Raw genomic sequence first — 53,088 nt, forward strand, 5'->3', positions numbered from 1 at the left:
CCTCAGGATTTAGGAATAGAAACGTGCACCACATGCAATGAAATTCTTAATGGAATGCAATGCAATGGAATTGCTCTCCGAGCATACAGTAAGTAGGTTCACAGTGAAAATAATTTTTATGATTTTTCTTTTAGTTTGTTTTTCTTTTCTTTTTTCAAACGCCGTATACATTTATTTGTTTACATGTACAATTTATAAATAATAATGATAATGATAAAAAAAGAAGAAAGTTATCTTAAGTTAGGTTTCGTTTTCACAGTTACATATTTATAATATCTCATTTCACTTAATAACATAATAATAATATATGCCGAAAGACAGAGTTAAACAATTATAATTATCTAAAAAAAAAAACATAACAAAAACACATATAAATATAATATATATATATATAAATATATATAAAATATCATCTTGAAATTCTGTGGGGGGACACGGGTAAAGCGGTAAAACTATATTTCGTAGGTACATCATAATAATATATATATATATATATATATATATATATAACAGTAGTTATTAATATTACTAAATTTACTAACGATTTAGCTAAGTTTATATATATATATATATATATATATATATATATATATATATACATACAACTATACAAGTGATATGGCATGCCCATTGACGTTGGCATACCCTTTCCCCCCAACACGAATTAACCTACGAGTTTGTGTATAATTGTAAGTGTAATATGTATGACGTGCATATAATATGTGTGTGAATGCGAACCAGTGCAGTTCACACACGGTATTCAAGTTTGTCTGGAAAAACGGCGCGTCAAAAGAAAAAAAACAAAACAAAATGTAAAAATAAATAAAAACTTTTTTCCTATTTCATATAATATTATATTATAATGATTAATTTAATATGAATATTTGACGTACGTACAATATCTAAGTCTATATACACAACAACAGTCTTTAATAAAAAAAAAAAAATTATACATTATATATAATAAATCAAATTATATATATACTTAATCTTATAATTAATTTAATATATAATAAACGATCACCGTACAAAATGAACAAAATAATGTTTTAAGGATATTCCACCCTGTTCTATCACATATTATATTATTTCTTTCGTTTTTTTTTTTTTTTTTTTTATGTTTAAATTTTTTTACACACGCCCGCGATACAAAAACGAAAAAACTACCTCGGTGGTCATGTTATAAAATCGACTAATGTATGTCATTACACAACAATAGCTGCTTACGAGTAGTGTGTATATGTGTGTGTGCGAAAGAGAGAGAGAGAGAGAGTGGTGCGTATTCAGCAGCATCGTCGTATGAAGATTTGGAGATAGGTACTATGACTTGGTTGATAATCAATTTTTTATTTAACATTTTTTTTATGTTTTAAAATTATATAATATATTATTTAGATACAATATAGAAATATACATATATATATATATATATATACACCTATGGCAGTGGAAATGCGTAAAAAAATCCTTAGAGTAACACTACAATAAGACTACCATGTTTATACATATACATATATACATACATATGTATATTATTTTAACGAAATAGGCGTATAAGAATAAAAAATATTCTAAACAGTCTAGGAAGACACAATAATAATGAAATCGTGTGAAAATACGTATAGATACACATAATAGTTATAAACGTAGGTCATTTTTATCTTATGCAAGTCATTGGGATTCGGTTCTTTTAAGCAAATAATAAAAAGATATAAATACATACGATCAGTCGTGTTTTTGAAAGTCCCAGACAATAATAACAGATCAATTCGGCGCGCATCAGATTGTTAAACATGCAGTAGAACACAAGACAGATTAAGTATGTCGTTATGACTTTTACAGATAAACTCTCTCGTTATGTGTATGTATATCATTTACTCAAAACATAATTTTAAATGGCAATGGTTCGAAAAGAAAAAAAATATTAATGTTGTAGATAGATTTCACAGCAAAGCACCATAACTTAAGTACATTATTTAATACAGAAAAATAATGCTTTCTCTGCAGTTAGAATAAATAAATACTTATTGGATTTTCACTAAGGATGTATTTTTTCATTTTTGTCTGTAAGTAATAATTATTTTATGCATTATGCTTAGTATGATTAACAGTGTGATAATTTTAAATTTAAATTTTATTTTGTCCGATATCAGAAGAATGTAACAAATTGATAAACATCAGTCTATAAAATATAGTTGATGTTTGAAATTCATTGAAAGAAAAAAAAAATTACATAAATGAAACAATTTACATTTAGGTTTTTGTAATTTATTAAAAAAATAGTGTACATGCAATGCTGATACTTAGTCACGTCAAAATAGAGTATCGGCCAGTTATGAGTAAACATTTAGACACAATTTCAAAATGTATTTGTCTGTAATAGTATTACTATAGATTAAATAACACTTATGCCATTTAATCTATGGTTATACAAAAGTATTTGAGGTAGCTTTGAAAATTATCTGCGTATACGCGAAGATAAAAATGGCGATTGGCAAGTTTATAAAAATACGTTATTAACTAATTATACGTATCTTATCAGATAAAAATTATTCGTCGATTTATTTTGTTGTTATTTAGTCTATTAAATCTGTTAAAATAAAGTTATAGTTGAATTCTATAACATATTTGTAATAAAAAAAAAAAAAAAACAAAAACAAAAAAAAACAAAAACAATATCAATGGAAACAATAAAACTGTTTTCTGACACTACTCAGTACAAATCTAAATTTAAAAATTACGTTCTTTCCCTATAGATTAATCACAGTTATTCGATTTTTACATTGAAAACAAGTGTAAATTATCTCTTTTACATTTTATACGATTTGATCATGTTATGTTTATTGCTACAGGACTTTGACCTATACATACCCCAATCATGTCATCTTGTTCTTGTTTCGTTCGATTGGAATGGGAAGTTGGTACCCGTGCAACAGGCTGTTGTACTGGCGGTGGTGGTGGTGGGTGATTATGCAACGAATGCAGTGAGCGTGGAGGTTGTGATTGTATAGGTTGATACGGGTGATGTTGTGGATGTAGGAACGGCAAAGAGGTGGGTCGACAGTGAACCAAAGCACCAACAGCGGATGCTGGATTCATTGGGTAAACTGTAGAATGGTGAGGCAGATGGTGTCTAGCCATTGGAGCCGTTTGGTAACCGTGGTACATAGAAGCAATCGGCGGAGGATCACAATCCATTGTACTTCTACCTCGGCACTGGTCCGACCGCAATCTTATTGCTATAATAAAATAAACCAATTTAATTAAGAATTTACTTATTATCATTAATATAACTACTATAAAAAATAATTTAAAGGCAATAAAAACTTCAAAAAATGCATTAATACCAAACAAGCAATGATACTATGATAAATCAGTGCAAATAAAATGGGAGTATTTAACTTAAAAATTATGAATGACACAAGTTATGAATAAAACAATCTAAGTAATATTGTTTTTATTCTCAAAAAGTAAAAACACAATAGGAAAGTTTTTATTTAATTTGTCTTAATACATAGAAGGTATAATTATTGTCATGTATCATAAATGTTAAATTTTCAAACATATGAAAAAAAAACTATTTACATTTTTATTAAATAGATATTTCAAGATAATTATTTTAAATCAACTTAACTCTTAAGGAATATCATAGTTTGTAATTTTGTAATGTTTATATTGTAAATAATATAAAATACTCAGTAGTCAAAATATTTAACCATCAATTTTATATACAATCTATTTTATATGCATACTAGACAAAATACTAAATAAATAAACAATACTTAATTAAAGTATACAAGTACAGAAATAGTTAATAAAATAAAACTAAATCAATACAATAACTTAAAATGATGTTTCTAAATTCCCAATAGGTGACTTAAACCAGTTTATAAATTTTTCATGAAGGGGACACATGTGTTGTCTCCATCTTATAATTGCGTAACATACTAAATTTTACGCTCAGCAGATCACGTTTAGCTCGTAAGTTTTAAATTTAGAATGAATTGACCTCTCATAAAAATTAAAGGTAATATTATTATCTAGGGCTTCTCATTGTATTTTAAGATATACAAACAATTAACAATATTATAAAATACTCTTAATTTGTTTTAAAATTAAAATATAATAAAAAAACTTGTATGAAGTCCTAAATAAAACTGTTACCTTTAAATTTTATAAGAGGTCAATTCACTCTAAATTTTAAACTAATGAACTAAACGTAATCTACTCAGCGTAAAATTTGCTGTTAAGCATTTGTAAGACGAATACAACACATGCAGATGTAGTGTACTCTTAAGTTAATATTAAGTATATTAAAACACCACCAACAAAAATTGAATTAAATGCACGCCTTAAAATTATGAAACCTTAACTAATATTATGTAGTTAAATATTAATTATGAAAAAGAATAATCCATTTTAAACAAAAATACAATGTAAGGTTTCATATCAACCAATTTAAATAGATACTCTAAATACATTATTCTTTAAATAAGGCCAAAGTTTAGTAACAAAATATAAGTACTTATTCATCCATGTCATGCAAAAAGTGGCAGAATGAAATTTTATGTAATTTCAAATTTGTACAACTTCATATTTTTTTCACTTAGCCACTTACCACACTACCACAGGGGCAATTTACTTTAATTACTTAACATTTTTCAAAAAAAAAATTTTCTATTTAACTGCTTAAGCTTTTGAGGAGGGAATTATGTTGGTTTATAAGATACAACATACAACCCTATAAAATATAGAAACATTGATGTTAAAAATATATATATACACAGCCAACTCTCGATAATTTGAAGATAGTTTAACTTTTGAAAAAATTTGAATTATCAAGAATTGAATTATTGAGTGGTTTGAACTTTGAAATACAAATTACTGAGTTATGAAAAAAATATAAATGCTCCCTATGCCAATATCTTAAAGAATGTACATAAACATAATTGCTTGTCAAAAGTTTGATTAGGAATATTTTGGTAAATACTTAAATTAAATTTTAAAATAAAATAAATAAATGTTGTGTCATTTCAAAAAAATACAAAATCTTAACTATACATTTCTTCAATAAAGGGTTTAAAAAACTCATATGTTACATTCATTAGAACTTAATCATGACAAGATAAAAAAATCTTACTAAAACATTAGTAAAAACAAGCCTAAAAAGTTAAATATTCACTTTATATAACTCTTATATTATAATATATGATATAAAATAAACTTTTTTTCTAAAATGACTTTATATTTAATATCATGATCTACTTTGAAGGCTACCATGAAAATAGTGGACAAGTTTTAACTACAGAAACATGTTACCATCTACCATGAGAAATTAAATAGTCATAATACTCTAATACTAAAAATAAAGATGTACTTAAATGATACGTGCTCAAAAAAAGCAAGATGATTTCACTATCAAATAACAATTCATGTTATTAATTACTCAATGGCATATGTGTGGGCGTATTTACATTTATAATATATGGTTTAGTATTTAATGTTATTACTCAAAATTACATAGTATTAATTACACAAACAACACACGTCACATGACATATTAAGATTTGACTTACACTTTTTTTCGAAAACTAACACGTTGACCCAAAGTTTAGCAATAGTCATCGAGCGTAAAAATGTGTAGGGAAAGTGTTTCCTTCAAAGTAAGCAAAAAAAAAAAAAAAAAATAACAATAAAAATAATAATAATAATGCATACATAAATATTTATATATTAGTCTTAAAAAAATATTATCAGTTATAATGTCCATAATATTGTTTTGTTTCCACTTTTCAGACTTAATAATTATAATTATAAAACACAACATAAACATGTCCTTAGCATAAATATATTAATTAATGGTATTCTTACCAGATGATTGCACATTTGTGTCCCCTGGATTATTACTAGGTAAACTATTAAATGGCGGACTAGTACCTAAGCTATGTAGTCCAGCCTGAGCGATACCACTAGCTGTATTAGTACCCTCTTCAGAAGTCCGCTTGAAGAAGTTATGTTGCAAAGCATAATATGGTGTAATTCGTGTTTTTGGATCATAATCCAGCATTCGTACTATAAGATCCTAGATAATTGTATAAATTACGTTTTAAAATATATCAAAATATAAATTTATCATCAAATTAGAAATACTTACTTTAAATTTAAGGTAGTCAGAAACTGAATGCCCTGGTTCACCTAACCGCCTAGCATAAGGACCCCCAGTTTCGACACCTAATATATCATGTAATCGTCGACCACCTGGATTCCTGTACTTTTTAGCATCTTTAGGTTTTTTTAAGGTATACGAATCAACACCAGGCAACTTATCAAAATATTTGTGAGCTTTCTGAGCCTGGTCAAGTATATGTTTGGGTGGCATGCCAAGAACTTCAATGATTTTATTCATCTGATCAACCTGAAAAATATAAATCAGTAAAATAATGCTTTATAATTTGGATTTTTAATAAAACATACTTCATTTGTTCCACTAAACAAAGGTTCTCCGGTATGCATTTCTACTAATATGCATCCTAAACTCCACATGTCAATAGCCAGATCATAAGGTATACCCAGCAAAACTTCTGGTGAACGGTAAAAACGAGATTGAATATATTGATATATCTGTAACAAACAATTTAAACATTAAAATGATTGAGTATAAATGCAATTATTGCAACTAACTCTTTGGCCAAGTTGACAAGATGAGCCGAAGTCTACTATTTTAATAGCTGATCTTTTGGGATTGCACAACAATATGTTTTCTGGTTTCAGATCACAATGTATGATGGACAGGTCCGGTGTGGACAGGAACAACAGAGCCGTGCACAGTTGAGCAGCAAATTTACGTGTAAGATTTAAAGAAACACCTTTAAAATTAGTGTTCCTAATCAAATCATACAAGTTATAAGATAATAACTCAAACACCAGGCACAGATGATTACGCCACATAAAATGACGCTTGAGTTTAACTGTAAATAATTATCATAATTCATTTTAATTTATTTACCGACCCAGAAATTATAATATTTTTCACATACCAATATAGTATTTGTTGTCAACATCAGCTCTATTCATCATTTCTAATAGTCTTACTTCAATTTGAGCTTGATTTAGGAATGGTTTTTTGTTCTTTATTATTTTAATTGCTACATAACAATCTTCTTCTTCGTCACGAGCCTTAACAACCTAAATAAATTAAAAAATTGTTTTCTTTTCTTTGACTGCCAATAAATATTTAATCAAATAATGCTTCTTACTTGTCCAAATGACCCTTTGCCTAGCAACGATATGATTTCATAGCGATCCAAAAATTTTTCACCACTTCTAATTATATAATCATGGTTATCATCATCATGACCATCATTATACACTCTTCTTTCTTTTTTATTGGCTACAGGACCTTCAACGGGGGCTCCATTATTTTGAGGTTGACTACTCAACCCAACTGCTCCACCACCAGCTCTTTTTTTTTTCTTAGCATAGTATACCTAAATAAATATGAAACAAAATAATGGATTAAATAAAAACAATAGAAAATTAGAAGAAAAAAAAACATACGAAATCCAAAATTTTTTTAAACATGTATATTTTATTGACTTCACTAAAATATAGATTAAAAACACATTAAGCAATAGTTATTAAAATGATTTTGATAATGGAACAAAGTAATTATTATTTATAGTAAGTGTTATCTTAATATTTAAAACCTGGTTATTATGATTAAATAAATGATCTTTGACATTTTAAAATTTAATATATTATGTAAGTCATATACATTTAAAGGTACTTAATAAATAGCATTAGGATGGAAAATATATTGTTTTAACTGAAAAGCAATATAGATTATCTAGAAAATAATTTCTATTTTAGTATAGTTAAACAAAATGAACAATTGGTAATAAGCAATAAATATAAGCATTTCTATTTTTGATACTAAAACTTTGATTATTAGACATTAACCATTGAATATTGTAATTTTTAGATAGCATATTGTTATAAATCTACAAAAAAAATATAATAAATGAAATGATTATTCATATTATACCTCATTAATAAACTTATAAGTCTTGATCAGGTCCACCGAAAGCTTTCTCAATGGAGCTGTTGACGGATCTCGAAAATGAGGTGGTATTCTTGCTTGCATTGCATGGATATCAGCGTGCACTGGAGCAACACCACCAACCATTGGTAATTGATCTTCAGCAACAAGTCTTCCATACAAAGGACCACCGCCAAAACCAAAGTTACTGTCTTGGGATCCTTGCCCATGATCTTGATAAAATAGTAATAAAATATTAGTATGTTGCAGACATAAAGGTAGTACTCAAGAAATTATTTAAATCTATCTAAAAATAATACCATATCCTTACAAAAAATATTTTATTTTAATGTGGAGGTACACATTTTAATTAAGAAAACATTTTTTTTTTTTTTTAGTATATCCCTGGCCGGGGAGTGGCAGTCTCATTACCCAAGTTAGAACCGACGCCACTCCACCCCGAAAAATCTATTATACCCACAGATTAAAAGTTACCCTTAAGTAATATATTTATACTGTTATATAATACTAGATACCGTTTACTAACAATTAAATGACTTTGTTCCATAGCTCATTTCCTTAAAGCTGATCATTAAACAGTTATTTAAAAAATAAAAGGAAAAATAATATACAGAGCAAGGTCTCAACACTAAGATTAACCTGACTGTTAAATGATTTATTTTTAATTGTTTGCTACATGCAGAAGGTATCAGTCATAACCTAAAATATTAAAATAAACAATTATCTAATTGCGCTAACACTCAAAAAATTTCAAATTTTACTTTTCGGAATGATCTTTGGTGCCAGTTTAAAGTTATCAGTCACATTTTAAATTGTTGTATATTTAAACAAGCTTTATAAATTAAAAATATATATAGGTACATTGAACATCTTCTCCAAGTAGAATTTGGAATTTAAAACGTGTAGACTGATTAACAAGACTCTATAAATAGTTTCGACAGCACAGCAAATCTATTTTTAGTATGTGTCATCTAATCCCCAACCATATGCCTGCCAGTGAATTGATTGAAACATACAAGGAAGAGAAACCATTTCAAACAATTAACTGATTTCGAGACTGATATTGATCAATAATCTAAACATTGATCTATTTAATATCAAAAATAGATAATGAAATAATATATTTTGCACAAATTTAATCGGTTTATTACTTACATAATAAACTTATAATTTACAAAACATAGATAATAATAGGAATTTGAAATCATTTGTAACACAAATCACATATAAATTTAATATTAAATACAATTATTTTTTAGTGAATCACATGCTATGTGTGAATACACATAGGTACTACACAATTGTTTAAGAATCATACAACAGTTTTAAATAATAAAATAAATTAAGTCAACCTTATATTCTAAATGTCTAAGTATCCTGAATATGACTAATTAAAGCAAACCATAACCTTAGACACAATTTCTGGTCAGATACTAACATTCTACAATCTGGAAAGTAAAGATATAGGTATATAAATCACCAATACAACAACCAAATTAACAAATAGGTAATTACCAACTTTTAATATAATATTTATGTAACTATTTTTCATTCATTATGTATTAATTTTGATTCTGTTATGTCGTACTAAATAATTAGTATATATATATAATATACATATACATATACAGTGAAAACTGTTTATAACGAAACTCGTTACAATGAAAAACTCTTTATTACGTAAATAACATTAAGTTAACTTATAATGGTTGGTTTGATTTAAAACTTGTTTAAAACCTATTAATGCCTATTAATTACTTTCTATTACGAAAACTCTTAATAACGAAAGAAATCCCATGATCCCTTCAGATTCGTTATAGAGAGTTTTCACTATATATGGTGGGGGATTATCTTACCATACTCAATGTGTATACCTCACACAACATCAGTCTATATACTGTTGTTTCAATAATAAACCCGTATTAATAATTTATATAATTGTGAGCCTGGGCATTTAATTCACATTAATACAAGGATATAAAAAATTGGTGACAAAGGTGGGATATTAATACTTATAGGTTTTTATAAGTCAAGAACATATAATTCACTATGTAAAATAAAATAAAATAAACTGGTCTGAATTAAACTACTTATCTTACACATTTATAATGACAGTAAAAAAAACCCGTAATGAGTAACAGCCAGTTCACATGTTGTTTTATGACTCTAATAAAACTCAATTTTCAATTTTCATTTTATATAATTACAAAAGTATGTAAGTATTAAACTATTATATTATCATTAAATATTCAAACAATCAATATCAAAAAGCTGAATATAAATTGTATATTCAATGCTAATAGAAATTCAGTTAGGTACCTACTGAGAACTCAAAGATATATTTTATTAGCTATCACAGTACTAAACTAGTACAATTTTTAACATAAATGTTTGGTATCTAAAATGCATTATTTTAAATTTTTATCATCATTTAACAGTTATTTCTACATTCAATGATTAATGAATGATTAACTTTGACCAATTGAGCACCAACACAGAACTCTAGGAGTATTTGCAATTATTTCACACAATTAGGTAGATACACATATTGAATTTCATTTAGTTTATTTTCATATAAACACCATATAAATATTTTTTTATGACAGTGGATGTCGATAAACTGGTCTTGTTTTTTATATATATAAATATTAATCAACTCTCTTTTAGGTGAACAAGTATTTAAAACGAGATTTAAAGTATCTTTTTCATCATACCCAAAAACCGATTCTTTAAAGGAAAGCATAAACATAAAATGGAGAAAATATTAGATAAGTCCCTAGCATATTAGGGAGCATATTATAAAAAAACAACAAAACAAATGATTACATCATGCAATTGTTAATGCCAATGTTTAAAATGTAATCTATAGTGCTATTAGTAGTTGGATGATTGCCTACTAATTTCTAACATATAGGTCTTAATGTGGGTATAAGAGAATTTACACAAATTGAATTATGGCAGATAAGCAGCATTTGCTTAAAAAAAAACGATAGCAATACAATTTGATTATCAAAACAGTTGTCTAAACATATGGTGTTGTGCGCAGAATTCATTGTATTCAAATGTAACCAATCATTCAAGGACGCTTTCAACATCTGGTAAAAAAAAAACTGTTTCAAAACACTGATCAGAACAAAATTCAGCTAAAGACACAGTGCCATGACAAAGGTTGTCAGGGCAATACCTAAATAGTTCCTAACTGTAGTGAAAGATCAACGTCTGTAAATCTCAAAAGGAATCGCACATTATCAATGAAGGACATTACTCAATTTCATAGGCGTTACACTCACTTTTGTTTTTCTGCTTTTCGACCATCATGAACGGCTCATGCTTATGCCAACTTTCGGCTTGCTTGGCACCGTTGCTGCCGTCCATATCTCGATTGGTAGCCGGCAACGCTTTGCCGGATTTTCAAGTACACCATCCATAAAAACGCATTGTGTCACAATGGTAGTCTATCCGAAATCCGGTTGGGGAGGGGGTCTGAGTGTGATGTCAACGTTTGGTTAGACTCTGGACAAACAAAAAACTTGATAGATAAATGACAAAACATAACTCGGGGACGAGACAGTGACCAACGGACAGTGTCCAGCCTGCGCGGTTACGAGGTTTTCTGTGACCCAATAATAGTTAGATAAGAACACCCGTGTCGAGAGTGGTCAAAGCTCGTCAACAATAATAGTACGGCGTGCAAGTGAACACTTACACGACCAACAGAAGTGACGGTCAACGAGTGTGCTGGTCACGGACTCACAAAACGCCCGTGGTCGTGGCCGCTGAAGCTGGCAGACACCACTATGCACGGTTTCTGACCGACGTGAAGCGCGGCGTCACGACGACGGTGGGCATATGCCCTTTTTAGGCGGTATCGCACGTCGCCCGGCGGTAACGCGACATCATGTAACGACGACGGCTTGTCGCACTGCGCGCACGTACGACACACGATAACGTTGTCGTTACACCGTCAGTCCCTTCGGTCGGCGTGTCGGGTCTGCTATTCGTAACTGATGTAACGACAAAACACAAGCACGAGGGGATCTGTAGTGCCGACGACCGCGAACCGATCACCACCACACGGACGAACGGCGGCGGCCACCGACGACACGGACAATCGTAACCGTAAGAGCACTGCACCAATAGTTACGGAAATGCGGCACGTGACGAGTCAGCATAATATTTCAAGACAATATAATATCATACATTTATACAACCCAATAACGTCGTTAATTTATCAAGTATTTTTTTTTTTTTAATACGCGTTACAACAGAGATGATGATGACGAAGATGAAGATGAAAAGTCGTAAAAATTGAAGAGAAGAAAATAACGTTTAAGCAATATTATCTTATGTATTAATATTGAATCGAATGTCCGCTGGTCGCGACACGGCGGGTGCGGAGCGATATATTATTTTCAGTTTTTGATAGTTTTATATAATAATAGTAATAATAATAATAATAAATAAATAATAACAAATAATAATATACGACGCGTTATCGCTCACTGCCGAGTGCTAACACAGTAACACACACGAAACGCACGCACGCACAGACACCGTGGTCATGTATATTGCCGTCTGTATTATAGTCATCGCCCGTCGGGTGGTCGGCGGTGTAGTGTGGTCGTCTGGACTAAGTGACGAACGGGCGGCAGCGGTTGCGTCGTACGCTCGTACGCTTGTATTTTCGTACCAATGTACCACACTACCAGTTTACCACACTACCACCGCTTGCCCAGCAGCTATATAGCACCGATATAGATACTAGATATCTAATATCCGTGCTGTATAGCGAGTTGCTCACTCTTGCAAGTCTTTCGCTACTCGCCGTTAGCATTACAAACTTTCCTGGTTACTTGAAGTTTAAAGTTTTAGTTACCGGCCCGCTGCATTATCGTTGTCACGATAAGCGAGTATGCGGGCACACAAGGCAAACATTTTACATCGAACTTTCCTATAACTTTATCCTCGTCACGAATTCGCAACTTGAATTTGTTGTGATTTATTGATGTTTCGACTGTCGTCCCGATGACCGGATTCAGCCACGACATACAATCACTCCCTTATTTTTTTATTTTTCTAGCACTTAAATTCCATTTTTCGGGAAGGATTTTTCAAAATTAATTTCCTGTTGGAAGTTGTTTAAAACATGGGATACGTCCGACGTCCCAGTCGTCCCACTTCTTTTTAGGAAGCGTCCCGTCATTCATAGGTAATAGTGGGTAAAACGGCTATCGCCGTTGGTCGGCCGAGCCGCCAGACCACTCGACAGGACCAATGGAGTGCGCCGTTCGATACTTTGATGAGCAGTCGAGAGTGATGCGACGTGCTCACAGACTAGGTGCTGCCATCTGACGGTCGGTGGTTCCGCGGGCAGTCTGTCATACATCGCCGCTCGGCAGCGGTGTGTTGTAAAAATAGCACCATTTTATTATGTATGAAGCACAGAATAGATTAAGATTATGTATAATAAATTTAAATACCTGTGGTATGAATTTTATATCCGAGCTACAAGCCCACAACCACGGTATAGATGAAGTAATCACATCTTGGTAACAATATTGAACCCATGATAATATTATCGTGGTAGATAACGTTATTTGACGATAACACTTTAACACGATTTTTGAATCGCGCCTCGCGGTTGTGCTTAAAAAATAAATACTTCCGAATTTAACAATAATTACTAAAATTTTGAAGTTAATTTCGTCCCAACAACAAGATGTCTCGTCCGGAACATTTAGCTCCCCCAGAAATTGTAAGTTTAGTATATTATTTAATAATTATGAACAATCTTATATATTAGGAATCGCGGAGAAAAACCCCAGTAAAAAAACACACCAAGGAAAAAAAGTATAACAAATACCTATAGGCAATTTTATTTGTGATTAGTAACACGTGAGTGTACTCTGTAAGTTATCACTCATCGTCACTCGTTTTTAATACAATAAATTACATAAAATCCAGTTGTCTAAACTTTAAATACTTATAACTCATTAACCACTAGCCCTATTTAGAATATGAAATTAAAACTTTATGTTGTCAATCATAAAAGTAAAAAACTTTTAAAAAAATAGGATAAAATGGTAAAACGGTTTATAAGTTTTCACATTTATATTTATATTTCTAGGTTTTTTTTCCTTGGTGTGTTTATTTTTTTGGGCTTTTTTTTTGTTATGTTTTTTGGGGGGTTTTTATTTCACTTACCATATCTTATATATAAACATGGGGTAATTGCATATTTGAGCATTTGCATTATTATAAGATATTAATTTATATTATGTCACATCTTAGCAATTAACTGTTATATTTATAAAGATAATCACTCATGTTTAGGAATTTATTTACACACTGCATATATTTTAAACATTCTTAACAATAAAATAATTTCAATAAAAAATGTTTGTTTCTTGTTCAACAGTTTTATAATGACGATGAAGCACGGAAGTATACCCAAAAGTAAGTAGCATTTGCGTATTTGTTACTCTTTTGTTGTAACTTCTTGTTAACAATTCAAACAAATATGTTAAAATAATTATTTTTAGCTCTCGGATGATTAACATTCAGTTAGAAATGGCTGAAAGATGTATGGAATTGTTGATGTTGCCAGAAGATGAAACATGTTTGCTATTAGATTTAGGATGTGGTTCTGGTCTGAGTGGTAGTGTTGCTGAAGAATCTGGTCATATTTGGTTTGGAATGGACATTTCAGGCTCCATGTTAAGTATGTTGTATAATTTATCTATTTTATTATTTTTAATTTCAATATGACATGTCATTTATATTTGACTTGAAATTTATAAACTCTGTTATGTTTTACAAATATATATATTCAGACATTCCTTGCACAATGATTTTTAAAATAAAATTCACAAATGTTAAAACATACATTTGAAAAAATCTTTTAATGTATTTCATTACAAATTTACTATTTATAATATTAAATTAAATTATCTGTTTATCAAATTTAAAAATAATAATTTTATGTGAAATGTACTTTCAAATTTTGTATTTTTAATGAGATAAACATTAAAACATTTGTAATAAATTACACACCGTGCTTTAAATTTGTATAATAATTTTATAGTATTAAAAAAAAAAAAAACAAACAATGTTGTATACCATAATAATAAATTTCAAAAATAAAATAAAAATTGAATTATTTTTAATATTGAAATACAGAAACAAAATGAGTTGGAGGTATTGTTTTAATGCTATCTATCATTATTTACAATGCATATTTATTAATTTTCAATTAGAAGTAGCAAAAGAAAGGGAAGTTGAAGGTGATTTATTGTTGGGAGACATTGGTGATGGAATTCCATTTCAACCTGGTACATTTGATGGTGCATATAGTGTAAGCACATTACAATGGTTATGTAATGCAGATAAATCATCACATAAACCTGCCAAAAGGTTATATACTTTGTTTTCAACATTATTAGCTTGCTTGGTAAGTAACATTTGCAGTATAATTTTTAAGCAAATAAATAGAATATAGATATATATTTAAATATTAATTGTTTAGGGACGCAATGCGAGAGCAGTATTTCAATTTTATCCAGAAAATGTACATCAAACAGATTTAGTTGTATCCCAAGCGAGAAAAGCAGGATTTTTTGGAGGATTGTTGGTAGATTTTCCGGATAGTACTAAAGCTAAAAAATATTTTCTTGTATTGATGACTGGTGGTGCTATGCCCATGCCTCCAGCACTTGGTACAGAAAATTCACAAATTAGTTATACATCAAAAAGGTAATAATTGTACAAATATCTAAGTGATGTAATATTTGATTTTTTTTAATAATGATTTACAGGGAAAAAATGACAAAAGGACGTGCTTCAAAATTAGTAAAAAAAAGTAGAGAATGGATTTTAGAAAAAAAAGAAAGGAGAAGACGTCAAGGAAAAACTACTAGAGAAGATACCAAGTACACAGGTCGATCAAGGAGTGGACGATTTTAATTGTACACTTATTTATATTTCATCTATTGCAATAAACTCTGTAATTTATTTAAGGATAAAACTCATAATTTAACCATCTTTTACTTATTGAGTCTTCTCTGATTACTGCTTATATCATCATACTTTGTACAGTTGTACATCAAGTCAACTTTAATATAAACTATAAAGCCAATATCATTCTTTTTGTGCATTTCTTTATTATTAAATGCTGGGTCACTGATTTTGGAGCATATTTTTGTATATTTTTTCTATTCTACATTTTAAGATAATAAGATCATTTCCAAAATAAAAATAAGCTATTCCAGTATAGTTCTCAATTCCTCATTAATTTATATCATGTATAATGAATAATAATATTTAACATTTATTTGTCATTTGAATTTTTAAACTAGTATGGTTTGCGAAGATCTAAATTCTAAGAAAACGATCCATCATAATATTATTATATGAAATGTTATCATCAAAATTCACAGTGTAGCCAAACTCAAAAGCCGTTTCTGATACCATAATTTTTCCAAATTACCGCGATTCGTGCAGATGCAATAAAGTCGAGTATACACTTATACAGTAGTTGTATAGTGTATACTACGATACTACAGAATCATTGTGAGTTGTGATTGCTTTGTCGTTTGCCCGGTCATATGATAAGTCTCTTTGTGTGGTGATCCGGTGATCGACCGCCGAGTTGAAAAGGAAGGTAAAACTGTCGTCGCCGCACTAAAGAATAATCAGCCGAGTGAACGGTGAAAGTCAGCGCACTGTGATTCGTCTTAGAGCGATTCGTGGTGAATACTGACTGAGACTCTGTCTCACTCAACGCGCTTATAGCGCCCAGTCGACACTCGTCGATAGTGCGACTACACGTCCTGCCGTTTGTTGATCCGTTAAAATTAATATTTCGTATACGACAAATGGTGCGGTAAACGAAGAGCTACTTATGCGACCAGTGCCGGGCACTTTGAGTTGTGCCGTCGCGCGTCTGCACGCCCGGAAGGTAAATACCGACATCGAATACAACCACCCATTTTGAACGATCGTTCACTACGCACTTAACAAATGTCTTGTGACAAGTGTACATGGACGTTTTGTAAACTAATGCAATGTGATCGGACGGTTTACGTCCCCCTCGAAACGCTCTTCGTGCCCACGATTTTTAATTTTTAATCGATTTCGTCGGGAAAAATCGCTTACCGATTAGGTAATGACGTTCTGTGCGTCTGTTTACCTATAGACGTTTTACTATTAACGACCACTGAACCTGAAAATGGAATTGCGTTTTTGTGGCATTTGTCATCGTATTCGTGTACGAGACGTCCAGTTTGCAGTCGGTGGTTTCGAGTCCACAATAGGGGTAGGAGAACCACCCCTATCGCTTTGCTTTGTCCACACCTTGTTGGTTGTTTGATTTCCTTTGATAATAATTTGGTGGAATTTAAAATAAGGATAGATACAAAGTGTAGTGATTTCAAATTTTATGATTTATAGGTATTATTATTTTAGATAAATTTTTATTGTCACCACACCGTACTTAGTAAGAGTTAAATTGCATTTGGAGCTTAAAATTTTCCTTAGTTTGAATAATGTTCAATTGCATTAATTTATCAACTCTAATTATGTGTTGCATTTTTTAATTGATCATACATCTAAACAATCTTTTAACTCAATCTTGTTAATTGTTCTCCCTCATTTACATCAATTCTAAATTACCTACATTTACTTTTAAGCATTGCTTAAATATTTAAAATAGTTATTTGTATATATTTTAATCAATGACATTAAATATCTTACAATTTAAATCACCTAAGTAAGGATATGAAAGAAAACCAATTGCATATTATCAGTGGCGCCCAAGATATATTTTTCAAGTATAGCAAGAAATAATTTTACCAATCCATCCACAAACTCAAAATTGTATTATTTTGTCATATTTTAATGGATAATATTAGTAAATAGGTACCAACCACTATGATAATTAACGAGTAATTAATAATGAACATATTTCAAGTTGATAATTGTATGTTATTATATCTACTCATCCCTTATTTTCAAGGTGTAACGATCGCTAAACTGAGTAATAGGGTTGGGCGCCATTGCATATTATTGTACCAATTAAGTACCTTATACTGTTTTTTAGACAGATCTGGTAGATAAGATTCATTTTTATGATAGTTTATAACATATCGTTAGTAGCTATGAACATAGTTCTTTTTAATTATTTGCATAATATAGACCAAGGATGGGTAACTGGAGGCCTGCGTACCTTTTTTATCTGGCCCGCACTACATTTTCATATTACTTCATAAAAACCTCATCCTCAAGTATCACATTAAATTATAATTGTAAATATAAATAAATAAAGATAAAAAATAAATGTTAGTAAATTTGAAGGACCATTTTTTTTTTTTTGCTTTCTCCTATGCACTGCAGCGTCTGCAGCCCGCTAGATTTTAAAGTACTTAAAAGTGGCTCGCTAGTTACTTTGAGTTGCCCATCCCTGATATAGACTATAGCCTATAGTATACCTATAGTAATGTACAATAATAGATAAGCTTAGTTCACTCCTTGAAACAATATATAATGTGTAATTTTAAATGAAGTAACTAGGTATTGTTTGTGTTATTGGGTAGTAACATATTATAAATTACAAATTACTTTTGTAGTAGTACTGTAGGTAATAATTTCATTATATTTCATTTAAATTAACTCAATTGTAATGAAATTATTTTTTTAGTTGTGATTTCTATTGAATAATGTGTCATTTTTTATTTTATTAAAATAATTTACAAAAGTAGAATTTATGACAAAACCTAGGGACTAGAATAATATACAATAAAATTTAAAAATCAACTACATTTTTTACAATTTTTAAATAACAATCAAAAATATATCCTTATCTATTATTAAAGATTCCAGAAATTAGTACTCATACATGTTGTTCATGTATAACATTAAGTCATTAACATTTTATCATCATCATCAATTTATACTGCTATACAATTTATAAACTAGTAGACCTACTGCTTATTTGTTCAAAGTAGTTACATGAACTGATTTTTTAATTAAATTTTAATTTTAAAACGAATACCTAATATAATTTTATTAATTTTCAAAAGGAATTTATCAAACACTGATAATAATAATTTGTCTAATAGATAATAGATAGAAACATTTTTCATAAATAATTCATAATCTATTGCTGCCTCCTTGTGCTGAGTTGAGCGATTTGAGACAAGTAATTTATATCCAGATGAATGTCCATTAAGTTATAAGCAAATTTTACAAACTTGATATTTGATTAAACCGTTATTTATCTCATATTATCAAACCATATTTACTGTTTAAAGGTAGTAGTTTTTCTATATTTTAATATTAAAGCATAAACAAGTAGGCTTTTTGTATAGTATAAATATTATAATTTATGTTTAAATCAGAAATAGACAAAATATGTTTGTTATGACAGTATTTTTTATCAATTTTTTATTAAATTTTGTAGTTTTACAAAAATTGATTATTTGTGTTTGCTAACATTTAAATAATTCTTATCTATTTCTTATAGAAAATGAAGGGCAACAAAGGGTATCAATTTGATATGTTTTTATTGAAATACGTATTATCAAACATTATCTGTATCTATTAGATCTTTTATATATAATCGTATTGTATTGTTCACACAATTCCTAATTAGTAATTACCTATGAACTCATGTTAAAACTAATTAAATAAAGACCTTTATTAAATACTTGGAAAAAGTATGATTTATGTTTGATGACTAATTTAACTGATTATCATATGATCAAATATTATAATCTAATATGAACATTCTTTATTTAGTTTAGAATGGATAAAGGAAACAAATTCATTCGGCCATTAGGATTCAGGCGACGAACCAGATCTGCCAGTAGCGTTGGTATGTTACAAAATTACATAGATACCATATTCGTTCCCATCAAAATTATTTTCTATATGTTCTAGCATATCCTGACAATAAAGCTCAAAGTGATGACTCCAGTAGTAATTCCAAAGATGTAGGAGTGTCTAGTATTTATCATGTAAGTACGCTTAAATTTCCACAGATGTCAATTTTTTGATAAGGTCTAATAATAATATAATTTATTTTGAAAATAGAGCGATTCAGATGATATAAGTGGTGCTCCACAACCAATTCGATTTGCTTTATTATCAAAAAATCTAATGCATTTGGAATCTGATTCAGTCAATGAAAACTTTACCCCAGGAAGGCCATTCACTAGAAGGTTAATTAAAATAGTTAATCACATTTTATCAAAGTTGATTATTGATAAAATATTAACATTTATATTGAATGCTCTTATTATTTACAGAAAAAGAAAATTCAAAAAGATGATTGTTGATCCAGATGTAAAGTTCCCATCACAAATGACTAGTAGTTATTCTCAAAGTAGTAGCAGTGAGAAAAGAAGAAATACACGTCATTCTGCTAGTATGCCAAGGTAGATACTATTATTGTACATTTTATTGTTTTTTGTTCAGCTAATTTAAATATGATTTGTATTCAAATTAAAAGTACATTAAATTAATTATGACATATGCTTTAACAATTTAGAAACTGTGGGTCATTAATATTGGCTATTGGTAAAAGAAAGCGCAGTAATCGAGAAATTATAGCTGGCCATCAGGGTACTTCAAATATCAAATCAATGGATATTGATGTTGCCAGTAGCTCAAGTAGTATTAGTTCCTCAGAAAGTGAAGCTGGAATTTATACTAATGATGAAGGCAGAGAAGGTAAAATCAATTAATTAGTAAAAGTTATAAATAGTCATAATTTTATGAGCCGTTATTTAATATTTAGGAGATGATGAACAGAGTGATTGGGTTGGTAATGCATGTGGAGCTGGTGGAGTGACTGATGATGATGCTGAACCAATTAAAATTGATTGTCAGAAATTATTATCTGTTAATTTACAAAATAACACTTTAACTGAAGGAAGAGGACCTGGACGTATGCCGATGTGGCATAGAAATACTTTTCTTAAGGTACTAAAAATACTTATTGGTTGTTATTTTGTTATAAACTCATTTATGTTTGGTTTAGAAAAGTGATAGAGAAATTCGTGGAGGCTTACGCAGAGTTCGATCAGTTAAACCTAGTTTCTCTGTTTTGACATCTGCTAATGATAAAGTATCTCGGTTCTTACGGGATCCTGCACAGTCTGAATTAAGGTCTGTTTTACTACTTATTTTCTGTTGAGTTTTGAATTGTAACTAAATGTAGATTACATTTTAGATTGCATCCAATGCCTAAAAACGAGCAAGACCAACTATCACATTTAGCAGAAATGTATTCCCTTCATATGCAACTCAATGACTCGCCAAAAAAAGGAGTGACTCTGACAAAAACTGAGTTAGTGTTTTTATTATGCTATAATTTAATTGTATTAAAATCTTATTACAAATTTATTTTTTAGCAATACAATTCAAGTAGATTTAGAAGCTCCATTTTCGCATCTTAATCCATCAAAAGATCACAAAAGGAAGAAATCTGCATCTTCTGGTAAAAAAAAATAATCACTTGGTTACATAATACGTCTCTTTACATGATATAATCATAGATTTTTACACCATTTCTCTTAATTAAATTTTAACTTAATTTTTATCATGTTAAATTTAATGTGATCTTATGTAAATTGTATACAAATTTAAATTCCTTGTTCCTTTTGTTTCTGTAGATTTAGTAGTAATTTATAATTTCATATATAAATGAATCGGAAAATATGAATTGGTATTTTTTTTTACATAGCAAACATTTGTAAGGACCAATCTTTTAATGATTTATTCTATTATATTTTTTTGGTTACTTACTAATAAATATTGAGTCTATTCTTTAGTATTTACAATGTGTTAAACTAAAAACTATTTATTTAATATGTAATTTTGACAACTTGCATACATTGTACGGTTGCATAATATTTTAACAAATCAGTACAAGTCATAATCTATCAATACCAAAACTCATTTAATGCCTAATTAAAATTTAACTTCAATGATAAATTACTGTTTCAGAATTAAGTTTAGGCTTGCAAGCATTACATAATCAAGCATGGATACCTATTGTTCTAGAAGACAAACCTTGCACATCATCTCAGACAGAAACTTCAAATCAGAACAAGTGATCATTATTACATACTTGTGCCAACTAGTAAGGCTGAAACTCATTGAAAATGCAGCTTCATCACGCTTCTTTTATTATTTATATATTATATATGTAAAATATTATAATAATTTGTTGACATGTAATTTGTGTACCAAAAATGCATGTTAGATAAGAGTAATACCCTAAGTATTACTATTAATGATTGAAACAGTCATTATTATATATTGACTTATTAATTTACCAATCAATTTCAGTCATTATTTTTAAGATGAGTTTATCTATCATATTTAAACTCGGAGGTCGAAATACTCTTGGAACTATTACTTTCTAAATTCTCACTTCTCAGTATTCTTAACATTCTGTTGAACTTTTTTAAATTGTTTTAAAAGTATAGCTTTTTATGTTTAAACTCTTAAAATTGATATTCATTTTAACCTATAACACTCCTTATGTACACTTTTAGGTATTATTTTTATGTTACTATTCCATGTATTTATAATCAGTAAAGTTTTATCATATAATTTACATGCTCATATTCATGATGAACTATTATGTAACTTTATGTATGAATGTGATCATAATTTCTTGGTTTATAAGGCATAACATCATGAAATTACCGTTAAATTATACATTTTAAACAATTATATACACAAATTGTTTTCATTTTTAGACTTAATGATAAGTTATTAATATAACTGATTATTCGCAAAATAAATTGTCTATTATATTCAACTGTCAAAATTTAAATCAACAATAATAGTTGAGAAAATAATTTATTTAATCATGAAATTATTGTAAATTTATACTTATTTTTATATCCAGTTTAACATAATTAAATTGTATTGTTAATAGTTTAATACTTCAAACAGTTCAAACGCGAAATTCCATACACGATAACAATGATATAACTAAAATTAAAACAATATATATGGGTAATGAGTTGGAGAATAATCGTCATTAGTCTGATTAAAAAATACCTAAAATAACATGGTAATCAAATAAAATATTTAAACAGCTGGGAGTTCAGCAGTTATCCTAAAGATGAAAAGAAGTCAACGACTGATAACAATTCGAAAATCAAAAAGCGTTCCCAACCATTACATACAAAAGTCGGCATACACACAAAATATATAGTTATGTAGTTTCATATTATAGTCTGTGGTATATATTTTTAATTTTCTAAACTTTTCTGTAAATACGATCGACGTGTGCGACGTTACAAGGGGCCCCGCGGTTGCTTGTTTATATGTTTAAAAAGAGGGCGAAATAATACTTGCACAAAGCTAGAGCCGGCCCAGAATTAACTAATCAGTAAATCATGGCCTACGATTCTTGTGTACCAAATGATATTTATGGTGTCCATGTCAAATTTCATCGTGTGCTTCTTTCCACAATTTTTAAATCAAATTTAATTGTCACAACAGGTCGAACAGACAAAATTCTTGGGCTTGTGCAAGCCCGAGTAGATTTTGACACTAAACTATAATATTGTATTATTATTGTTTGTCATCAGTGGAGAGTAATAAAACTTTAGGGTATACGCTAATCTATGGATTTTAAATAAAATATAAGTACAGAGTGAATATTTTAATGTTATAAACGCGCAACTTATCAGTTCAATTCTTCCAAAAAACGATCGCTTTTTTCCTCAACAATTATTTCACAGAGCTTTTCGGGAATACATTCTCAAATTCACCAACTTAACTAATATAATTTTTTTTTATGCAATTTTGTATTATATAGATAGCGAGCTGAGCATTGATATGTGGTTTTTTTTGTCTGTACACGATAAGTAGTTGAAATAATGGTTCGATTTTCAAAATCAGTATCTTTACCGATACGTTAGTTGTGCATTTGGGAGGTCGAAATTCCCAGTAGGTAGTTTTCAAAAGCACCATGAAAAACAAAATTAAAATTAAAGGAAAACGGAAATTATCGTAAAATGGTTTTCGACCAGATATGTCATATGCCCATAAACCCCCGTAATCCGTTACCCAATAAAACACTATTGTTTGTCATTTGGGTAACAGCACATCATTGCAATAGTATTTTATGGGCAAAAATAATATCTTCGTCACGCTGGTGGCGGCGCGGTCGTTTTTGAATTTAAGCGGGCTCGTGCTGTTTGGGAATCACTGTTCGACGGCGGGCCAATGGCACGAGCCGAGCATGACGGGCGGGAGACCGCGTGATTTTCCCGCTAAAATCCCTGCGCACAATCGGGACAAAGGCCTCTCCCGAACCGGTCGTCGCCTATGCCGGTTACCGGTACACTCGTCCGCCGACTTCTCGCAAGCCGACATCCGTCCGCAGTTTTACTCCGCTCCGGCGGCCGACTTGTTGTATTGGAATTCGCCTTTGCTCCTCCCCTCGTCTTGCAGCACGAGTGGTCACCGTACCCCGCCAGCCCAGTCACCGCCGCCGCCGTATTACGATTTTTAACGGACAATTGACAAACTGAACCCGTCGCAAGCGATATCCGTAATAGTTCGCAAGTTCGCTCGACTGCTCGAAGCGTATGTCTCCAGCCGAAAGTCGTGTAATCGTTTTCCGAACCGCTGAGTACTGTTTTGTGCTCTTTTTTCTTTTAGTTTTTTGGCGGCAAATCACTGTCACGTCACCGTCCAGGATCATAAAGGTGAGTGGTTTTTGTGATTTTTTTTCAACGGGCCAAGTCCCTTCCTATCCCGTTCGACGGACCACCTCAATTATCTACAATAACAATATTTTAATAATTAATATTATATTCGATATTCAGACAGGTGGTACCGGTACCACGCAAGCATGACGATTTAAAGTACCATGTTGTGGTCAATAAGGTCTGTGGGTAGGTAGGAAAGTTTTTTTTTTAAACGCAATATTAAAGTATGAATAATAATAATAATAACCTAATCGACACTCCCGAGTCTCTGGTGATTAGATTTGTTTTAGTGTTAATCACGGTTTTCAGAATTCACGTTTTGTTTTTATATATAAATCGTAGGCAACTGATTTATTTATTAACGCCTGCACATTACCGCGGTAGTATGATGTAATACTGTATTGGAATACGTACCCACCTGCTTGAGTTTGAGTGTCTGAAGTTCTGAGGTCGACAAGAACATTTTCGTGAATCGGTACTCATGTGAAACTATTTTATTTCATTCGTTCACTGTTTGTAATGATCTACGAAATAGGTTAATCATAATCGCGTTTTATTATCATGCAAATGCCCGCAAATGGTACCTAACGAAACGTATTGAATATTGCACAAGTTATTTATTCGATCACAATACCTTATGGCATTTTCCTGTGAATATGTTTTAAATGATTGTTATGTGTTGTAAATGCCTACCTACCAATTCAATTGAGTAGATATTTTATAGCCCAGTTTATCATTATCGTTTTTAAAGGCATGATCTTTTATTTTAATTAGTTCTGTACATTGATTTTTTTTTTTTTAACAGGTGCTTAAAAGTTAAAGGTAACCTCCCTATCACATTATCACATTATTTTATTTACAATATGTTTGGTGAGGTTACAATAACAAATAACTTACTTTTTAATTTAAATGGATTTATTGTTTACACAGAGAATGTTTACAAACTACCTATCTAATTTTAAGGGCAAAATAAAAAATTGCTTGTCACACAATGTTTGAAATTCACATAGATATAGGTTATTACCTACCTAGATAAATATTTGATTCTTAAAAAAAATTTTGCTGTGTAGGTAGGTACCTAGTTTCAATCTGGTTTCATCTAGTCATATCAAGTTAAAAAAGTCGGAAACAATGTTTTAGTTACCTAATTAAAAATGTCATACATATAGATCTTAGTACCTAGAATTATGTTAGAACTTTTTTATCACTATATCCATTATTACCAATATAAAAACATTTTCATTTGTATACTTAACTGAATACATTCATATATATTATATACATAATATTTATGTTAGTTTCTTCTTCTCTTTTAAGGAATATCCAATTTATGTATCTTTAATTTTATGGTTACTTTCTTACATTTTTATCTTTATGTACTAAAAGTGTGGTTTTCTTATTTGGTAGGTATATTATATTTCAATATAATAGGCATATTCTAATAAATTATTATTGTCTATATTCTACTTGTACTTTCATTATGAATAAGGTAGGTGCTTTTGATAATCTTCCTATTTTTGTTGCAAACAATTTATTTTTCTCTATTTATAGTTATATTTATAACTATTTCAATTTAAGCATGGTATAATGTGGAGTAAGTTGTGAATAATTATCTTATGATAATTAATCTTTATACCTTATGTCACCTATAATATCTTATTCTCGATTGGAAGTTTATTACTTTCCTCCCTTAGATTACCTTTTACTTAATAAGTATTATATTTTTTTCTGAATTGACTAAGTGTAAATATTTATTAATACCTAAACCTTTAACTTTTCTTAATTTTAAATAAAAAATAAAATACTTTTTCAATACAATTTATTTGCTTATACATTGAAATTTCTTCAAAAACATGTGCTTACAAACCAGTTCATGTACACACATTTTGATAGTGGAAGAAGTATCTTTAGTACCTACCGAGATACCTACCTATTAAAATTTAATTTAATTTTATGGAAGAGGCAACTTAATTACTTCAATTTATTTTTAGGCCAAATTCTTGGTTATACATTATCAGAACCACAAATATTTGTCAGTTGAAATCAGATTTCTATTTTAAAATATTTATTTACAGAAAATTCATAGGTACAAACAGTTTTCATCGAGGATTTGATTGAATAAAACAAAATGGAGACACCGCCTTTTAATCCAGAGCCAACCCGCATGATGACCAGAAGTGTTCTAGCTGAGATACCAACTAGGCTAGGGCGATTATCTATGACAGACCCCAATAATGGTAATATATTATTAATATAGGTGTTTACCTTAAAATAAACCTTTTTAATAACCTACATAAATATACTATATTACCATACCTTCATTAGGTTTGGGTCGAAATGATCACCATCTCAATATAATGAATACAACTATAAGTAACTTGCCAACATCAATGATGACGCCATCTCCTAGTCCAGATGAATTAATCATCCAACAAAGGGGCCGCCGTAAAATACCAGTTACTTTTAGTCCTGACATTGATGCCATAAAACAGGTTGGTACAGTTATTCATTTAGTATAGGTAATATTCTATTTTTAATTATCCACATGTTGCCTTATTTTTGTATTTGGGGTTTTTTTTATTATCATTACTTATAACTAACTTTAACTATGTGGTATGGTTTTATGTTTCAATTTTAAACATTTAAATAAATGTATACATTTTATATGAATAAAATATTAATTATTTTTTACCAACCAAATATAAAGTACAAACATTAATTATTAGCCATTCTAGAGACATGTAATTGTTTGTAAAAAATATTGTATATGCTTCTAAATTATAAATGTAGGTTATAATTAGTTAATATTGTTATCTTATAAATACAGAATATTAGATATAAATTACTAATAAGGTTCATAGAGATTAATTATTCATTTATTTTTAATAGGTTTTATTTTTCATACATACCTATCTTAAAATAATTATTGAATTTATGATTAACATAAATATAAATGAGAACCATCTGGTATAATCCCTACATCAGTTTTTAAAATACTAAATTTTAATTTAAAAAATAAGAACTACCTATTAGATGATAATAATCATTAGGTGGGTACATTTGTTTCATTTTTAAATTATATCTATGAATAAAGCTATAACGAATAGTTACTTACAATTTATTTTAGTGTATGAGTAGATATGAAATAGTGTGATTAATTAGATCTATTATTCTCAGATGTTAATAAGACCAATCTATGACCAAATAAGTATTTTCTGATATTTTTATTTTTTTAAATAATGGTTAAATGCTAGTAAATATCTGGAGTCAATTATAATTTATAATATTATTCTGAACTATCTCAACCATAAAATTAAATAAAAATCCATGTAATAATTATTATAAAACGTTCAAAATGATTTTAAATATATCTTTCAAATTTTAAAAGAACTACCTATTAAAATAAATAAAATTTACTCCTTCTAAAATAATCAATATATTTTTGATTTAGGTATAACAAAATAAATAATTTAAAATGAGTCAGAAAAAAATCTCGGACATATCATAACCTCAGCATGTTTGGAAAAAAAATATATTACTAGTAAATTATAAATTAATTTAAAATGTTGATATCTGCTAATAATAATGACAAAAATATTAAATGATAAATATTGATATTGAATTTATTAATTTTTATGTTAACTGTGCACACATAATATTAAAGTGTATTATATATAATATAAATTCTCGTATAAATTTAACCACAGATTACAAAAATCATTGATTATAAATATTTAACACGTAATCAATAGCTAACATTTTAGTAGCCGTATATTTCAGATTTTATTTGAATTTTTTTTTAGAATAATCAAGAAACTCCAACAAAATCTGGTTGTTCTAATTTCAAGAGTTCAATTGTTCTGAGGAGTACTCCCCGCAAAAGATTACTGTTAAATGATCCATTAGAATTATCATCCCCAGACAAATACAAAATTGTATGTATAAAGTTAATATTTGTATAAAGATAACTATTTTATTAATACTTAACAATATTTGTACTTAGGGCTCTCCAAATTGTAAAAAATTACGTACCGATGTGGCAGTTGAACTTCCAGAAGATAATTGTCTTTTGTCTGCTTTGAAATCATTGTCTTCAGATCAATTAATTGGTATTATTGGACAGATTGTCATTGATCATCCAAGCATCGAAAAGGTACATATATGTTCAATTTAATTTAAAAACAACTATATAGATATTTATTTTGTTAAAAAGGAGATTAGATCACATTTCCCTGTTGCCGACTTAAAGCCTCTTGAAGAGCGTATTTATTATTTGCGACGTAATATTTACAAGGCTTTACCAAGTAGCCGATTGATTTCAAAAACTGATCCAACTGCCTATAACAGAGTATCAACTCATGTCTTAGCATTCAAGGTAAATTTATTTCTTGTTTTATTTTCTATTGACAATATTTAAATCAGATTTATTTTTCAGAAATGTGTTGTTGATCAAGGTAGACGCTTGGTAGAGAGCAACCAGTGGCCAATTGTTATGGACTATGTGTTTATGGCATGGAAACACGTTCGTAATACTCCTATATGGGATAATCCTGCCCACAATGCTGCACGTCGACAGTGTTTCAAATCACTATCAGCTCAATGTATAACTGCCCTCAAACACATGAAGGACACTATGAACCAGCAAAGCTGTGACAATTACAAAAACCAGTAAGTTTTTCTTTTTAACCTTTTAATTACAATTGATAATCAATGATTATATTATAGCAAACTAGTTGTGTTTTTAATCATTGTATTTATTAAAACTGTTGGTGTTTTATCTGTTAACATTAGATTGAAGCTGTTAGTTGATGACAGTGAAGACATAGAATGGTGTCTGCATTTCCTAAACATTCGTGAGTGACCATATTGGTTTGGTTTTCTCTGTTATTCTTTTCTACTTTTTGTCTTGTAGCAAACTTATATTTGTTACTGGACAACATTTTGACTGTAGGCAATTATTTAGCTACACACACTATGTAACATTGCATTAATTTAAAATATTAGTAAATTTATTTTAATTGTATACCTATAAAAATTAATGTTTTCTACCAATATGTGAATAATGTATGGTGTATTGTGTTTTATTTCTGAAAATCCTGTAATTGTATTAATTGTGTAAACATAACCCACCCCAAATATTTAATTTCTGCACAAATTGTTGAATTTGCACCAATACCATCAAACAATTGTATTTATGATTTTTTTTTTTCGGGTTTTTTTTTGTTTTTATTATCTATTATTTATTTCATGCACCATTGTCCTTTTTTTCTATTAAAATGTATTATTTATTACAAATATTTAATGTTCATAAAATGTGCGACCAGTAAATATGATTAATTTTTACAGATTATTATTAGTAACAATTTTTTATTGTAGTAAATTCATTTTTTTTTCCTTAACTTATTGTTAAAATAAAATAGAAATTGTGCGTATTAATTATACACAGTATACTGAAAATAATTTATTATTAAATTCAATAAATTAGTTTAACTTAAGACTGTAGGTGTGAACTCAGTGTTGTACGTATTACTCAAATGTGTGCAATGCATATAATTTGAATACTTCTAAATAGACTGTATAGTTATTTTTAGTAAAATAAATTAAGTAAATGTACTTAGATTTAAAAAAAAAAAAAAAAATGTTCCATGTACAATTTTATACTTAATATATAAATAATTTTATGTTAATTTTAACTGTGAGTAATATTTGTGGTATTTGTAGACAAATGTATAATTATTATTTGCTGAAATGTATCAATCTTAATTCTAAATAAATGCTAATATTTTTAAATTTTTTCTAAAAAAAATTGAAATGTTAAGAACAGTGCCCAAATTACAAAATGTTATAAGTTACAAGAAAACATGAAAACATATAGTATGTTTAGCTTAATGAGAGTAGACTGATATATAGATTTTTCGTTAAACAAAGAAAGAACTAGGTTCATGTTATAACTAGAAACCTATGAAATGATAAGTACTATTAAGACTCGGATGTATATGGAATTTCTTTACAACAAGTACTGGATTTCAATTATCTTGGAGTCAATTTAATCAATAGGAACTGCATGCGAAGTAAAGGTGTAAGGAAGATTTACAGATTTGTATACCCTAGCTTATATTTGAGAGAAAAATAATGAAATTAAATCACTGAAACTATTGTACAAAAATATAGAACAAAGTACAAGACTTGGAAAAGGCTGGTCACATTTAAGATCAGAAAATAGTATAACGAAATCAGAACTGTCTTGTGAACAACATAAATAGGAAAAGACTTTGTAGTCATCCAATGCAACGATGGTTAGATACAGTTAAAAGAAATTTAATAGATTTGAAACTAGATTGCGTACATGAAAGGGAAGAGTGGTTTGTAAAAGCAAAAAAAAAAATTCAATAAGAAAATTATATTAACACAATATTGAATCAGTAAAAAAACTAAGAAGTAGTCATATTAATGTACCACATACTATGGTTTCTTTAATAATGTAGTTCAGGAAATGAATTAATTTAAAAAAATATTTCCAGTAGGTCATATGGTGTACAAATTAATGTATTGTAAGGAGAAGGTGAAACAACTTCACCATCGAGAAGATTACAAAAGTAGGACTTGTAAACAATTCCATGAATCAGCTTGAGTCTTGAGATTGGAAATTTAACATGAGAAGCTCTGGGCAATAGTTTTGTGGAGGAAATGTAATTTTTAGCTTGAAACCCACAAAATCTGACGTTTTATGGATGTGATTAATCTGTTGGCAGTAGACTGCAAAGTCAAGGGTCCAAACAAACAACAGAACCATAATCAGGTATAAGCCTAACTAGCACATAGAACAATGACTTGAAGGAGCTAGATAGCTTAAACTCAACGACTAACCTCTTTATAAAACCTAATCATTTTAGTGCTTTACATGCAAAAAGGTAAATTTGAGATTTTAAGTTAATAAAAGAGGGACAATTACAAAACCAAGACCTAGAACTTTATTAGTCACCGATACGAGGATGGTTTCATTAATAGAGTATGGAAAGGTGAAAGGAGAATAACTTCTGGTAAAGGTCATTAACTTCCGTTTTTTTTTTTTACATTTAGAGACAGGCCAATGTTAGCTCTCCACTCAACAAATCTGTCTCCTTGAAATGCACCCAACTACCAAGACTTCAATGAATGGGAGACCAATTACTACCTTGGGGTTCACCAAACGTAACAATAAAGGTATGGGATTTAGAATTAAAAAATTAGTTTATTGGGTCACTTTATGCACAGAAAAGGTAACAGAAACAAATTCCTAGAACTGGAAGAACAGAATAACAAATATAAAGAAATCACAGTTCAGATAAAGAATTTCTTATTAATCATCATAATTAAGTAAAATTGAAAAGTATACAATACACAAGTGCATAAAGTAAGAAACTCTCGTGAGGATATTAAAGGAAGGGTTGTTTTAATCCTAATTTAAAATTAAAATGTATTATTAAAAATAGCGAATAAATAATGTTAATAGAACATTTCTAAACGATTCAAAATGTAACATGTGTGTTATACTTCTGCTTTTTAATTTTCGAATACATAAATTACAGCCAATACATATATTATTATCATGAAAATTATAGACCTTTAAGTTTATAACTATTGAAATAATTTTGTCCCTTGCTACTAATTAATAATTAAATTATCAACTGGGCTCATTTTTGAAACATTTTTTTTTATCATTTGCTTAATATAATATAGTTGTGATAAAATATTTATTTTTTTTAATATGATTATTACTTACCCTTGTCCCTTTTACTTTTTTTTTCGTAAGACAGTAGTGTAACAAATTTAAGCATTTAAATATTAACAGACATACTACGTTACTTAGTACATAATGTGTATAATGTGTAAAAAACATTATGGAGCTTTGTATTTTATATAAGACGCATGATTAATTTTTCAAATAAATAAAACAGAAAGTAACTGGTCATTTGAAAATTAAATTTATTTTTTATAATAAACATTAAGACTGTCTAAAATATAATAACGGTCTTTTGAAAACAAAAATAATATTAAATACTAAAGATAGTGTATTTCAATTTCTTATCCAATAATTCAATGATAATAATTTACTATGTTATTTTATTCTTTTGGACACTTAAAATCTAGTAAAAACAAAAACAAATTTAATATCCTGAAAAAGCTATCAACAATGCTCCAGACATATTAATACCGTTGGAATGATAAATAAAAACAATGAATTAATATACTATGCAATCTATGAACAATCTAAATTATACCTCAAAACTGTATGATAAAGGGTATTAATAATTTAAAATGTTAAATTGATGATAATTGATAATATATGTGTACCTGCACAAATAACCATCGATTTATAAGTTACTTGAAAATGGGAATGTAGTTATCCATGCGTGCACGATGCTTTTGCGACACACACTCAGATATCCACACAACATTTCTGCATTCTTGTTCTTTAAGTTTCAAATAAGAGTAAAAAACACCGTAATGGAATTGGCGCATGAATGCATTAACATTCAACTTCACTTCATGTTCAAAAAAACGATCTTCAAGAGTTTTTTCACCAGGATTAGTACCAGCGCCATCAAATAGAGCACTGTACTCAGCAAAGTATTCAGCAACAGCTTTAACCTAATATATTATAAAAAGAATATGATTAATTATTATTTTCTAAAAACAATTGTCTTTCTATTATGTTGTGAATGTTACCTGATCGTAGTCATCCGCTCTAGCTAAAGCCGCCAGACCATCTGGATAAAGTTTACCACATCTTGGATACAACTTAGCTCTATCGTCTTTAGTCAATTCTGTTCCAAAAGAGTTGATTGTTATGTTAATTGCTCTTCTATCAGCTTCAAACGATAATATTTCACACATAGTGTCAGCAGTGATACCTCCAAGCTTTTTACAAAAATCATAAAAAGATTCCAAGTACGCCTTATAAAGAGTATTACGAATAATTTCAATGTTCATTTCGTCAAGATCCTGTTCGCTAATGCAATCAACAAAGAACGGAGCCAATGGCGTGTCAACCAACACAGCATTATAAAGCTCAGCTGGAGTAGCAGCAACATGTATTGCTTCCATTTGCTCAAAACTACCCAATGGATGGCACTTTGGTATCAATTCAGATATGGGGCGCTGGTGAAGTGTTCCGGTGATCAACAATATGATGTTGTCAATCATGTAACTGTACGTTATGTAATCGAGGAATGTACTGAGGGGTTCCACGGCATGATTCCGCATGTGTTGAAATTCAATCACAAGTTTCTCGCGCAACTTGTCATCGATGACGGACACAGCCAACGGGCTAGGTTCATTGGCCAAAAACTGGCCGTAGTCTGTTGATTGCAAATGAAGTTTGAGATCGTCCAAGGTCTCGCACTGCTCAAGGTTCAGGTAATCGGCATGTCTGAGTATGCCACACTTGAAGCCCCGGCACAATCCTTCCAAGTAGCCGCCGTCGATATTGAAGAAACAACCAGTGTCCACCATGATTTCTTTAGTCGACCTGCAAACAACAAAGTTAAAGCGACCGATCAAAAACGAGACCGTTCACGCCCAAAATCCCCACTGAATCGCCCGAAAATTGATGAGTAGTATGAACAATATGTAAACAAGCGGTGTTGAAACCTAATCGATGGCGATCGGGAGGATGCGGACACGGGCTTGTTCGGGTTCACTGCGCTTACCTGAGAGGGTTCTGCCGATAAAAACGGAACTGTCCGCTGCAATTTAAATATTTAGCACACTGAAGAAAACGAAATTACGTTAGGGCACAAATACAGCACACAGTACACTGTGTCTAGAAGTAAAAATTATAGTACACGCCTTAATTTTTATCAATTGACAATCATCGAGAGTCACAGATAATAGACATAATGTTCCGAGTTTGAGTGGTAGAGTGTCACAGATTCCATGGTAGGTGGTGGTTGTGTACTGATTAGAGTAGTCTGAAGTTAGACACGCGACGTGATTGATACGGACGAGCATGAGTATGAACCCAGCAACGATCCACGCGCGATGAAAGACATAAGCGCCAAAATGAGATAAACAAAAAAAGTCATATCGTCAATATAAAAATTAAATAATAATATGTATTTATTATATTATTTTGTGCCACTACATTGTAATTTTTCATCAAGATAAACTCTGAGATATTCAATTCATTGATCTTTATTATTCCATAATATAGGCTGACTTTTGATTTTTAATTAAGTTGGATTTGTATATCTCTTTAGGGTAAATATTTTCGCTTCGCTCTTAATTGGGTTAAGAGCGAGTTTCCATTTTGTAAATCAGTGTGAAATTTGGTCTAAAGACATTTGTGGATCTGTTATTGAGTTTTCAAGGTTTTTATGTTGTGTTAAGATAACAGTATCATCTGCGTACATAAGTACCTACATTGCTCTCAGTTTTTACAAAATTTAATTTCTTCTTAAAATTGATTTATTGATGTGCTATTAATATGGATTTATATTACTACCTATACATGATTTAGTTTCTACCGAGAAAAATTGTTATTAACAATATGAAAATTGTACATATAATAGCAAGCAATTTAACATAAAGTTGGTTGGGACTTAGGTTAGGTATATCACATAAAATATGCTACCTCTGTGCAGGCTCTGTGCGTACGTTTATTATACCTAGGTAGTAGGTACATTGTACATAAACATATTATACTGTATCAAACATGTTATACTTAAAATTGTTTTAAGAGGACGTTACACCTACACGTGCTGTCTCCGTCTTGCAAGTGTCAGTGCGTAACATAATAGCAAATTGTAATTTTAAAATACTCATAACTCGCATTAAAATTAAAATATAATAGATATCCTATGAGAAGCCCTCGAAAATAATGTTTCCTTTAATTTTTATAATATGTCAATTCACTCTTAATTTTAAACTTACAGAGCTAAACGTAATCTGCTGAGCGTAAAATTTAGTATATTACGCACTTTTAAGACGGAGACAACACGTCATGCGAGTGTAGCGTCCTCTTAATTCTAAAATCTAAACGTTAGAAATCCCATTTTTCGCTTGTTTTTTACAACACAATATTTCAAAAATGAATATTCAAGTAAATTGTGTGGTAAGTATTATATTAAATTATTGAAATTATTGAACTAAAATAAGTACACTACAATACTACATACTAAAAGAAGTAATAATAATAACTCCGGGTATCAATTATGAAGATGAAAACGAAACACTCATTAATAAATCATAAATCACATAAAAATCTAAAATTAACATTGTTCACGCCACGCGGGGTCGTGTTGTTCCCCAGGTAATATTATCACATATAGTTTCTTTTATTAAATATATGTATGTTATTTGTACGGGGCCGTTGGGGCCAAAATACGATTGCATAATAGCATGAGATTCGGAATACAGTCGGTCGGCACTCTGACTGTCGATCGTCGCGAATAAACGCTGCAACGGCGGGCACGTTTGACGTCGGGAGGCGTACATAAGCTACCAACCTCCCGCCGACTGTACCGGCCGGATCTATATATTATGTAGAGCACGGGTCAGACTGGTCCACAGAGCACCGGTCGCAATAAGGCCCAATCGAACTATTCTTGGTGACCCGTGTGTATTCTGCGAAGAGTATTTATGTATAATGTCATAAATGCTCATTCCACTGGTAACAGTATGAGGGCTCACGGTGAGCAAAGACGAAGCGTTCGGCAACCCGCGCGCTCTAAAGGAGCCCGGGTCTGCACGCCGGCTACGGTGCCATAACAAAGGGCGTACGGCGACCCGCGCGCTCTGCAGGAGCACGGGTCTGCACGCCGGCTACGGTGCCACAACATGCAAAACGGCCGGTCCCGTGTTCTGTAACGGAACGGACGCGCCAGCGCGCCTTAGCGAATCCCAGGCCGGCGTTTGCATATCTTCAAGCGCTTTAACGAATCACAAGATCACGGTAGGCGTGGCTACGACAGCAACAACCAGCCACCGACCACCATTTAGGCAACTACAGCAACAACACCGTTATACACACAACGGCATTATAATCGGACTGCTGTGGGCGTGGTTTCGAAGGTGGCAACAACCAATGCATTGGCCAGCGCCGTCACGTGACCGTACGCAATAACCAACCACAGACAATCATGGGCGGTTCATGTTAGTACACAGCGCCGCAGCAGGCGAGACCAAGATTATAAAAGGGAGTGCGGAGCACAAAATCAGTCAGTAGTCAGTCCTACCTCACCGTAGCAAGACCTACCCAGGCAGACTTGCGCGGTTCGGGACCTTCTGACACGACACATCTACGCCGTAGCAAGACCCACCACGGGCAGACTTGCGCGGTATAAAACACTCACACGGTACAGATACTCCGTAACAATCCTCTAAACAACTGAACCAGCATCAATACAGTCCACTCAAACAATTCCTGTACGGAACAAACATGTAAACTGTAAACAATCAAACTATTATTACATCGTTTTAAATAATATGTACCTACCTTTTCTTCCTGCAAATATGAAGTGTTGCCCGGCGTATAATATAGGCAAAATAGGTACATTACTGCAGTGTTCATTATTGTCCGTGATTATTTACATATTTTGATCGCTCATCGCCTTTACCTTACGTTCGCCGAGAGAATGTGACTGCAAACAAACCAAAACGTGTCGTACCACTCTACAGGCATTTAAACACCGTCACAAACACTATACAAATCCCCATCTCAGTACCAGTCTGAATAGTCTGATACGTAGTAGAACTACATACATTCTCTCGACCAACGGATTATATGTATGACATATTGTGAACACGGTCAATTAAGTACTAGCAGTGGCTTAATTAGGAATTCAGTTTGGGAGGGAGAAGTCAATAAAATGCTTTGGGCATATTGATGTAAAAATATGACTCGTATTTAGTTCAACAAATCGTAGACTATGAAAAATACACACTAAAAATAGAAAATATACAGTTGTGGTATTACTTGTATTGCCATGATATAAGGAGCTACGAGTCTACGACTGCCGATTATTGACAATTTACATTACTATTATTATATTTTTATCGATAATAAAGATCAAAACACAATTATTAGTGAATTATTCGTGAACAAGTGCTTTAGTGCTAACTATTAATATTATACATTTATACTACGTGTGTATATTCAAAACAGTAGTCAGAAAGTATTATAATTTATCATTGATTTTAAAATATTATAAAACTAATATTTAATTGGTATTTAATATTCATATTGTAGTAAAGACTTATCTTACTTATATAATTATGGCCCCAAGAAGAAATAGGCTTAGTGGGGCTCAATACAAGAAAATACCTAATCCTTCCTCTCTTATTAAATTTACCATATCTAAGTTCGCACTTCACGTTGATCTACTTCCTCATTCGAAAATTTCAAAATACCTTTTCCATCTATTCATTATCTTGTCATTTGTTAACAACTTTTTATCTTCGTCTCTAATGCACCTTACATTTAGTACATCTCTAGTTTGTTTTTCACTACTCGTAGCTAGCTTGTACACTTCATTTTTCCCTTCTCTTGTTCCTAATCTCTAATACGTATAACTCATTATATTTATCTAATATTGTTTTACTTACTACTTTTTTCGGTGATTTACACACATTTTTGTACTCAAACCAATCCTCTCTTCTCCTAAATTTTTGTCAAATTTTGATCTGGGATTTTTTCTTTAAAATTATGGCTTACACTTCCTTTTTCCACCACCATGTTTGTTTATCTTCTGGCAGTATACCTCTACTGTCACCTAACACTTCCTTAGCTACATTTCTAATATTATCCGCTACACTTTCCCACACTTCATTTCTGTTTGAAATCCTTTTAGTACGTCCAAAAAGTGGTAAATAGTAAATGCAGAACTTTGTATAAAATTTTCCAGTATTGTGACCCAATGAATAAAATTTTAACGACATGTATAGAATAAAAAACTAAAAAAAATGGAAAATTTCAAATGTCTATAAATAATTTAAAAACAATTGAAATGTTTTGAAAATTTTATCAAACATAGGAATTAGTAAAATAAACATATTATGTACATTTTATGTTCTTACTACTATTTGTTTTTGAATAACAACAAAATAAGAATATCGGTACAAGAAAATTTGAATAAATATCCAATGCTGTAATTAAAATGCTCATAAAAATTTAATTTGACTTTCCAGAAGAAATTTTTTATTTGATAAAAGTAGATAAACTTATGAAGAATCTCCTATTGAATTTTCAAATCTTAGATTTATAAAGATACATTTTTATGAATTTTTAACTCAAAGTAGATTGCAAATTTTCGTGATTTTACGTATTTCATAAAAATTCAAACTTTCAATGGTTATCAAAAAAAATTGTCGCAATGTATTTTTAATATTTTTTAACTACCATTATGACTATATATTAGTAGACTTGTATTAAATTTTAACGCTTTTTTACCCAACGAATAAAATTTTACTGTTATTTAAAAAAAAACTATAAACTAAAAATATTGAAAATTTCAAATGTCTATAAATAACTTTAAAAGATTTGAAATATTTTGAAAATGTTATCAAGTATATAAAGTGCGAGTATATACATACAATGAAAATTTTACGTGTCCTTACTCCTTAGTAATTTTTTTAAGAGTTACACCAATATTTAAAATCGATTTTCTCAAAAATTTATTTTGCTCAAAATTTCTCGTTTTTACTTAATTTGTCCTTAGTTTTTCCCGTTGCTTTTGAAAACTACTTGAAATATCAAAATTTTGCATCCCCAATACACTAACTAGATTCACTTGAAAATCGAAGTACTATTTCGACAACTTATCGTCTACACAGACACAAAAAAAACACATACACGCATTAATATAGTGTTGGCCAACAATATATTTTTAATAATTGAATCGTATCGCGATATCGGAAAAATACCGTTATCGATATTGATTTAAATTTTTATATAATTTGTTACATTTTATATAATTTATAGTTTACTAAAAGTATATAGAATACGTATTATATTAATATGTTAAAAATGTAAATTAATTATCAATTATAAATTATTTTGTACTAACTTAAAAATATTCATTGAGTATTTATTTTAAATAAATAAATTGTATTATTTAATCAAAATATTTCTACTTCGAACAGTTTTTCCATCAATGGATCAATGTTTCAGAACTTGGGTTCAATTTGAAATATGAATTCAGAAATAACAGTTGATTGAGTCGCTCAGGAGATAATCTATTTCTTTTCTTGGAGATGATTGTTCCAGTTTCTCTAAATAATCAACAGGACATTTGCACTTTTTACAAAAAACTTGATTTTTATTTAATATAATCCTCTTATCATTAACTTATAGTTAATAACTGGCACTGAATTTAGAGAAAGTTATTTAGTGTGGTGAACTAGCTATTTCTTTGAAATATATTGCAATATGTTATAATTTATTATCTAGTAGATAAAAATAATAAAAGTGAATATCCGTCAACTTTATTGTTCCGAGCCGATATCGCGATATTTTCGATAATTATTTTTAAATATCGATATCGAAATTATTCGGAAAATACCCAGGATATCGATATCGTATCGAATTATCGATATCATTGGCCAACATTACACATTATTCTAAAATCAATACATTTATCACTCCGCTCAGAATCTAAAAATGTAATTTCATTTTTATAGATGGTACTTTTTTAAGTTATCGCTTTTGTTTTAAGCAACTTTTTGTAATTTACCGCAGATATAAATTAGAAACAACTCATACAGTCATACTCCGATATTTTTGTAACACAATAAATATGCATAACATGTCTAATGTAAATGTAAAATAAATTGTTATTATAAAAAGAAATGATGATTACTTATTCATGTGTTTGTATAGGCAACTTCTTCTGCACGTTTGCGTATTAATGGCTTTTTCATTACTTGAATACTATAGCGTGGCTTGTATGTAATCGATAATCGTTTCATCGTAAAAGCACGATTAAATAAAATATTTTATATCTTATTGATATAGACACTTGTCACTTGGGTGTTTATGGTGGCTTAGACTGGTTTGAGAATAGGACCTAACTTAATGAGACGTCTAGGGCGTTGGACTTTAGTTGATTCGCGTAGACTTTTGTGCCAAACTGAATAAAATGCACATTAGATATATTTAAATTTTTTGAGGGGATAAGGCAAGTGCGCATCGTTATCCATTCCTCCTTTAACGTATACGCTTGGGAAAGTGAACTTTTCGACCTTATGAGAGCTTACATGAGTTGTATATATAATATTGTTTCTTTTTTAATAAACGATGCTACATGGAGGGTTAAGACCCTTAGTTTGGGTCCCACGTAGTGATATCACTCGGGAAAAAAATCGCACATACATACTATATGGGATCAGTACACTTTCCCGACATTCAATTACCAGACAACGACAAAGCATTTCCCGAACAAAACATTTGCCCGACAATATATTCAAAAATATATTATTATTATTTTATTATATTATATATTATTAGGTATATATTCAAAAATTCATACATTTGTCCGACAGGCGGCAATATCAAGTTATATTATACATAAATGTGTGTCAAAAATTATTCAAAATTATATAACTAATCCTACAGTCTAAAACCTACAGGCGTTAATATAATTCTACTGTCTATCTATCACCTATCTATTTGGGAAAGAATAATATCTTATCGCAAATAGTAGTTCATACAAGTCTACTCGCTGTCTGTCTATCACCTATCGGTTAATTGGGGGAAAAAAATCTTATCGTAAATAGCAGTTTAGTATATCGACCACATTATTACTTTATGTAGTTTTAATTACCTACTTTAATACTTTAACGCAGAACAATATTATTGTCTGTTTAAAAAGCTATAATAATAAAATTAAAAAAAGATACCACCTATACTAATATTACGTACTTACAGTAAAAAAATGCAAAATGTAATGTCAAGCAAATGTATTGTTCGGAAAATGCATTGTCGGGCAAATGCATTGTCGGGTAAAAGTAGTGTCGGGCAAATGGTGTCGGGCAATTGAGGTGTCGGGCATTTAAGTGTCGGGCAAACATATCAGATCCATACTATATTGCTGGTAAATATTAATTATTATATTTTGTGGTTGATGACCAAAATGTTGTCATTATCCATAAAATAAGTTAGGTTCTTAACATTAGCCAAGCTTTGGACGTTATATATACCCGTAAAATATGCAATGCCATATTGTATTATGTTTTCATATATTATAAATCGCCGGGATATAATATATGTTGAAAGTTTAAATGTTGAATGTTACTATTGTAACGATTGTCGTCATCGACATCGTGCATTAATCCGTACGCTGAGCATGGCTAATATTATGCTGCAGTGTTAATAATACCAAGGTGTACATATGTATGCAATATATATTATGCTGACGCGACGTTTAGCACACGTCGTTTTAATGACCGACTCCTGACGAGTAGAGTCGATGGTGGATAGAGAGACATGCTAGAGTCGGAAGTCGATAGTTGGACAACAACCCGAAGAAGGCCCGCGGACGACCACCTCAACCCACATCGGATATCGACACCCAAGACACACCATGGCCCGATCGGTAACTCTCAGTTATAATTTATAGGTATGCTTAACATACATAGGTTAGGTTAGGCATTATTAATTGATGTTTGATATATTATAATTTATAAGACTCGATGTTGTAGTAATAATAATACATAAATATTTAATAACAGTTACACGTATATAAATACGTTGAGTACCTTGCTTCACATAAGGTAACCTTGATTCTTAACGATAATAGCACACACCGAGGTCAAGTCCCGGACACCTCGTTAATATAAACAGGACCGTTACACTATACATATTATAACCTTGATGTATAAAAACGGTGATGGATATTTTGTTGATACTCACGGCATGATGTTATATGTACATTTATATCATATAGTCATATATATGGTTATTTTCCTTCCACGTACATTATAAGATACCTTTCATAATGTACCTACCTATACAAATACGGAACAACAAAGGTATTTTATAGGTACAAATCTAAGTCCTTTTTGATACGCCCGCCAAACAGTGCCGCCGCCGAAACTGCGCGACGATTATTGACCATAATATTATAATATCGGAGTGTCCGAATTGGTACCCGGGTTGTTACAAAGGGTATATCCGAATTAGTTCCCGAGTTGTAAAAATTTTGGCTTAATAAATAATATATATAACAAACATTTCTTAAAAATTAAAATCTTAATTTAAAAATATGAAATAAATAATAATAAATATAGGTGGTATATCGTTTTTTTAATTCGTTCATTTTTTTTATAGTTATTATTTTCAATTATTGAGGCAAAAACTTATAACAAACATTTTTAAAAATTCAAATCTACTGATTTTGTTATTTTAGATTCTGAGCGGAGCGATGAATGTATTGATTTTACCATGATGTGTGTTTTTTTTTTTTTTTGTGTCTGTCATCACATTTTGGGGCAATAAAAATGCTTCGATTTTTGACTTCAGTACCTCGTTCGTATCTAGTTGGTACTTTGGGGGTCAAAAGTAAAAAATTCTTAATACTTTTCTAAATAATTGAGAAAAACAAACTAAAAATTAAGGGAAAAACGGGAAATTTTACGCACACTCATTTTTCGACAAAATCGATTTTGGTTTTTGATGTAACTTTAAAACAAATGACAATAGATACATGAAATTTTCACCTAATGTTTATATAAGTATATTCTATCCACCATGCAATTTTCAAAAAATTTCGACTTAAGTTGAACTATTCATAGGCATTTCAAATTTTCGATCATTATTAGTTTTTTTTTAATTAATATCGATAAAAATTTATTTGTTAGGCAGAAAAGCTTGAAAATTTAATACAAGGCTCTTAACATATTGTTACAATAGCAGTTGAAAAATAAAATAAATTCATAGTCACAATTTTTTTTTATAAGCATTCAAAGTTTGAATTTTGACAAAATACGTAAAAATCACGGAAATTCACAAATTATTTTAAGCTAGAAATTCATAAAAAATTTTCTTTTTAAATCTAAGATTTAAAAATTTAATACAAAATTCCTTACAAGTTTTTCAATCTTTACCACAAATAAAAATTCCACTTGAAATTCAAATTAAATTTTTATGAGCATTTGAAATTTAAATTTTTACAACATTGGATTTTCACTTGTAGCGATTTTCTTATTTTAGTGTAACTAAAAAAAATTACCACAGATACTTGAAATTTTGACTGAATGTTTATATAGGCGTGTTATATATTTGATAAAATTTTCAAAATATTTAGATTTGTTTTGAGCTGTTTACTGACATTTTAATTTTTCAACTTTATTAGTTTTTTTTTCTATAAATATCGATAAAAATTTATTTCTTCGGTAGAAAAGCTTGAAAATTTAATACAAGGCTTCTAACACATTGTAACAATAGAAGTTAAAAAATATTAAAAATTCGTAGGCACAATTATTTTTTATAAGCATTTAAAGTTCAAATTTTGACTAAATACGTAAAAATTACGGCAATATTCAAATTATCTTAGATAGAAATTCATAAAAGTTTTCCTTTTTAATTCTAAGATTTGAAAATTTAATGCAAGGCTCCTAACATATTTTTACAATAGAAGTTGAAAAATAAAAGAAATATATAGTCACAATTTTTTTTTATAAGCATTTAAAGTTTGAATTTTGACAACATATGTAAAAATCACGAAAATTCGAAAATTATTTCGAACTAGAAATTCATAAAAATTTTTCTTTTTAAAACTAAGATTTGAAAATTTTTTATAATCTATAATATATCCTAGACAGATAAACCGTCTTCGCTCAGAATCGTTTTTCGTATACAATGATATAATATCATTGGATTCAAATTTAATTTCATCCATTACAGTAACCCACTTGTAACCTACTGTACAGCAGAGCGACATACACGACTTACCCGTTTTTTATATTATGTCCATTTCTGTTTTTATAAATATTTCCTTATTTTTAGACTTCTGCAGGTTTTGTAGTTTGTTCGAACTTCGCAATTTTAAGTAAGTTTCAATTTGAACTTCTTTTAGTACATCCATAAATGGAAATATGTTTGGATGTGCGGAATAAAAGCAACTGTTGAATGATTCACAACAATTAGTATAGTTCGTTCTATACTACTCAACTACTGGTATATTCAGCGCACATTGTTGGCGGAAGTGAGCTATCTTTTTCAATATAATTTTTAAAATATAATCGAAGAATTTATCAAGTTTTTCATTTAAAATATTAATTATAATATTAAATATTTCATTTATATCATACTATATTTTGTTTTTCGTAAGTCTGTATCGGGAACTAATTCAGACGTGTGCCGCCTACTAAGAATATCGGGAACCAATTCGGATGTCAATATTTTTAAGTATGCGAACCAATTCGGATGCAGCCTATAATATGTATAGTGATGTGGGTACTTACTCGTAATCGTATAACATGGAAATTGTTAGGTAAAAATATTTTTTTTCTCGCTTGAGTCACATAGGCATATTATTATGTAATATGTATATTATACAGTTATTCACAAAATATTGTTAATTCTTAGTATTCTCTTTTATACTAATTTCTTCTTATTTATTTATTTTTGTAAATAATAGTCAGTACGATACGATACATATACAGTGAAAACTCTTTATAACGAAACTCGTTACAACGAAAAACTCTATATTACGTAAATAACATTAAGTTACCTTATAATGGTTGGTTTGATTTAAAACCTATTAATATTACTCTCTATTACGAAAACTCTCTTAACGAAAGAAATCACATGGTCCCTTCAGATTCGTTATAGAGAGTTTTCACTGTATTTTATATATACAATGTATGGGTGTATAGTAGGCATACAAATCGTCAATAGTTGTACTTAGAAATTCAATAGTTTAGCATAGCTTACTTTTGCTAATCATTTATAAATATACTAATCATACTAGTATGTTATAATATTACTTATGCTTATGCAACATCATTGCATATTGCATATAGTAGTACCTATACCAGGTCAAAATATCCAAATTTATCCGTTTTTACGTAAATTAGTAGATTACACTTTACTTTCTAATAAAATTAACTCCTAAGTATATAAATTACGTTACTAGTATAATATCACAAAATATACAGCACAAACATTAGTCAAATAGTCAAATAATATAAAATAAAATGTAAAACAATTTTTTTTTATGAATACAGGAATAATTTGTTAAAAAAATGACTATACCTACACTATTTTCTAAAAATTTAAAAATGTTTTTTAAAAAAATGCGCGTGTATGTATACTGCGCATCGATCCATGAGTTGAGCTTGGCGAGTTTTGTTAATATTATATGTATTGTAATTAATATATATATTATATCAAAAACAATTAAAAACTCTACGCAGGGGTTTGACTAATACGTGTGCAGTATATTTTGTGATATTATTACAACTAACATAATTTTATTTATATATTATATATTATATATTAATTGTATTTATATAATTGTTATATAATATTAGGTATATTATTATAATTAAATAATTTGATATTTGAGTTAATTTTATTAGAAAGTAAAGTGTAATCTATTAATTTACGTAAAAACGGATAAATTTGGATATTTTGTCCGAGGATATTTTGACCGTTGGATATTTTGGTTTGGATATTTTGTCCTAGATTCGTGCAGAGTGCAGTACATAAATTATTGTAACTGTGCTTTACTAAATGTTGATAATGCCAATAAATAAATCATACACGGTTTATTGTTATTTTAAACAATATCGTTCAATTAATTATAATATGCGTCGAAATTTTCACTCACGTTTTTTTCAAAGAAAAAACGCGTTGAGATACTAATTTTTCTATGAGACAAATTTAATTTAATTTTAATTGTATTTTTCAAATATATCTGAATTCACAATCATTTCATAATATAATTTTTTTATTTTATTTGAAAACTTCAATACTTTTTAGTTATTAGTTAAATTAATGATTTTCTTAAAATTTTCAAATTTAATTTGTTAATATTTTTTTCCAAAATAGTAAATTGTCTCAATGTAGTACCCCATCTTCTATGGTTTCACAATAAGACATTAATTATAAAAATTTAATAATAGCAACCTGTGTGCTGAGTACAGTTTGAAACTTAAGGTTTTTTAACTTAGCAGCAGCTCTAATGGAATAGGTACTATTTTCAATTACCACTAAATTAACTGCTTCGTTCGTTTGTTTGACATTAAAACAACTATTTTTGATTATTCTTACTCGGTACCTAACCATAACTAGCATTAAAAATATCAAAATTGATAATAAATAGAATAAAATGATAGGAATAGATAATATTTCTTATTTTAATAAAATGTAACGGAATAGGTGAGATACAAAAAGTAAAAAAAAAATACCTCATTGTATCTCGTCCTATGCTGCTTTACATGGTAATTTCAAGTTTGAAAAAAAAAATACCTACAGACGGCGATACAAAAAGTAAAATATATGTCTCAGCTTATATATGGTTTTGTCTTCTAATTAATAATATAGGAATAATAAATTTGTAAATTTTATAAAAATTGATAATGTCACTTGAAACATTTTTTTTTTTTACTGTTGTACATTGGTATAGACCGCGCTATAGAAATCATTTATCTGGTATATGGTTACGTTGTAGTCTCACTGCCATGATCCTTGTCTGGTCTTCTCTAGCTCAATGCCTCAACCTCTCCCCTATTTACTTGCATGTATATTATGTGTTTGAGTTAATATAAAAACATTTAATACAATTATATGCTAATAAACACTGTACAATTTTAATATTAATCAATAAGCATATATGTATCATGTAAACTTGGAAACATATATCATACATTATGCACTGAAATACGGAGGTCGATTGCAACCATAGACGATATTAATTTCAATAAAAACACAGGCACTAGCGCAGTCTTATTACAAAATATGAAAACTCGAGAAATTATTTAATGCCTTTACATATTTTATTGCAGCACATAATGGTACGTACCAATGTTACATAAACCTATTAAACCTATATATACACAAGCGATTACGTGTCACATTATTTAAATTCAATCTACCACCACAAAATATATTATAAAGTACATAATATACCGTCACCCTAGTATGGTATTATTATTGTGCAACAACATTCGTACTTAATATAGTTAAGTTGTATACATATTATTACATCCGCTACAGAATACGAACGTTATAATATTATATCATTAGCATATAAACACGAAACAAACATTTCACATTTATTATGAAGAAAAAAAACTACTGAAATTAATTAAAACGGAGAAACTATACGCAATATATATATATAATATACCTATATAGGTTTATCGACACGCGAGTATTTTAAACTGCGTGCACACACTGTTTGACTGTTGTAACCACTATAAGGTAGTTTTCGACCTACGCATGCCGTTATAGCTATACAGGGCAATATATTTAATAATATTATAATCTAATACCAAGTACAATAGTCCTATATAAATCTTAAATTTACATTGGAATATATTTCTAACGTGCCTTTTACCTGCTCGGTGCGACTCCCATATTGATAACTTCTTGCTACAGGAACCGTCATCAAACGTCTAAATATGTGGCGCCAAATATATAATACCCGAGACCGACGGACCAACAGCAACGTGACTATATATTATTATTAACGTCTAAATCCAATGCGACAGTATAGTGGCGCGGAGCTAAGTAAAACAAAATAAAATAGCATCGTAGCCACTAACGTATAATAAAGGGAAACCGAGTTGTACCATTAATAAAATACCGTGCTAATATTTGTCAATCCATCGGCTAGCTCTACATAATGGCAAACGGCTGAAAATATTATTATAAAGTCGTATATAAGGTATCAATCGATCAGAAATATTGTACAGATGGAAACAGAAGAACTCGCAAGCAGATTGGTTTTGTGGTTTATAAGTTGTATAACCAAAAATGTTCATGTACTTTTAAGACCGATTTTGTGTACACAACGAAAATATCGTAAAATATATTATTAATATGCCCACCGATTCGCTGCTTATCCATTTGCACCACTCTCATCGTTCCGGCGGCGACTACGACAGCGTATATTGGATATTATATTGTTATTTATAATATAATATAAACGGCAACAATCAGGGTCGATGGTAAATCATAAGCTCTTCTGTGATATTAATTATTAAAAATATAATAAATAATAATAAATGAGTTAGGCGTAACGATATGAGTATATGGCTATAGTATGAAAAGCTGGCTCCGTGGTGGAAAAGATGTTAACATTTTAGTTTTAGAAAAAAAAAACTAAAATTTAAGATATAACAACTAGGAGGAGGCCAACGATGCTAGCTGGATTATTATTATAATATACAGTCAAATAAAATCGTGACTTATTTTATTTAAAAAAATAGGTGATATCGTACCAAAAACACTTCGTTATAACTATTTGTAAAAAAAAGCTAAGTTAAAAGTAAAGAAATTTAGTCAAAATTAAATCTTTAAAAGACGTGATATAATATGGAAACTAAATGAATCGCCATTTTAAAATATTACAAATTAGATTATTTTTTGTAATGTTAAATACTTAGTTAACATATTGTTCAACTACTTTGCATGAAGTAGAACACGCGTAGAAGTATACTTAAATAAATTCAAATAAGTAACCACTCCTATTTTTTGTAATTAATAATGAATATAAACAATATATTTAATATTAGGTTGACTAAGTATTTAACAATATGTACAATTGATCTTAATTGTCGTCATAGGTATTTGTAATATTATAAAATGGTATTTTAATTAGTTTCCATAATTATATCACGTCTTTTAAAGATTTAATCATTACTATATTTTTTTAACTTAGCTTTTTTTCACTTGGAATTATAACGACATTTTTTTGATGTGATATATAATACCCGAGACCGATGGGTCAACGGTGACGTGACTATATATTATTATAATCAGTGAAAAATAAAATAATAAAATAGTTTTATATATAATAATATTATTGAGTATTATAACACAATATTGAACTATGTTAACTCAAACTCTTTTAACTAGAAATCGTTAGGATACCTCGAACCTTTTCTTGGTCCCTAGAATTTCCTATGATTGTATTATCCTAGGATAACTCGAACTGGACACATATCAGTTGCGGACGAAATTATTCAGGTCAATATTGTAACAACAATTGCAGACACAAGTTTCGTTATCATAATAGGTACAAGCAGTTGCGTATACAGAATTTTTTAAATAAAAATTTAGTGAGTTGCAGACACAAATATTTCCCTTCACTACTTTTTCAAGACTTAGGACAAGCTATACTAAAAAGTTGGCAGGTGAAGTTAAAATATCTGTGATGTCTTGCAAAAGAGTAATCGTTATTTTAAAACTTGTTAAATGCTTTTTTTTTATAAAATATTTATAGATTATTGTTATTATTTATATTTATTTATGGTGAAAGATTTTATAAGTTTTAAGCTGATTAAAAATATTTTTTAACAGCCGTCTCAAAAGCACCGGCACAATCTTAATGCTGATAAATAATCAGTCCAATAATGTCATTGGTCATTTATATTTTATATATAGGTATAAATCTGTTATCTTCTGTTCTTATTGAACAGCAATAATTTCTTAACGTTTGGAAATTTTTCCGCAATTAGTATGTTACATTTTTTTGTGTCAGATGTTACCTTTTAGATTTAGTCCAAAACTCACGTGGTTTTCGTCACTTTTCCGCGACTATAGGAAACATCGCTCGAATTCTTGTCAAGTCCCTCTAATTTCGAGTTAACTTACTATGACTGTATAATATTGTATACTCAATGACAATATTGTTGATAGTTTATGAAATCTTCAATATTAATTTTGCGATATTATATTTATATTCATTATTTGGTACAAGAAAAAAACCTCCTGCACCTAACCTTAAAATATGTACCTACATTACTTACGTTACATTACACTATGCAGAGATTTATATGTAAATAGTATACTAAATAAACAGCGCTCACTCATTTTAATCTTTAATATCACATTTATTATTTAAATTCTGATTTTAGGAATTTTTTGTTATACTTTAAGCACTTAAAGACCATGTTTTCTTATACTAAGATTTTTTAATACGGTTCAAGATTGTCCTATGGTGATATATAAGTTTATTACATTAAGATGGCTGGGTACCACTTTACTTCTTCCTGTAAATTTATATTATTGTTAATCATATAATCATATTTATGTTTTATGAGAAAGATTCAAAGACAGATATTAAGAGTAGAACACTTTATAAATCATGCTACATCATACCTATACCTATAAATTCAAAATTGCATTATTCTGCGCGGTCTTTTGGAAAAGAACTTGATTATAATGAAATTTACTATGATAAATTATCATAAAATTAACCCTGTGTTCCAAAATTTCTAAGAAAGGCTCTATAAACAAACTCCAATCTATTATTTGAATTACTAATTAACTTTATGACTTTTATTATTATTTTTCAATACAAATTCCCAATCAAAATATACTTTTACATACGTACCTATAATATAATAAAAAATTGTAATTTATAATTATAAATAGCAAATATTAAATGTATTAAGGAAAAACATTACACACAGACTTAAAATTCACTGTTAACCTCTTAAAACTTGACATACAATATCACAATTAGCCCATAACCGAGATAAAAATGAAAATTTTCACTGTAATTATAAACTGTAAGGTATCTACTGTACATAATATAATGAACATGAATAATACCATTTGTATATAGTGTCAGAGTTACTATTTATTAACATATTGCGATTAACTGGCAACGAACCCGTGTGACAACCCAAGTCCTCTTAGTTATTTCAGTTATTTGCGTAGTATAAAGAAATATTATTTTAATTTTTTCTGCGATAATAAGTAATAACGACTTAAAAAAAATAAACTATATAATTAGTATATTATCAATTATCATAATTTCTATTAATGCGATGATAATATTATACGCGTATCCCAGATTAGATAAAACACGTGAATTATGATCAATTAAGTGAAGTATTTTCAATGTTAAATCACCTTTGGTATTATGATTTATTCGTCTTAAGTTTTCAATGCTGAATGGTTTGTATTTTGTAATTTAGTATGGTCAATACGGAAGGCTATAAAGCCGATTCCTTAGCTCCACCATCTGAGTAGTGGATACGCCATTTCATATATAATATGCATACATTATTAAATATTTTATTATATAATACAATCAGCATAGGTACCTAGGTGATTTAGTTTTTGGTAGAAGAATTAGTATGAAATATTTCTCTTTTTGATCAAAAAAAATTATTGAAATCAGATGATTTTACGAAGCGCGTGAGAGTTTATCCTTGTAAATCATGTTTTTGAGCAAAAAAATAGGCGACGTGCAGACCCCTTAATAGAGTTATAGTTTGATAACGTAAAAACGAATGAATGAATGAGGTTTTATTTTTAGTCGAATATAAAAATTGTAAAGTTATTTTTTTTCTTGCATATAATAGAGTTTTATATAGTTTTTGATATAATGTATATTGTATATACAGGGGTACTTCAAACTTTTGTTTCTTATTGTTGAATAAATCCCTCTCCAGGGAGTTTATATTTCGTGATTTCAGATTCAAATATATATATATATATATATGTATATATTATATAAGTTGGTTGTGTGTATTTACAGGAAATACTATCAACTCAATTCGTTCACCTCGACTTACATTATTAATGATTTAATGATATATTTCATATTATACATAAGTTATTATAGCATGTACTATGTATTAAAATACTATGAAAAACGAATCTGATAACTGATCAAATTTTTTTTTACCAGGACTGAAAAAGTGAGAGTTTATTATACAAAAATATAGTCTATATATCATATCTATGGAGGTAGGTGATATCATTATAAAAGGGTTTTAAGAATGCACTACATTATCAGCAATATCCTAATTTTGACTATATTATGGGCGTGTTTTTTTAAGGAACGTCGTGTTATAATATTAACAATATAATTTATTAACTTAAAATGGTTAATATACCTACTATTGAATATTCCATTCAAAAAGTCAAATCTAAAATCGTAGATATTATTTATTGTTATACTACTAAGTACTAATAGGTGTTTAAATCATCTTATTAGGGTTTCACAACACCGAAACATACATGCATCATTTTTGTTTACACAATACACAATTATTATAATAATAAATAATATCAATTTTTTTTTTTTTTAATTTGCATTTTATTAAAAAATAATTATAGCAAAGCAA

At 29.5% G+C, this 53,088-nt stretch overlaps 5 protein-coding genes across 10 annotated transcripts; 3 read left to right on the forward strand and 2 right to left on the reverse strand.

Annotated features, from left to right (window-relative positions):
* Window positions 1-245: 245 nt before the first annotated feature.
* mnb (minibrain) lies at window positions 246-12,611 on the reverse strand. Of its 3 annotated transcripts, XM_015514294.2 has the most exons (11): window positions 11,766-12,611; window positions 11,350-11,572; window positions 8,045-8,271; window positions 7,257-7,487; window positions 7,038-7,185; window positions 6,682-6,968; window positions 6,475-6,621; window positions 6,155-6,415; window positions 5,872-6,082; window positions 5,577-5,656; window positions 3,099-3,239 (listed from the first exon to the last, which is right to left on the reverse strand). In XM_015514294.2, the coding sequence occupies exons 2-10, from the start codon at window positions 11,432-11,434 to the stop codon at window positions 5,622-5,624; spliced, it is 1,632 nt and encodes a 543-aa protein (XP_015369780.1). In that variant the 5' UTR covers window positions 11,435-11,572; window positions 11,766-12,611; the 3' UTR covers window positions 3,099-3,239; window positions 5,577-5,621. The 3 variants fall into 3 exon arrangements, with proteins under 3 accessions (XP_089082747.1, XP_015369771.1, XP_015369780.1); XM_089226621.1 differs by lacking the exon at window positions 5,577-5,656 and having other exon boundaries at window positions 246-3,239; window positions 5,938-6,082; window positions 11,766-12,610; XM_015514285.2 differs by lacking the exon at window positions 5,577-5,656 and having other exon boundaries at window positions 246-3,239; window positions 11,766-12,606.
* Window positions 12,612-13,638: 1,027 nt separating this feature from the next.
* LOC107165916 (18S rRNA (guanine-N(7))-methyltransferase) lies at window positions 13,639-16,253 on the forward strand. Its single transcript, XM_015514355.2, has 6 exons — window positions 13,639-13,814; window positions 14,478-14,515; window positions 14,602-14,780; window positions 15,316-15,509; window positions 15,585-15,811; window positions 15,874-16,253. The coding sequence occupies exons 1-6, from the start codon at window positions 13,779-13,781 to the stop codon at window positions 16,019-16,021; spliced, it is 822 nt and encodes a 273-aa protein (XP_015369841.1). The 5' UTR covers window positions 13,639-13,778; the 3' UTR covers window positions 16,022-16,253.
* A 354-nt stretch (window positions 16,254-16,607) lies between these two features.
* Window positions 16,608-22,943, forward strand: LOC107165898 (G patch domain-containing protein 2-like). 4 transcript variants are annotated; one of them, XM_015514337.2, is made up of 11 exons: window positions 16,608-17,015; window positions 19,853-19,928; window positions 19,994-20,070; window positions 20,147-20,274; window positions 20,362-20,490; window positions 20,604-20,785; window positions 20,853-21,037; window positions 21,096-21,223; window positions 21,288-21,404; window positions 21,469-21,554; window positions 22,064-22,943. In XM_015514337.2, the coding sequence occupies exons 1-11, from the start codon at window positions 16,959-16,961 to the stop codon at window positions 22,171-22,173; spliced, it is 1,275 nt and encodes a 424-aa protein (XP_015369823.1). In that variant the 5' UTR covers window positions 16,608-16,958; the 3' UTR covers window positions 22,174-22,943. The 4 variants fall into 4 exon arrangements, with proteins under 4 accessions (XP_015369823.1, XP_015369830.1, XP_089082748.1 ...); XM_015514344.2 differs by having other exon boundaries at window positions 19,858-19,928; XM_089226622.1 differs by lacking the exon at window positions 16,608-17,015 and adding an exon at window positions 17,120-17,372.
* Window positions 22,944-24,388: 1,445 nt separating this feature from the next.
* On the forward strand, window positions 24,389-30,585 carry LOC107165950 (uncharacterized). The gene is made up of 8 exons (XM_015514410.2): window positions 24,389-24,792; window positions 26,871-27,032; window positions 27,121-27,287; window positions 28,599-28,730; window positions 28,799-28,948; window positions 29,009-29,170; window positions 29,231-29,463; window positions 29,587-30,585. Exons 2-8 carry the CDS (start codon window positions 26,924-26,926, stop codon window positions 29,654-29,656), a joined length of 1,023 nt encoding a protein of 340 aa, XP_015369896.1. The 5' UTR covers window positions 24,389-24,792; window positions 26,871-26,923; the 3' UTR covers window positions 29,657-30,585.
* A 2,151-nt stretch (window positions 30,586-32,736) lies between these two features.
* VhaAC39-1 (V-type proton ATPase subunit VhaAC39-1) lies at window positions 32,737-34,681 on the reverse strand. Its single transcript, XM_015514130.2, has 3 exons — window positions 34,488-34,681; window positions 33,505-34,306; window positions 32,737-33,426 (listed from the first exon to the last, which is right to left on the reverse strand). The coding sequence occupies exons 2-3, from the start codon at window positions 34,288-34,290 to the stop codon at window positions 33,157-33,159; spliced, it is 1,056 nt and encodes a 351-aa protein (XP_015369616.1). The 5' UTR covers window positions 34,291-34,306; window positions 34,488-34,681; the 3' UTR covers window positions 32,737-33,156.
* Window positions 34,682-53,088: the final 18,407 nt, after the last annotated feature.

Source organism: Diuraphis noxia, unplaced genomic scaffold (genome assembly GCF_037042655.1).
Source record: "Diuraphis noxia isolate RWA-SAM2 unplaced genomic scaffold, SU_Dnox_SAM2 contig0004, whole genome shotgun sequence".
In the NCBI taxonomy this organism is placed as follows: domain Eukaryota; kingdom Metazoa; phylum Arthropoda; class Insecta; order Hemiptera; family Aphididae; genus Diuraphis; species Diuraphis noxia.

What these genes read in the sequence shown, in the direction of transcription:
- LOC107165916 (XM_015514355.2), top strand. Translation starts at nt 13,779, where the DNA reads ATGTCTCGTCCGGAACATTTAGCTCCCCCAGAAATT. An exon ending in ATTTAGCTCCCCCAGAAATT is followed by an intron (nt 13,815 to 14,477) that starts GTAAGTTTAGTA and finishes CTTGTTCAACAG; the next exon opens with TTTTATAATGACGATGAAGC. An exon ending in CATTTCAGGCTCCATGTTAA is followed by an intron (nt 14,781 to 15,315) that starts GTATGTTGTATA and finishes ATTTTCAATTAG; the next exon opens with AAGTAGCAAAAGAAAGGGAA.
- mnb (XM_015514285.2), bottom strand. Translation starts at nt 11,434, where the DNA reads ATGGACGGCAGCAACGGTGCCAAGCAAGCCGAAAGTTGGCATAAGCAT. An exon ending in CGAAAAGCAGAAAAACAAAA is followed by an intron (nt 8,272 to 11,349) that starts GTGAGTGTAACG and finishes TATTTTATCAAG; the next exon opens with ATCATGGGCAAGGATCCCAA. An exon ending in CTTATAAGTTTATTAATGAG is followed by an intron (nt 7,488 to 8,044) that starts GTATAATATGAA and finishes ATATTTATTTAG; the next exon opens with GTATACTATGCTAAGAAAAA.
- LOC107165898 (XM_089226622.1), top strand. Translation starts at nt 17,286, where the DNA reads ATGGAATTGCGTTTTTGTGGCATTTGTCATCGTATTCGTGTACGAGAC. An exon ending in GAGTGTCTAGTATTTATCAT is followed by an intron (nt 20,071 to 20,146) that starts GTAAGTACGCTT and finishes TTTTGAAAATAG; the next exon opens with AGCGATTCAGATGATATAAG. An exon ending in GTGACTCTGACAAAAACTGA is followed by an intron (nt 21,405 to 21,468) that starts GTTAGTGTTTTT and finishes TTTATTTTTTAG; the next exon opens with CAATACAATTCAAGTAGATT.
- LOC107165950 (XM_015514410.2), top strand. Translation starts at nt 26,924, where the DNA reads ATGGAGACACCGCCTTTTAATCCAGAGCCAACCCGCATGATGACCAGA. An exon ending in TATGACAGACCCCAATAATG is followed by an intron (nt 27,033 to 27,120) that starts GTAATATATTAT and finishes TACCTTCATTAG; the next exon opens with GTTTGGGTCGAAATGATCAC. An exon ending in ATCATCCAAGCATCGAAAAG is followed by an intron (nt 28,949 to 29,008) that starts GTACATATATGT and finishes TTTGTTAAAAAG; the next exon opens with GAGATTAGATCACATTTCCC.
- VhaAC39-1 (XM_015514130.2), bottom strand. Translation starts at nt 34,290, where the DNA reads ATGGTGGACACTGGTTGTTTCTTCAATATCGACGGCGGCTACTTGGAA. An exon ending in GAGCGGATGACTACGATCAG is followed by an intron (nt 33,427 to 33,504) that starts GTAACATTCACA and finishes ATAATATATTAG; the next exon opens with GTTAAAGCTGTTGCTGAATA.